General features: G+C 38.7%; 1 protein-coding gene across 3 annotated transcripts; it reads right to left on the reverse strand.

The window, feature by feature from the left end:
- Nucleotides 1–3479: 3479 nt before the first annotated feature.
- On the reverse strand, nucleotides 3480–45344 carry me3 (malic enzyme 3, NADP(+)-dependent, mitochondrial). 3 transcript variants are annotated; one of them, XM_063005863.1, is made up of 15 exons: nucleotides 45202–45344; nucleotides 33223–33413; nucleotides 32390–32523; nucleotides 31810–31959; nucleotides 28317–28392; nucleotides 28049–28210; nucleotides 27584–27687; nucleotides 27400–27509; nucleotides 27196–27293; nucleotides 26232–26345; nucleotides 25368–25473; nucleotides 13652–13794; nucleotides 12792–12965; nucleotides 12608–12706; nucleotides 3480–5023 (listed from the first exon to the last, which is right to left on the reverse strand). In XM_063005863.1, exons 2-15 carry the CDS (start codon nucleotides 33406–33408, stop codon nucleotides 4862–4864), a joined length of 1818 nt encoding a protein of 605 aa, XP_062861933.1. In that variant the 5' UTR covers nucleotides 33409–33413; nucleotides 45202–45344; the 3' UTR covers nucleotides 3480–4861. The 3 variants fall into 3 exon arrangements, with proteins under 3 accessions (XP_062861933.1, XP_062861934.1, XP_062861935.1); XM_063005864.1 differs by lacking the exons at nucleotides 33223–33413; nucleotides 45202–45344 and adding an exon at nucleotides 32618–32644; XM_063005865.1 differs by lacking the exon at nucleotides 3480–5023 and having other exon boundaries at nucleotides 12618–12706; nucleotides 12792–12892.
- Between the last annotated feature and the right edge of the window lie 23082 nt (nucleotides 45345–68426).

A 68426-nucleotide genomic window follows, 5' to 3' on the forward strand; every position in this document is an offset into this window, starting at 1 on the left:
TGGACTTGTTGCACAGGTGGCATCTTATCACAGTACCATGCTGGAATTCACTGAGCTCCTAAGAGTGACCCATTCTTTTACAAATGGTTGTAGAAGCAGTCTGCATGCCTAGGTGCTTGATTTTATACATATGTGGCCATGGAAGTGATTGGAACACCTGAATTCAATTATTTGGATGGGTGAGTGAATACTTCTGGCAGTATAGGGGTGGTTTCCCAGACAGGCTTTAACTTAAGCCAGTAGTAGGCCTTGATCTGGAATATTTTTTTTTATTCTTAAATATTTTTCTTTATGCATTTTCTCCCCTTATTCTCCCTTTTTAGCGTGTCCAATTGCCCAATTGCATCATGCTTCCTTTCCACCAATGCCGATTCCTGCTCTGATTGAGGAGAACGAAGCTAACCCACGCCCCCTCCGACACGTGGGCAGCATGTTGTATGCATCTGATCACCTACACTTTAACAAGTGCAGTGCAGCTCAGCGTTGTGTGCAAAGAGACACACCCTGAGAGCACTCTTTTCTCATCTCTGTGCAGGCGCCATCAATCAGCCAGCAGAGGTCGCAATTGCACCAGTCATAAGAGAGAGATCCCATCCGGGCTTAGTCCCGCCCATATGAACAACAGGCCAATCGTTGTTCATGTGGCCGCTCAGCCTTAGCCGGCAGGCAGAGCTGAGATTCGATACAATGTATTCGAGATCCCAGCTCTGGTTCCAGCGTGTGTTTTTACCGCTGCGCACCTGAGCGGCCTTAGTCTGGAATAGTTAATCATGTCTTTAAAAAAGACTTTCTGAAACACAGATTAACTACTGATTACAAACACCTAAACTATGGAGCCCCAAACTAAAGTAAACAAGCTTAATTTAAAACCACCTGTGCTAGTCTGAATTAAGTGGAGCAAAGCTGCCTACAAAACATGGAATGGATCCAGAAATGCTCAAAACTGATTGAACTGGAGAAGCAAATACAAGTATGACCATGACAGCAGAGAAGAGACTGCGATCAAAAAACTTCAGAAAAAGTTGGGACAGTATGAAAAATGCAAATAAAAATGCAGTGTTCCTTTCATTAACTTGTTCCTGAATTTTATTTGATCGCAGACAGTTTGAACCCAAGGTATTTCATGTTTTGTCTCCTTAACTTCATTTCATTTGTTAATATACCTTCATTCCTGCATTTCAGGCCTGCAACACATTCCAAAAAAAGTTAGGACCAGGGCAATTTAGGGCTAGTAATGAGGTGAAAAAAACTAAATAATGATGTGAATCCAAACAAGTGATGTCAACAGGTGATTGTAATCACCTAGAGGCATCTAGGATGGACCGTCACACAGTGGAAATGTGTATTGTGGTCAGATGATTAAGCATTCCAGGTCTTTTTTGGAAAAAATGGACGCCATGTGCACCGAACCAAAGACAAAAAGGACCATCCAGACTGTTATCAGCATCAAGTCCAAAAGCCAGGGTCTGTCATGGTATGGGGCTGTGTCAGTGCCCTTGGCAAAGGTCATTTACACTTCTGTGATTGCAGCATTAATGCAGAAAAGTACATTGAGATCTTAGAGCAACATTTGCTGCACTCAAGACGTCATCTTTTCTAGGGACATCCTTGCATTTTTCAACAAGACAATGCAAAACCACATGCTGCACATTACAAAAGCATAGCTGCGGAAGAAGAGGGTACGGGTACTGGACTGGCCTGCCTGCAGTCCTGACCTGTCCCCAAAAGAGAATGTGTGGAGAATTTTGAAATGACAACAACCCTGTACTGTTACACATCTTGAGACGTGTTTGCAGGAACAAAGTGACAAAATAAAAGTTAAAACATTAAATCGCTTGGTATCGTGTGGTGAAAAAAAAAAGACATTTCAAAGTGGTAAATGCTTTACTGTCCCAACTTTTTTTGTAATGTGTTGCAGGCCTGAAATGCAGGAATGGATGTTTATTAATAAATGAAATGAAGTTGAGCAGACAAAACATGAAATAGCTCAGATTCACTCTGTCTGCAATCAAATAAAAGTCAAAGTAAATGTAAGAAACTCTTTTTTTTTATATTTGCATTTTTTATACTGTCCCAACTTTTTCTGATTTGGAGTTGTACATTCTAAAACGATCTTGAAAACTTGCGTCATCAAAATTATGTAACGGGTCACTTTTGTCAGCAAGAACATGTCTAGCTGGCGGTACTCGCTGGTCTTCACTGACATAGTCCAAGTAATCCATTTGTCTTCTTTAACAAACAACATTAATCTGAAGTTAAACCTGCCTCTTGTGAGGTTTAAATTAAGCCTCAATTTAGTCCTGCAATAGCTCTAATCAAATCAAATTAGATAATTCAGAATTAAGCTAAATATAGGCCTAATTTAAGCCACAACTGAAAAAGCAGATTTCTGTAAGTCTAGGTTAAAAGGCCGTTTAAGTCTAGGACTAGGCTTAATTTCTGTCAGAGAAACCACCCCATAGTGTATTTATCTTTACATTAGCACCACATTCCCCACAGTTTCATCTGAGTTACAAGGTGCATGCATTACAGATTTAAAACACTTCAACACTGGTTGAATTATAATTTCTTGAAACTAAATACAGACAAAACTGAAATCTGGTCAGGTGACCCTAAACCATTGGTTTCTCTAGTCTCACTGTGAATGTAAATGGTGTTCAAATTAAACCAGTCTAAGTTATCAAAAACTTTGGCTTCATTTTTTATTCTTCATGAGCATTTGAGTCCCATTTTAAGTATCACAAAGACTTTTGTATTTTGTCATTTGTGCAATATTGCACGCCTTCACCCTAAGCTTAGCAATGACAGCTTTTTTGCAATTGACATTTTTCCTGCTTGGATTATTGAAACTGTTTTAATGGTCTCCCTGCTAAATTGTTTAGCCAGCTTCAGTTCATTAAGAATTCTGCAGCCAGAGTAAACATTTTAGTGCTCTGTACACATCACTACTCCCCTACTAAATCAGCTTAACTGGATACCAGTATCCTCCCGTATCAAGTACCAACTTATTTTGCTTACTTTTAAATGCCCCTCAAAGCCCTCAAAAACCCTTCATTAAAGGGCTCTGTGGACTTCTGGCAGACTCACCTCAGCCTAGTTTGCAGGTATCAATTTCTAATAATGTTTATATTCACAAAACACAGTGATTAGTGAAATCACTGGAAATATTTTTATTCTACTTCTTACATGTAAAATCATAATTCAATAGAATTATTATAAAATTCAAACATGGACGAGTACAAAGCTGCGTCCTATGGAGTGTGCAGGACTAATTATGATTTAAATTTGTATTTTAATTTTAAATTTTCTAATTTTCTACACTTTTTACATTTTAAAAAACTATTTTGTAGTAATATTGTCTGTCCAATTTTATTTAATTACTAATGTGGCCGAGCAGTCACAAAGGCATTTTACTATGTTGTACTGTGTATGACTATGTATGTGAAAAACTTTGATTTGAAAATTACACAAATCACAGATTCTTAGATTTTAGCTTATTGCTTAGATTTATTTGACTTGTAATGATAAGAAACAAAAATTGAACTCTACATTGCTGGGGCACCCTGTTCTGTTACTGAACTATCCTGGATATGTACCCCCATTCAACCTTATTCTTATCAGGTGGCAAAGTAAAGTTTTTTTTAATGAAATTCTGCTTTTCTACCTCCAGACATACCTTGTGATTGTGGCCTAGGAGTTAAAATAATTCAGAATGCCTCTAGCTGTTTTGCATAGTTCAGATGTTGACTTTTCTGTGCAGATCATCCTTAGTATCAATAATTTAGCTTCCACTGCTCAACAACATGCCAGTAAATTGAATGGCTGGTCTGGTCTTGCACCTCTAGGTGTAATCGAGTGAGTGATTAAGCAGATGTATAATGCCATGGACTGGCAATCTGTGTTTTCGGCTAGGCTCTGGACTGTAGCCCTAATTACAATAAAGCAGCTATTTAGTGATTGTATAATGTTAGCTAGAAAACTGAGATTTAAAAAATTTTGCCACAACGTTCTAAGCATAAAATTCATTTTATGAAATAAATTTATACCCCTGTTGGTTTCTCGTTTTAGATATCTTAAAAAAATAGATATTTTGATAGTGCATTACTCGAAGCAAAGCATGTTCATAAATGTTATTACTTCACAATAATTTCTAAAACAGCACTGACTACTTGAATACATTTTTAACTACCCACTGAGAATATATGGGGAACTTCAGGAAACAAATCGCTATCCTTTAAGTTCAACATAAAATTTGCCACTAATGGCGAACAATATATTTAATACATGCCATCCTTTGCAGATTTTTTAAAAAGACAAACAGCCAAAAACCTTAAACACCCTACATCAAGCCAAATAACCTAGTTTAAAAACAAAAATGTCTGCATCATTGCAACTTGTGGCAGTAACATCAAAAATATACTGTCAACAAATTGCTACTTTGAAAAAAAAAAAAGAAAAAATAGGAGTGTTTAAAACAAGGAGGTAAATAAATGAATGATTAATGTTAGAAAGCTTGGAGATTGTACTGCTTATTAAAATTTGGGAGTAAAAAGCAAATCATAGAACCAAAATATTGTTTTCCTGACAAATATGTTGCCTAAGCATTTGAGTATAAGCTTTAGCAGCATAAACAGTATCTTTGGCAGATGCGTTGGCGCCTGCAAGTAAAGGCAGTGACTCAGAACTAGGTATCTAAATTTTAGACTAATGAAAAGTGTAAACATACAGAAATAGGGCATTAAATAAAAAGGTTACACTATTATGAACTATAACATAATGCTAGATGATAAATGGCTAATGCATATATGTCTGATATATCTCTTTCCCATATCAAAAGAAGAGAAGCTATCAGCTAGAGCAACTACACATCCTGGACCGCCATGGCTTCGTTGGGCCATCTGTAGGTGTCCAGTGTGAAGGAATTGTAGTCGGCACTGTACACATGCGACAACACAAAGGCTTCTTTATCCTTGGGCTCAGGATACCAGGAAGCAATATTGTGCTTATAGGCATAGTCCACAATCTATAAGAGAGAACAAATAGTGTGATGTTAAAGACACTGCATTGAGTTTTGACATTAAATATATGGAAAAAAGTATTGGGACAAGCACACATTGTAATGTAACAACAGAAGCATTTATGATATCACATACTAAATCCATAGACATTAATACGTAGTTGGTCCTTTCTTTGCAGCTAATACAGCTTTCACTTTTCTGGGAAACCTTTCTACAAGATTCTGAAGTGTGTTTACGGTAATGAATTTTTGTTCATTTATTCAGAGGAGCATTGGTGCGGTCAGACTGAATTTAGACTAGAAAGCCTGGCTCACAATCTCTATTCTAGTTCTAAGGTTGAGATAAGGGCTCTGTGCGGGCCAATCAAGTTCTTTCTCACCAAAAATCACCAAACCATGTCTTTATGGAACTTGCTTTGTCTGGGCAGCACGGTGGCTAAGTGGGTAGCACTGTCGCCTCACAGCAAAGGGTCCTGGGTTCGATCCCCAGGTGGGGCGGTCCGGGTCCTTTCTGTGTGGAGTTTGCATGTTCTCCCCATGTCTGCGTGGGTTTACTCCGGGTGCTCCGGTTTACTCCCACAGTCCAAAGAATTAATAAATTGGAGACACTAAATTGTCCATGACCTTGTTCGATATAACCAAATGAATTTATGAATGTAACCAAAGTGTAAAACATGACGTTAAAATCCTAATAAGGAAACAAAAACCTTGCTTTGTCCACTGGAACAAAAAAGGCCCCAAACACTTCTCACATAGTTGGAAGCATATAATACAGTCCAATATGCCTTGATATGCTGAAGCATAAAGATTTCCCCTCACTGGAACTGAGAGGCCTAGGCCAACTCCAAAAAAACAACCCCACAGCATTATCACTCCCCCACCAAACTTTACAGTTTGAAAAGCAGATTATTTATTCCACAGAACACACTGCTCTTTATCTGATGCTTGGCATTAGGTGATACAAGTCTGATAGTGGGGGGAGCAAGTCATGTCTTGGAGGGGGAGCGTGTTAGACTTTCAATTACACTTATTTAACATAGTTAACATTATTTGCTTAAAGCTAAGCTGGTCTCCGTTTCTTGTACCTCCCAAAATTCTACCCGTGTGAATCTAAGTGAATCTACCAATTCCAATTGTTCCTCCTCTTGTTTGCTTAACCCTACTCCCACTACTCTTCCTAAATCCCATATATCTGCTGTATCTTCTCTTATAGCTCATGTGATTAACCAGTGGTTCTTCTGCAGTTACACCCATACTTAAAAAAACCTGGGTTAGATACTTCTTCATTTTCCATCTGTAGACCTCTCTCCAATCTCCCTTTCTTAGCTATGGTAATGGAAAGAGTTATAGCCTCACAGCTTTTGGAGTTTTGTAGCACAATTACTCAATACAAACCTTTTCAGTCTGGCTTTCGAACCTTGGACAGTACTAAGACCACTATGTTAAAAGTTGTTGTTGACCTTTAATTTTTTTTTACTCATGCTATAAGAATTGTACAGTAGTCTACACTTTAGACATGCAAAAACATGAAGGCTTCTATATATCTTTGGGCTCAGGATACCGGAAGCACAGTCCTATAAGAAATGGTGTAATGTAACAAAGTAATAATACAACCCCTGGCAAAAATTATAAAATCACCACTCTTGTAGGATGTTCTTTCAATTGTTAAATTTTGTAGAAAAAAAAAAAAAAAAAAAAAAAAAAAAAAAAAAAAATCACAGACTTGCCACAAAACTATCATTTTTTCAAAATTCCAACCTTCTGGCATTAAGAAACAATAAAAAAAAAAAAAGAAACAAATATAATTGTTGTGGTCAGTCACAATTGCTTTTTTAGATCAAGTAGATGAAAATCATATGGAATCACTCAAACCTGAGGAAAAAATGGAATCATGAGAAAAACACTGCATCATTAGTACTTTGTTGCACCACCTCTGGCTTTTATAACAGCTTGAATTCCCTGAGGCATGGACTTAACTAATGACAAACAGTATTCTTCAGCAATCTGGCTCCAACTGTCTCTTATTGCTGTTGCCAGATCAGCTTTGCAGGTTGGAGCCTTGTCATTGACCATTTTCTTCAATTTCCACCAGAGATTTTCAACTGGATTGAGATCCAGACTATTTGCAGGCCATGACATTGACATTATATGTCTTTCTTGAAGGAAAGTTTTCAGTCCTTTGCCCTATGGCAAGATGCATTATCATCTTGAAAAATTAAGTCATCATCACCAAACATCCTTCCAACTGATGGAATAAGAAAAGTTTCTAAAATTTCAATGTAGACTTTGGCATTTATTGAAGATGTAATGCCTGCCATCTTCCCCGTGCCTTTACCTGACATACAGGCCCATATCATCAACGACTGTGGAAATGTACACGTTTTTTTCAGGCAGATTTTAGACACAGCTGACTGCGAACAACCAAATCTTTTGCGACATTCCGTGATGATTTACCTTCTTGAAGAAGCTTTATAATCCTCCCCTTTGTTTCAACTGACATCTCTCGTGTTGGAGCCATGATTCAAGTCATTTTGCAACCGCTCTCCAAGGGGTGGGCACTCTTTTTAAACTGAAGAATAATTAGCAAATTTAATCTGGTGCAGGTGTTTGTTTTAGAACTGAAAATTACAGAGTGATTCCATATTTTTTTCCCTCAGAACTGAGTGACTCAATATTTTTTTCCTCTACTTGATCTAAAAAAAAAAAGCAATTGTGCCTGACCACAACAATTATATTTCTTTCTTTTTTATTGTTTGTTAATGCCAGAAGGTTGGAATTTTGAAAAATGACAGTTTTGTGGCATGTCTGTGATTTTTTTTTCTACAAAATTAAACAATTGAAAGAACATCCTCCAAGGGTTGTGATTCCATATTTTTTGCCAAGGGTTGTTTAAGTAATAAGTAATATAAGTAGGTATTTTTTGGAGTATCTGTACTGTACTTGAGTTTTTAAATTTCCAACTTTCACTTTTACTCCACTACATTTCCTAAATAAAATGTATACTTGTACTCCGATACAATTGCCCTATGCAAATTTATTACTTGTTACTACAAAATAATAGGGCAAGAAATTTAGTAGCTAAATGATGTAAGATGTCTGACAGAGTGCAAGCAAGCAGGTGTGGCAAATTTGTAATCTGCGCTTGTAAGTTAGATCAATAGTTAAGCATATTAATGTGCAAGTGCAAACGAGTTCTCTAAAAGTGATGGATACATTTTGATTTCCACCAACTCCAGGCATGTCAGATGCTAGTAGCAACATGAGAAGTACACCACTTGATAAGACTGATTTCATGATAGAGGTAGAAATGGCGACTGCACCTGCTACTCCGGCGACAAACCAAGTGACAGACAAGAACACCTGTGGCCATATTTACAAGAAATGCTTTCATATGTCGGAGTAAAGGTTTCTTCGTATCGAATGAAGTGGCTCTTACGTTTACCCAAAGATACGCACAAATCATGTTCAGAGGCAAAGAAGAAAACGTATTTTGTTCTAAGAATTCTTATGTTGTGAAGACCTTATTTTTCTGTAGGTGTAAGGTAAGCTCCAATGTTAAGGTGGTTTACAGGCTTAAAAGAAAAATCTTCAAACTCAAGACCACTTGAGTTTATATTTACAGCATTTACACCTACCTAAACATCAGATACTTTAACTCAAGTGACATTCTAAGAGGTGACTAACTTCTATCAAAGTACATTTCTGGTAAAATATTTGTACTTTTACTCAAGTGGGGCTTTCAGGTACTTTATCCACCACTGCCTATAAGCACAATGGGCCTTGTTCTGTGCACTGAAACAAAAAAGGGCCTTGCCCAAACACTTCTCAATAAGTTGGAAGGATATAATACAATCCAATATGTCTTGTTATTCTGAGACATTAAGATTTTCCTTTACTGAAACTAAGGGGCTTAGGCCAACTCCAGAAAAAAACACCACAGCATTATTTCCCTTACTTTACAGTTGGCACAATGCACTCAGATGTCCTGGTATTAGCCAAATCCAGACTTATCCATTTGACTGCCAGATAGAAAAGCGTGATTCTTTACTTCACAGAACACACTGCTCCAGAATCCAGAGGTAGAATGCTTTACATCACTCCATCTAATGCCTGACATTGTGCTTGGTGAAGCAAGGCTTGAATGCAGCTGTTCAGCCACGAAAAGCCATGCCATGGAGCTCCAGGCGCACATATATTGTGATAATGTTAATGCCAGAGATGGTTTAAAACTTTGCAGTTATTGATTCAGCAGAGCATTGGTGACTTTTATGCACTGTGTGCCTCAGCTCTGTAACTATACATGGTCTGCACAGTCACAGCTGTGGCTCCTAAATGCTTCCACTTTTCAATAATACCACTCCCAGTTGATCATAGAATATCTAAGAGGTAAGGAATTTCACTACCTGACTTGTTGCAAAGGTGGCATCCGATGATCGAATTCAGTGTGCTCTTTAGAATGACTAATTCTTTCACAAATGTTCATAAAGGCAATGTGGAAATGGGACTGAATTAACCACCTGAATTCAAGATGTGTGTCCCTCGGTTTTAAGTTAACACTAGATATAACATGAACCAAGGGGAACAAAAGGGAACTATACGAACAGTTGTGTGTGCAAAAACTCAATAATTTTAATCTGATTTGTTACAATCTATAATATTAAGCTATTGTTTACATTTCTTATAGATTAAAGTAAGTTTAGCACTGTACACTGTTTTATTAAAACATTAAAATGATTACATACAAAGGAAAATCATAATTGGCAGCCAGTAGGGAACTAAATTAGATGTTGTCTTTTACATTTGTGATTTTTATTATTCACAAACAAGAACAGAGTGGCAAACAAGGCAGACGGTCACCAAACTTCCAATGTAAAAATTTAATTTAGATTCTTCTAAACTTCCAATCAGAACCACCCTTAACCGGATACTGTTTGTTTTAAGCAAAGCATTGACAGGGATGTTGTTGGGATTAATAAACACGTTAAAGTCATCTATGGGTTGAGAGTCTTTTAACAAACAGCAATTCTTTTGTGGTCAGAAGCCAAGGTCAAAGAAGGGTTTCTTAACACCAGTCCTGAAGCCTTTCTTAGAAAAATTTCAGTGCATTGAGAAACATGTCTGCAGGCAACTATTGCTTTTTATCGTAAAGAGCATGTGGCATGGTGGATTCAAGAAATCATGTTTGATGATAAGTACTGTCCTTGAGTAGACTTTAAAAAACTTTAACTATTCTTTAACTAAATCATTTTGTAAAGGACCTCACCTTGTGTCTAGTGGCACTGTCAGGAAAACGATTTTTCTAAACATTTGCCACTGGGTTGGATGCACACAATTTACAATAATCCAATGTGCTTTCATTGGTTCTACACGTGACATTGTGCATGGTGTTGTGTGTGCTGCTGCTTGGCCAAAGAAATAAATTGCATGGAATTCAACTGAAATTCTACTATATATAGTGAACAGCTCAGTTGTACACTACTGCCTGCAACATTAGTGCAGCTGCTTGGCCAAAGGAACAAATTGTACAGAATGCAAGTAAAAGTGTACTATATACTGTATAGTGTACAACTGACAGAACTGGTTGGTAGGCCTGCTTGCTTGCACATGCTTCCTCAGTTATGCCCCTGCATTTCCTATGGGATTGGGGTCAGGGCTTTGTGATAGCCACTTTATTACCTTCACTTCATTGTTCTTAAGGCATTTCACCACAACTTTGGAAGTATGCTTAAGGTCATTTCACCACAACTTTGGAAGTATGCTTAAGGTCATTTTTGAGGTCAGTTTTAATTAATAAGTTTTTAGAGATAAGTTTAATGAGTTATAACTTTAACTTTATATAAACCACTTATTTGATGTATGGTCAAATTAATCCAGTCACCACTCAAAGTTGTGAATGAAGTCTTAATATACAAACCCCATTTAGGAAAAAGTTGGGACATTGTGTAAAATGCAGTAAAAAGAAGAATGTGTGATTTATTTTACTGACAATAATAGAAATATTATTCACTTCACTGCATTTTGTTAATGGAAACATATTTAGAATTTGATGCAAAGCATGCCAAGAAGTTGGGACAGAGGCAAAATAAGTTTATAGACAGTTTAATGACTGTTCCACAATATACATGTTAATTGGCAACAGGTGAGGGAATCATGATTGGGTACAAAAGGAGGATGACCATAGGTCTTTACAAGCAGTGATGGGTCATGGCTCACCACTTTGTACCAAACCCAAACTTCAGGAGTGAATTGCATTATAAAAATGACCATCCATACTGTTATCAGTGAAAGATGCAAAATCTGTCATGATGTGGGGATGTATCAGTACCAGCGGCGGAAGAAATTTTTCTATCACATTCAACCAGTGTTAAACTAGCTGTGACTGTTCTGGAGTCTTGTCTCTGAATATCGTAGTCCAATCAGCGTCGAGTTGTGTTCCGTACAGTACCGCCCCTTTATGGGGCAACTCCACTCTAACTGAAATTCGCCCCAGATCACTCTCATAGACTGCGTCACACGTAATCGTTCCTTATTTGGAAACTAAAGGTGATGTTCCGTATTTTTATCAATGGCTGAGACAGGGCGATATGTATGAAACAGAAGGAAACTGCTGCTACCGTGGGAATTAGAAAGCGTTTGGTTATTATTTTAAGTAGTATTAAATTTTAGTCTTAGTAACGCCGTGTGTAGGGCGAAAGTAAAGTAACACAAGCAGGGCCGGTACTTTTCTCACTGCCCCCTAAGCAACGCAGTCCAGAACCGGGGCTGCATGTCAGTGTGAAGAAGGATTATGTAAAAATGTTGTTTGCACTGTTCTTCATGTTTTGCCTAAAATATGATTCTGGTTTATTATAATCAAGAATGAAAATAATAAATGTTAAACAGCCTAAATAAAACATTTTGATAATGTTCCTATGGTGGTGTAAGAGCCGTTATATTTTTATAGGTGCAACCCTAACTGCCTACCCCCAACACCTCCCCGCTGAGGTAAACACCCGCCATCCCACCCCCCACCCTATGCCTTCCGCCAACCCGCCAGCCCAGGGTGTTCCTTATTTCCAGTTCTGAAAGTTGGCAACCCTAATTGGATCTGCTGCACCTAAAATAAAATGCTGTTTGATGAAGACTGAATTAAATGGTTAGTGTGAAGGCTTTACTTAATTTTATGATTAATGGTAAAGCTGGTCTCTCTCCATGTTCAAAGTTATTTGTGAGGGCAAACTGACAGATGACTTAAAACGTTAATTGTTTAAGCTTTAATTTACTCATTGAACGGGTCACCTTGGCCATCATCACAACAATTGCCCCCCCTGAGAGATTTGGCAGGAGCCGCCACTGATCAGTACCCATGACTTGCATATATGTGAAGGTAACATTGACATGGAGACGTATATTAGAATTTAAAAGACACATGTTTATTTAAGCAAAACGATGCCAGGCCTCATTTGATAAGTACTACAATAGTGTGGGCAAAAATGGCCCAATTTTTTCTGGAAATGGGTTTTGTAGTTCACGTAAAATGTGCAATATTTGTATGTGAAATAACAAAAACACATAATTAAGATGAAGTTGCAGGGAATTAATGACACCAACCTTTACAGCAATCTTGAAGGACACTTCTCTGATAGTGCTGAGGGGAGGGTAAAGTCTGCCCTCAGCCAGGTTCTCTTCAGTGACCATGTCAGCTATTGCCTAATGCACACATCAAAACATTTAACTAAACCAAACAAATACTTACATTCAATTAAGTTTAACTGATTTATATTAGAAGGTTTACCTCTGCTGTAGTGAGGAAAATATCATCTGATATATGGCGCACTCCACAGGCAATAACCCCCAGCGCCACACCTGGAAACACATAAGCGTTGTTCCCCTGGCCTGGATAGAAAATGCGTCCATCTGGTAGAGTTACCTTCTTAAAAGGACTGCCGCTGGCAAAAATGCCACGACCCTTAGATAAAAACAGCAGTTCATGTCAGCATAAAGTGCAGTTTAATGACAAGCCGGCTATTATAATCGTGTCATAAACAGAGAGAGTCAGTTGACCTTATTGTAAATACATCCGGATAGATCTTTGTCAGTATGTAAATAGACTGACTTAAGCTTCTGTCTGAATAGGCAAAAGATGCTTCTGAATGGTAGCAAAAGCTCTATGCAGCATGAGCATGTTCCAGTCTGGGACAGGGTCTCTTATTTAAGGGGAGGCTGTTAGATGCATTGTTAGATTACAAGTAGATTTTATGTTCATTTTCTATTGTTTGGGTGGGCATGTTGTTTCTTTTTAAATCATTTAACATGTAGTGTGATATAGCATAGTGTATCTTTAGAGCAGCAGTGCAGCTTTTTGCTCACGCTGGTACACAAAGGCTATTAAAAGCATTTTTTTAAAGAATTGTTATAAAAGCACATTTTAGTAAGTCTGTCTTGTCGTTTTGGTACATTGTGCTTCATTAAGCATTGAGATTGTGTCACAAAAAGGATTTACTAAACTTATTATTCACCCCTTTTTAATGAAGAGCTAGGAGCCTTCTTTTGTTATGATTAAATGGCTTCTTTTGTTATGAACAATAAAAACTTCAGCTTTAAAACTTTATGTTGGACTTGCGAGGATGCAGCTTGTGGTCTGACGTGTGTTACCTCAGTGAGTGTGTAGCACTGCTCCGCTGTGCACTCTGCTTTGCTGGTGGGATTGCTGAGGGCAAAGATGATAGGCCTTTCATTAAAGGAGGCCATGTCCTTTAGGATCTTTTCTGTAAAGGCTCCTTTAATAGCTGCCACACCTGGGCAAATAAAACCAAATCACACACAGCTGCCTCAGGAAAATTTTGAGTAAGTTCAACAACACAGTATATTTTTTCTAATTTGACCTATTCAGAGGTTTTAGTTCTTCCAACTAAATTTTATACAATTAAGACAACATAAGTAAACACAAAATGCAGCTTTTAAATAACAAAAATCACATTTCAAATTTAAATGTATTTGTATAGCGCTTTTTACAATGGACATTGTCTCAAAGCAACTTTAGAGAATCTAGGACCAGCAGACCAAAAAACAAAAAAATTTATTCAAAACCCATATAACTTATGTGAAAATGTAAATGCCTCTCTTAGCAGTAACAACTGCAATCAAATGTTTGTGATAACTTGCGGAAAAGTTTTCTTTTTTACACTGTGGAGGGATTGTGGCCCACTCTAATTCGGCTACATTGGAGTTTTTGAGCTGGAACTGCCTGTTTAAGGTCTTGCTATCTCAATGTAGTTCAAGATAGGACTTACTTAGCACTCCAAAACCTTACTTTTGTTTCTTTTGACACATTTAGAGGCGTACTTGGAGTGGAGGTGATTCAGATCATTGTCCTGATGAATAACTCCAGTGCATGTAAACATGTCATGAACTGACAAGATTTTCAGATAGAATTCATGGTTCCAAGTCGACCAGGTCCTGCAGAAGCAAAGCAGCCCCAAACATCATAATACCACCACCATGTTTGATTGTTAGCATTATGCCAAATGTAACACGACCCATGTCCTCCAAAAAGTTACCTTTGACTTATTAGTCCATGAAATACTATCCCAAATGTCCTGAGGATCACCTAAATGTAAAATGAGCCTGTGTTCGTTTTGGTCAGCAGTGGTTTGCAACTCTCCCATGGATGTCATTTTTGTTTCCCACTAACTATGGAATTATGTACAATGACCCTGACAGAGGCTATTAAGGCCTGCAGTTCTTTAGATGTTTGGGTTCTTTTATGACCTGGACGAGTGGTTGGATTTAGACCCAACCACAGTACTGAAACTGCATTAATTAGGGTAGTTAATAATCTATTAATGTCCTTTGATAATCAAAGCATCTCTTTTCTTGTTCTATTAGATCCTAGAGCAGCATTTGATACCGTAGATCAGTGGTGGGCAAACTACGGCCCGCGGGCCACATACCCCGTTAGGCTGTTTAATCCGGCCCGCTGAGTATTTACAAAACTGTCCTAAAACCGCATTAATTTCATCTTTTTTCTGCACTGAACTTGCGTTTCAATTGATTCCACTAGAGGGCGCCGCACGCCAGGCGGTTAGTGTTGCACCTGTAACATTTACATTTACATTTTCAGCTTTTAGCAGACGCTTTTATCCAAAGCGACTTACACAGTGAGCTGAACACGATGAGCAATTGAGGGTTAAGGGTCTTGCTCAGGGACCCAACAGTGGCAACTTGGTGGTGGTGGGGCTTAAACCAGCAACCTTATGTTTACTAGTACAGTACCTTCACCACTGAGCTATCACTGCCCCTATAAAAAATATAACATGTCTCACACCGTCATAGGACCATTGATTCGGCTGTTTAACATTTATTATTTGTATTCTTTATAATAATAAACCAGAACCATGTTTCAGGCAAAACAACATCCATAAAGAACATCATGTAATCATGTAACAACAGTGCAACAACATTTTTACATAATCCATATAGCGCCGGCCCTGCCTGCGTTACTTTAGTTTGGTCCTAAGCCGGATTCAAACCTGGGGCAGAAACACATGAGCGACGCGCTACTTAAACAGCGGCGTAATAAACAGGTTGTTATGCTGATATAACCTGTGCACTCATTACGCGTTACTGAGGCTAAAAGTAAACACTACTTAGAATAATAACCAAACACTTTCTAATTCCCACCATGGCAGCAGTTGCATACATATCTCTGTCTCATCTGCAGCATTTTTTTCCCACTGATATAAATACGGAACAAAATGCGTCCCGTATCAGTGCAATACGGAACGCAGCGTTTAGTTTCCAAATAAGGAAGGATTCCTTATTTTACGGGATGGTTGGCAATCTTAATATCACCCCAGTATGATCAAACCACTTGACTGGTTTAAAATGTTACACATAAACCATTCATTTATGTTGAAAGTGCTGCTTTAAAGGCTGAATTGGTTTTGTTTAGATGGCGATACACCATGTAGAAACAAAGATAAAAATATCGCATCATACGAATAATACGCATGTGTAAATGTGCACATAATAGGATGAGTCTGGCGTTTCATTTATATTAAAAAAATAATCCTTTAATCACGAAAATAAAGGTTTAAATGTCAATTTATATTAGTTCCAAACCCCCACCCCTGCACCCACCCGGCCCGTCTGTCAATTTTTAAAACCCAGTGTGGCCCTCGAGCCGAAAAGTTTGCCCACCCCTGCCGTAGATCATAATATTTTACTGGATAAGCTAGAACATACATAGTAGGACTTGCAATCTACTGGTTTAAATCCTATTTGAATGACCACTCTTAATTTGTTCATGTAAATTATAAATGCTCAGAAACTATAAAAGCAGTATTGGGACCTTATTTACGCTTAGTTACATGTTATTTATAAACATGGCGATTTTGACTGCTATGCAGACAAGACACAGCTGTATGTATTAGCCAAACCCAACAATATCAACACAGCCTAGTTTAGGAATGTGTTAATGACATAAAAGACTGGATGTCGCGTCATTTTCTCTACTTAATTCAGATAAAGAGTTATTACTTGTTGGATCTAAAGCTGCAAAAGACAAGTTGTTTAACCTGGTGCTAAACATTAATGCCTTTTCTGTGACTTCCAGCTGAGTTAAAAGTGTCACAATAGATTCAGACCTCTATTTTGATGCACACTTTAGTAATTTAACTAGAGTTGCTTTCTTTCATCGGCACAATATCTCTAAAATGAGAAATATACTCTGTTATAATGCTAAAGAAAACCATGCATATCTAACTTTAAGGTTAAAAATGCAGCAGCTCGAGTGTTAACTAAAAAGTTTGATATTACTCTATCTAGTTCTATCATCTCTGCACTGGCTGCCTAATAAAGTCTGCATTAATTACCAAATACTTTCACAAAACTTTTTCAATTTTATTAATGCATTTTCTCCTATTTTCTCCCAAGTTAGCGTAGTCAATTTGTCTTCTGCTGCCTCTCTATCTGCTAATCAGGGTCCTTACACAGCGTTTGAAGACCCCACCCACTTAGTCCGGGCATCCTGCCCTGCATGCGCCACCTGGGCTTACAAAACTTTAAAGCGTTATGGCCTGGCTCCACAGTATTTGAGTAAACATCTTGAGAACTACAACCCAGGATGTTTACTTTATTTACAAGGAGCAGGGTTAATTATAGCTCCTAAAATTAAAAAAAATCACAGTCAGGGAAAATCACAACCTTGGATATTTATTTACTCAGGCTTTTGATTAGTCTTTCCATCCATTAGGGATGAGTGGCTCCGACCTTGGGGTCTGGACAGTCTGGTGCTTTCATGTTTTATTGCTTTGCTGGCTGGTACAACATGTTGGCTTCTGGCTGCACCTGGTTTCAACCTCTAGCATTGGAACTGTCCACCCTGAGTGCAGACAAAGGCACAAAGGCTTGAAGGGTTCTAGGTCATAGGGATTTGTGGTGATCATGGATGTTGAGTTGCTTTTGTTCTGCCTCTTTCATAAGATCACTCAGGTTTGTTGACAGTGAGGGAGGTGTGTGCTGATGCCCTGTATTTAGTACACGCCCTGTAAAAACCCCCATGGTTGTGTTACCTGCTAGCTCTCCCTGTTAGTTATGCTGTAATACTTAGGGATGCCAAAGCCTGATTGTTCTCCACAAATTTGACATCTTACTATTAATGATTAGATATTACATTTTAACTACATCACCTGAGGTGATTTTGACAAGAACCTATTCACCCACCCAGGGCTGAAGCCTACAATGTTTGACAGTGCCCTGACAACAACGCTGCTCCTGCTGGATCTGATGGGAATCTGCTGTGCAGACTGGACTAAATAATGAAAAAATATTTTTTTCTTTTTACTAGTTAGAACTTTTTTTTATTTTATGTATGTGTATGGTTTGCTTAAATCTAATTTATTCAAATTATTTCCCAGGCCAATCAAGGATAAGGGGTCTTTGGTGAGTCTGGTTCCTCTAAAGGTTTCTTCTTGTAATTTTGAGGGATTTTTTTCCTGCCACTATCACCCTTGGCTTGCTCAACTGGGGTTTTTGGTTTATTGGTCCTTGATGCTATAAAGTTGCTTTGAGACAATGTCTATTGCTATACAAATAAATTTGACTTAAATTTTCATACAGTCAGTTGACAGGTGTTTAGTCATGTCTGCCAGTGTTGCCTTTTTTCCCCTTGGGGATCTACTCTACAAAGTCTGATCAGAATTTGTCAGTCATAATGTTCTATAATAAACTGTGCAGGTAATTTGGTAAACTGTTGTGGGTAGTTTTGTAAATACTCAGTACATGGGTATGTCAACTGGTAACTTGTATTCAACCTAGTAATTGTTAGAGAGAATCTATGTGCACAGAATGTAAAACTTTAGTTAACCCAAACAGTTATTAAGTTCAGGTTTTTTTTGTTCGACACAGAATGATTAACAATTATCTCTTGTTCAAGAGAGAGTGGTTTCACGTCAGTAAATGCAACTGCATTTCCAGTCGTGCAAGTCCAATGGCACCAGTTTTCCTGACTGACAGGACAGAAATGAGTGACTACAGGTTGCATGGCCCTCATAGGAGATACTCAAACCAGTAGTTAGAGACCCCAGCTGTCAAAATTAGGTGCTCCGTTAAGGTCAAGTCAAGTCTTTTTACAATGGACATTGTCTCAAAGCAACTTTTGGTTGGCACAGCAGTCTCGACTTGCAGTCTTCAACCTTGAGTGGGTAAACAGGTTTCCGTCAGAATCACCTCGGGGTAAAACAACATAAAAGGTAGTTAAAATGTGAAATCATTAAGAGTAAAATGTCAGTTTTGCAGAGAGTAGCAGGAGACTCCAGTACCCCTAATTATTACAGCATGAATTATTAAGTCATGAAGGCTTTCACAGGTCATTAGCGCCCAACCTCCCCCACCGTCATCAAATCTGAGTGATTGTACAAGAGAGACAGAACGACAGCAACCCAACATCCCTGATCACCACAAGTTTCTATGACCTAAAACCCCCAAGCTCTGTGCCTTTGTCTATAATCAGGGTGGGCAGCTCTGGTCCTAGAGGTCAGAAATCAGGTGCAGGCAGAAGCCAACACGCAGCGCCGGCAAATCTGACAAACTTGAGAGCACCAGACTGCCCAGACCCCAGACCTCTGGGACCAAAGCCACACCCTTAGTTCAGAAAGACTAACTAAAAGCCTAATTAAATAAATGTTTTCAATCTAGACTTGAACATTGAGACTGTGTCTGAATCCCGAACAGAGGCAGGGAGATTATACCAAAGTTGTGGAGCTTTGTAAGAAAATGCTTTTCCACCAGCTGTGATCTTTTTAATTCTAGGAAATATAGGTAACCCTGCATCTTGTGAACAAAGTGAACGTGCTGGGTTGTAGTGCTCAATAAGTTCACTCAGATACTGTGGAGCCAGACCATTTGGCGCTTTATAGGCTAGTATAAGTATTTTGTAATTAATGCAGAATTTAACTGGACGCCAGTGTAGAGATTATAGAACAAGACTTATATCAAACTTTTTACTTCTGGTTAGCACTCGAGCTGCTGCATTTTAAACAAACTGGAGTTTGTTTATGGATCTCCATGGATTATGGAGCCAGTGATAGCTCAGTGGTTAAGGTACTGGACTAGTAAGCAGAAGGTTGCCGGTTCAAGCCCCGTCACCACCAAGTTGCCATTGTTGGGTCCCTGAGCAAGGCCCTTAACCCTCAATTGCTCATTGTGTAAGTCGCTTTGGATAAAAGCGTCTGCTAAATGCTGAAAATGTGAATGTAAATCTACCAGAGCATCTAGAAGGAAGAGCATTACAATAATCTAGTTATAAACGCATGGATCAGTTCTTCAGCATTATTCACAGAAAGTATATTTCTAATTTTAGAGATATTACTCAAATGAAAGAATGCAACTCTAGTAATATTATTAACATGTGCATCAAAAAAGCGATCTGGTTCTACAGTATTGTGACACCCAAGTTTTTTACATCTGAGCTGGGAGAAAGTGTTTATGTTTAGCACCAGATTAGACAACTTATCTCTCGTACTTTAGATCCAACAAGTAATATCTTTTTTTCTGAATTAAATAAAAGAAAGTTACAATACATCCAATCTTTTGTGTCGTTTACACAATCTTCAATCTTACTGACTGTGTTAGTGTCATTGGGTATGGCTGGTATATACAGCTGTGTGTTGTCTGCATAGTAGTGAAAATTGCTATGCCATGTTCATGAATAATTTTTCTTATTGGTATCATATAGAGTGTAAATAATAGAGGTCCCAATCTGACCCATGTTAAACATTTTTCTTTAGTTTCCAAGCATTTGGACCCAGTGTTCGTCGGAATTGACTCAAAATTGACTAGCCCTGAGTATGGAAACTTTCAGGATTAAGCACTTCAAGGAGATCAGACCCCAGGGTTCACACCTCCAAATTAGAAGGTTGACGACCTGGTGACAGTGTTCACCCTTTGGAGATGCTCAGAGCTGGTGGGTTTTGGCTTCACTCCTCCTCAAATTGGAACCTCTGGAAAAGCTCCTGTAGTATTGATTGAGGGAATCGATTGCAGTTTAAGGATATCTCAAAGGCAGCTAATCTAAATTAAATTAAATTATTATGGTTTTGAGTTCACATTAAATTTTGCTTAAACACATTAATCGACTTGACCACCAGATAGAGCCAAGTCAAATCACCGATCTTTGAGGGACGTTCAATGCACAAGTTGATTTTAACCAGCTCATGCTGTAGTATCGTGTACAATAGAAGTTTCAAGAAGCTTTTTTTAGCACAACTGCACACACAAGCCTAAAAGCTCAGTTTCCACAACCACTTACAAAGTTTTCAAATTAATTTTCAACACTGTAAATGGCAGTTCTCCCACTGTTACAGCAACTTAATTTTTTATTTCTACACAACCAGATAATTATGGAGGCAGTGATATCCTTTATCACAGTGTTTTTCAAAAAAAATTTCAGGAGACCCACATTTCGTCCATGATTTTTAATGTGACCCAGGCAACACAAACAATCCATCTTTCTCTTCATATCATCTAGTCCCATTGTGGTTACAAGATGTAACAAGTTTATTTAATTACAGTGGTACCTTGTAACTCGACGTCCCCCAAACTCGAAATCTTCAAGCCCTTCTTCGTGAAATGTGTACCCTTAAACTCGACGTTTACCTTAAACTTGACATAGTGTGCGACTGCCATTTTGTTCAGCGCTTGACTTGAGTGGTGCGGTATGGTAAAACGTCATCAAAGTGCGAATATGAGACAAATCAGCATTTGTGTGTAATAACCATTAAATTCTCTCTGAAAGCTTTCGCATGTACAGTGTATCACAAAAGTGAGTACACCCCTCACATTTCTGCAAATATTTCATTATATCTTTTCATGGGACAACACTATAGACATGAAACTTGGATATAATTTAGAGTAGTCAGTGTACAGCTTGTATAGCAGTGTAGATTTACTGTCTTCTGAAAATAACTCAACACACAGCCATTAATGTCTAAATAGCTGGCAACATAAGTGAGTACACCCCACAGTGAACATGTCCAAATTGTGCCCAAATTTGTCGTTGTCCCTCCCTGGTGTAATGTGTCAAGGTCCCAGGTGTAAATGGGGAGCAGGGCTGTTAAATTAGGTGTTTTGGGTACAATTCTCTCATACTGGCCACTGGATATTCAACATGGCACCTCATGGCAAAGAACTCTCTGAGGATGTGAGAAATAGAATTGTTGCTCTCCACAAAGATGGCCTAGGCTATAAGAAGATTGCTAACACCCTGAAACTGAGCTACAGCATGGTGGCCAAGGTCATACAGCGGTTTTCCAGGACAGGTTCCACTCGGAACAGGCTTCGCCAGGGTCGACCAAAGAAGTTGAGTCCACGTGTTCGGCGTCATATCCAGAGGTTGGCTTTAAAAAATAGACACATGAGTGCTGCCAGCATTGCTGCAGAGGTTGAAGACATGGGAGGTCAGCCTGTCAGTGCTCAGACCATACACCGCACACTGCATCAACTCAGTCTGCATGGTCGTCATCCCAGAAGGAAGCTGATGCACAAGAAAGCCAGCAAACAGTTTGCTGAAAACAAGCAGTCCAAGAACATGGATTACTGGAATGCCCTGTGGTCTGACGAGACCAAGATAAACTTGTTTGGCTCAGATGGTGTCCAGCATGTGTGGCGGCGCCCTGGTGAGAAGTACCAAGACAACTGTATCTTGCCTACAGTCAAGCATGGTGGTGGTAGCATCATGGTCTTGGGCTGAATGAGTGTTGCTGGCACTGGAGAGCTGCAGTTCATTGAGGGAAACATGAATTCCAACATGTACTGTGACATTCTGAAACAGAGCATGATGCCCTCCCTTCGAAAACTGATGGCAGTTTTCCAACAGGATAACGACCCCAAACACAACCTCCAAGATGACAACTGCCTTGCTGAGGAAGCTGAAGGTAAAGGTGATGGACTAAACCCAATTGAGCACCTGTGGCGCATCCTCAAGTGGAAGGTGGAGGAGTTCAAGGTGTCTAACATCCACCAGCTCCGTGATGTAATCATGGAGGAGTGGAAGAGGATTCCAGTAGCAACCTGTGCAGCTCTGGTGAATTCCATGCCCAGGAGGGTTAAGGCAGTGCTGGATAATAATGGTGGTCACACAAAATATTGACACTTTGGGCACAATTTGGACATGTTCACTGTGGGGTGTACTCACTTATGTTGCCAGCCATTTAGACATTAATGGCTGTGTGTTGAGTTATTTTCAGAAGACAGTAAATCTACACTGCTATACAAGTTGTACACTGACTACTCTAAGTTAGATCCAAGTTTTATTTCTATAGTGTTGTCCCATGAAAAGATATAATAAAATATTTGCAGAAATGTGAGGGGTGTACTCACTTTTGTGATACACTGTATGTGTTTAGCTGGATTTTCCCCTAAAAGAATTGGATTACTAAACCTCTCTTAATTATTACTGCTTATACGTTCTCTCCACTAATGAAATTCCTTGGTCATTGTTTTAGTACAAGAAGTCACGTTAAGCTTTATAATAGTTAGCTACTCTACGGAGTAAAGAACAGAGTTTCTTTAAATTGGGCACAATTTGGGACGTCTCTTACTGATTTTGGAGTCTCTCAAAACCGGGGTATGCAAAAGGCCTTGTTAATAATAAGCAAAGAATATGCTTATGCATGCAACAAGTTACTTCAACTAACAGTACCTTTAAATTTGCACACAGTGACACATTTAGCACACTTAAACAGTTTAACACACTTAGTCTTATTCTCTAATATTGCGATGTCTTGCAACTAGTCAGGGATCTCTGCTCAGCAGAAAAAAAAACATACAAACAGCAGCAAATTTATCATGAATTTGAAATTTACAAATTTACTTCCAATGTCTAGTACCATTAGGTTAAATAAATTTACAGGAAGAAATATACCAGTCAGTGTTGACTATAAATCCTAAGCTAAGGATTTTCTAAGGACAAAATAACCAGTGTGACCTAGGATATGGGATTAAGGATACGGATTAAGGATATGGGAGTTGCAAACTTAAGATTTTATGTGAAGAACCTGAAAAACAACCCTAAATCAGAAAAAGTTGGGACAGCATGGAAAATGCAAATACAATTTTTTACATTTACTCTGGCTTTTATTTCATTGCAGACAGGATGAACCTGAGATATTTCATGTTTTGTCTGGTCAACTTCATTTCATTTATTAATAAACATCCATTCCTGCATTTCAGGCCTGCAACATATACCAAAAAAAGTTGGGACAGTAAAGCATTTAACACTTAAGACGTGTTTGCAGGAAGAATGGGACAAAATAAAACCTGAAACACATTAAAGCACTTGGTATCCTTGGTGCCAAGGCAGGCCAGTCCAGTACCCGTACCCTCTTCTTCCGCAGTCATGCCTTGTGTGCAGCATGTGGTTTTGCATTGTCTTGTTGAAAAATGCATGGACGTCCCTAAAAAAAATGACGTCTTGAAGGCAGCATATGTTGCTCTAAGGTCTCAACGTACTTTTCTGCATTAATGCTTCTATCACAGAACTGTAAATTACCTTTGCCAAGGGCACTGACACAGCCCCATACCTTGACAGACCCTGGCTTTTGGACTTGTTGCTGATAACAGTCTCGATGGTCCTTTTCGTCTTCGGTCCGGAGCACACGGCGTCCATTTTTTCCAAATAAGACCTGGAATGCTGATTCATCTGACACAATACACGTTTCCACTGTGTGATGGTCCATCCTAGATACCTCTGAGTCCACAGAAGTTGACGCCGCTTCTGGACATGGTTCTTTTTTTGCACAGTAAAGTTTAAAGTGGCATTTGTGCATGTAACTCCATATTGTAGTGCTTGACAAAGGTTTGCCAAAGTAATCCCTTGCCCATGTGGTTATATCAGCTATTGTTGAGTGGCAGTTCTTGGTGCAGTGCCGTCTGAGAGATCGAAGATCATGGGCGTCCAGCTTAAGCTTGTGCCCTAGTCCTTTATGCACTGAAATTCCTCCAGATTCCTTCAATTGTTTAATGATATTATGCACTGTAGAGTGAGAAATATGCAAATCCCTTCCAATCTTTCTTTGAGGTACATTGTTTTTAAACATTTCAATAATTTTCTTGTGCATTTGTTGACAAAGTGGAGATCTCCGGGCCATCTTTGCTCATCAAAGATTCAGCCTTTCCTGGATGCTGCATTTGTAACAAACCATGATTACAATCACCTGTTGACATCACCTGTTTGGAATCACATCATTTAGTTTTTTTTACCTCATTACTAGCCCTAAATTGCCCCCATCCCACTTTTTTTGGAATGTGTTGCAGGCCTGAAATGCAGGAATGGAGGTATATTAACAAATGAAATGAAGTTGAGCAGACAAAACATGAAATATATTGGGTTCAAACTGTCTAAAATCAAATAAAATTCAAAGTAAATGTAAGAAACACTGCATTTTTATTTTATTTGCATTTTCCATACTGTCCCAACTTTTTCAGATTTGGGGTTATAAAACTTGAGCATTTTTAAAGCATTTACCTTATGTTTCGGGGATAAGAGAGTGTCACTGTAGGTGATAGTAGGTTCTGTTGCAGTGTTATGACTGTACGTTTTGTTACAGTGTAACATTGGTAGGTTTTGATGAGGTGTAATGGTGGTAGGTTTTGTTGGAGTGTAATTGTTCCAATTTTTTTTACAGTGTATTGGCAGTAGTTTGAATTCATATTATATAGTTATAATACATAATAAAAGGTCAACACATGTCCCCAAAAATTTTGCATTGTATTGCATGCTGGTTGAAAATTTAGAAAAATGTATTAAAAAAACCCTATTTATTTAATTATTGACAGTTGGTTCACCGTGATACTGTGCAGTTATAATTACCAATGATAGCTGTGGGCTTAATGGTCTCCACCACCTCCTCTAGGGTTTTTATATGAGGATGCTCCTGGGCAAACTCTTCTTTCTCATGGTTTAAATTACTTCTTCCCTGAAAAGCAAAATACAGAAAGGTGCTTGACATGCCCGGCATAACACACACATAAGGTCTGTTGTTTTAGAAAACCCTTAATGTGTAATTTAACAAAAGCAACAGATATATTTTTGACTTGTGTATTTACATTTACATTTTCAGCATTTAGCAGACGCTTTTATCCAAAGCGACTTACACAATGAGCTGAACACAATGAGCAATTGAGGGTTAAGGGCCTTGCTCAGGGACCCAACAGTGGCAACTTGGTGGTGGCTGGGCTTGAACCGTCAACCTTCTGTTTACTAGTCCAGTACCTTAACCACTGAGCTATCACTGCCCTGTTTTTTTAATTAAATTTTACATTTACAGCATTGAGCAGATGCTATTATCTAAAGCAACTTACAGAAGTGCTGCAACAGTAAACACTACCTTACATGTCTAAAACAGTGGTCCCCAACCACCGGTCATTAATTACCAGGCCGCACAGAAAAAAATAATTTTAGATTACTACAAAAAGCAATTAAATTTCCAAAACTCTAAGGATTTACACTGATTTGCCATTCTATTTTAAATTTCCCGGCCCCGTGAAATTATATCTTATATGAAACCAGTCCGTGGTGCAAAAAAGGTTGGGGACCGCTGGTCTAAAACACAAATCTGCTACATCATAATAGTATCTAAATCATAACATCTGGAATAGTATCGGAGGACAGCTACATTACTAGCAGAGTGAGAAAATAATTATGTCTACAGATCAGTTAAAGGATAACTCTTACTTTGACGATTAGTCCTTTCGAGTCCACCATCCAGATCTTTTTGACAGCATCAGCATGTGACACTCCTTCCTTAGCCATGGCCATGATGAGTAAATGCGCAATGCCCATAGCAGCCTAATCCCATAATTAACAATAAGCAATCAAATTGCTAAACCAATGCAGTTATAATATAAAAAATGACTTGATGACAAGAGGATCTATACAGACATACAGAATACTTTTAAAATAATAGTACAATATTCAAGTAAGTTAAAGCTGAAAATTTTAACTATTCATATCTGTCAGTAGTACAAACACTTGCTAATAAAACCTAAAGTAGCATTATTAATGGCAGCATAAAAGCATTTACTGTTTCTGTTTAAGACTTAGATGTCTCAAACATCCAGATCTTCATCTACCTTTCTGTCTGCATGAATTAATTTTTTGTGCATTTTTCCCCCAATTTTCCTCCTAATCTAGTCATATCCAATTACCCGATTGCATGCTTCCTCTCTACTGATGTTGACCTCCACTTTGACTAAAGAGAGCCGTGACTAACACACGCCCCCTCCAACACTCCGAATGCTTTCACCTGCACAAGGCAGGTTCAGATTTATGCAGAGAGAAACACACCCTGATCACCCACTATCCCTCGTCTCTGTGCAGCCTGCCGGTAGCAGAGCTAAGATTCGAACCAACGAGTTCTATTGGTTCTATTACAGCGAGGCAAGTGTATATTATTAGGCAGAACTTGAGAAAATGTCCAAAATACAATAAATTACCTTACATAAATGTTATACAAAAATGTTCTTTATATTTATGATATTTTACCTTTTTATATCGTGTGCAGTGCAACTTCTTTGGCACTTAAAATGCGGAGTGGCTACTGAATTAGCAGTACAACTAACCACTTTTATTCATGTGCAGTATATTTTTAAAACATTCCATTTCTCTACAGATAAGGTTCCAAAGATTAAGTCAGTACCTCTCCAGCTCCTTGAAACATAAAAGTGTGATCGGATATTTTATTTTTGGTGATCTTGGAAGCAGCAAGAATGCCAGCAACAGCCACTGATGCTGTGCCTGGAAGAAAAATATATAGATATTATTATATTATTATAAAATATTTCTTTATACATTATTTCTTTATTTATATTTAAATTGTTATTGTTTATTTCTGACACACTACCTTGTATATCATCATTGAAGGTGCAATAACGGTTGCGATATTTATTAAGAATGCGGAAAGCATTGCTGTTTGCAAAGTCCTCAAACTGAATCAGACAGTTCATGCCATACCTGAAACAAAGAACAATGTTAATGATTATCTAATCAATCAGTTTTTATAAGACACTGATAGACATGGTACTTACTTGTCTGTGACAGCTTGCATGAACTCGTCAACCAGGTCATCATATTCTTTTCCTCTCACTCGTTTGTGCTTTAGTCCAATGTACAAGGGATCATTTAGGAGAGTCTAATCAGCAATAAACAACAAATTAATGACAATCTAAAATTTATAAAACACTGTCTAAAAGCAGCTTTTCTCAAAAATCCAGGATCAAAACCTTCTAATGACTAAGACTTGGGAGACAATGGTAAGGAAAAACTTCTAAATTATTAAGAAAGAAACCCTATGAAAACCAAGACTCAAACAGACCCATCCTTTCTAGGTGGCCGTAATAGAATTTGATTAAATTATGATTTAAAATGTGTTTAATTTGTATACTGTTATCCACATAACCATTCTAAATGTTTCTACACATAATACCATAACAGAAGAAAAATTCAAACTAAGGCTGAGTTAGTACAAAAGCTAACATAAGTGCAATGTGTACCTCATTATCAGTGCCAACATCCAACAGCACAGGCAGGCAATGTTGAGGGTGAACTCCTCCACAGGCTGTATATAGAGCCATCTTGCCCACTGGAATACCCATTCCATAGCTACCAAGGTCTCCAAGCCCCAGGATCCTTTCACCATCAGTTACCACAATGGCCTGAGGATACGAACACAGATACATAAATACCTGAAAATTGTATGTTATATCTGTATATTTTATATTGTATGTTATAAAATGTAGATTTTAATACTTTAACCCACACCTTGATGTTCTCCTCTGGCCATGAGTTCAGCATGGTGGCTATGTGGCCCTTGTCATGAATGGTTATAAAAAGGCCGCTGGAGGATAAACAAAACACTTTTAGTACATCAACCCCAATAATGTAAACACTGTTGTAAGATGTTAAATCAAGTTTAAAATAGTCACTTATCTTGAAAAACAAAGGTTTAAGCCCCACCACCCCAGGCTGCCACTGCTGGGCCCTTGAGCAGGTCCCTTAACCCTCAAATTGTATTCAGTCACAATTGTAAGTTTCTTTAGTGTCCACTAAATGCTAAAATGTCATCATTCCTACTTTTTGCCTGTTCTGACAGGTCACAAATGCAGCATGATACTGCTTTTCATCTTGAAGCTCACTAACAAGCTAAATAATTCGATTGGACATATCCTTAAATTTGACTGCTAACTTTCACTTCCGGGAAAAACAAAATTACATAATACAGTTATAACACAAACTATGCAAACACTTTTTAAAAAAATGCACAGTTACTTTAAAGTGGATTCAGACCCCTTGACTTCGTGTTGTTGATTTGATTTTGAATTGATAAAAAAAATCTGTTTTTGCCCATCAACATACACTTAATCCATCATGACACAGACATCTTTTGCACTCCAAATTGTGGTCAGGTATATTCTCTTTCCTTTTAACTATCCTTAGACTAGAACTCAATTTGACTGCATCTGACGCAATTCGAATTGATTGGACAGAGTTTGCAATGGCATACACCTGGGTTTATAAGGTCCACAAACACTGGGTTCACAAATGCTGCATTGTCAGAACAAAAACTAAGTCACTAGTTCAAGTACAAGAAACTGTCTGTGGATCTCTGCAACAACATTTTGGCAAGTCATACAGTCTAATTAGGCAGCCTGACAAGAAAGGCCTTGGTCACGGTTCACCTAAAGAACCAAACAATGGGAGAACCTGTTGAATAGACAACCATCTCTGCAGAACTTCATAAATCAGGCCTTTATGGTAGAGTGTCAAGATGGAAGACAGAAGTTATTGGAAGACATTGTTGTTTGTTTGGGTTTTCATGCCATGGTTACACTGAGGTTATATTCATGGAAAGATACGGTATTCTTTTGGTCCTGATATATAGTTTTTTGAAGCTGTCCTTGAGTTTTTAGATATAAGGTTGTTGCTTAAATGTTTCTTTTAAACATTTGTATCTGAGGCATTCAATTAACAGGGATGTGTCATGTCTCACATTTTATGTGTGTGTGTGTGTGTGGGGGGGGGGGGGGGGGGGGGGGTGTTCACCATCATTAAGTGCAGATGTGGTAGTCTTGTGTGACCAATACGGCATCTGAAAATAACTACTTGGTTTGGCTTGGGTGTGTATGGTGGGGTATATTTTGTGTAGTTTGTTTCTGGTTTGGTTATCTCATTCTGTTTGCCATACATTCTTTATGTAGGGGGGTGATCAGGGGTTAAGCATCCACTGGCAGAAGTTTATGAACTATTAATTGTGTGTTTGGGGCTTTTCCTGCCAGGACTTTTTTCTGTTTTCTTATTTCCTGGAATACCTCAGTGTTTGGTCCCAGCATAATCCTTCAATGGGGGAAGCAAAATGTTGTTGTTTGTTAGGCATGATAATTGAAAAATGGTCACTACTGCACAGGCCGTCCCATCCATGTGAACTTAATAAGTAGTTCCAGCTGGCACAGAATAAGGTCGGGAGTAGAGTATGTGCCGTGGTTGGGGTGTAGGTAGGTGTTTGTGAGTTCATTAGGCAGAGGCTGCTAGTGTTTATAAGGTCTTTTCCCTTTGTCCATATCTTAGCTGCCCCAAAGCAGATAATGTTCAGTAAAGTCCCCTTCAAGTATGAATGGGGGTGTATACTAGACTTGTTAGAGAGGGGGTGAAGTGTGGAGTGATCATTGATATACGGATGGCAGTGGCTTGGATTTGGGTTTCAAGGTGGATCCAGTTGTCAATATTGTTTCTTATAAGTATGGAGGTTTCTCTGGCCTGTCTGCCTCTATTTGGTCCACAGTCATGGTATGTAACGAAGTCCTTAAGTGTTATTTGGATGCTCTATGTTATCTGGGTTTTTGTAAGCAGATTTGCTGGGTTAAGTGTTAGCTGGAGTTTGCCCACAGGCCTAGACAGTTCCACTGAATGATCTGGTTTAATGTTATTTATGTTTAGATTGGGTCATCTTGGTTTGACCAGTGTCACGGTGAGATACTTCTACTGCAGTAATAAATGTCACCAAATATAGCGCATGCAAACTTAGGGGCAACAGGCTAAAACAAACAAACAAAACAACACCGGGGCAACATGCTAAAGTATACAGTCAGAGCAAAACTGTAGTGGCTTAGGGTCAAGAGTCTTAATGCCCTTGAGTAGTACAGCCAAAGCCTAGTCTTAACCCCCTTCAAACATCAGTGAAGAGACCTGAAGATGACAAACTCTCGTCATCTAGCGTGACAGAGCTTGAGAGGATCCGGATTAAGAATAGGATACAATGCCTAAATCTAGGTGTGCAAAGCTTGTAAACATGTATCCAAGAAGACTTGTAACAAAAATGCCTGGGTTTAATTCCCCAGCTGGAGAGCCAGGGTCCTTTCTGTGGAGTTTGCATGTGCTCCTTGTGTGATGTGTGTTTCCTCTGGGTGTTATGGTTCCCCCCCACGAGTCCAAAAACATGCAGTAAAGCTAACTCTTAGTGTGTGTGTGTGTGTGTGTGTGTGTGTGTGTGTGTGTGTGTGTGTGTGTGTGTGTTATCTTTATGATTGTCCATTATTAAGTGTAGATTACTGGGTAACTAGAAATAATATTCAGTTAAAACCAAAGTCACAACACAATAAAGTGTGCAAAAAGGAAAGGGGTCTGAATTTATTCTGAATCATCTGTATATTTGATAAGAATAGTTAGTTTTGTGCAAAAGTTAAGATGACCCTAAACTTGTGAGGGCTTTAACTTTAATTTGGTCAATAAGTGTTAACTAACTCATTAGGCAGGGTCATAAAGATTTGACAGCTGAAGTCATTTCAGAGTGTATTGAATTTTCTGTATTCTTTAAACTTTGTGCTGACACTTAGCATCCAATATGACATTAAAAGAACTACAGGAAGGTTTAGCTAATACAACTGTTAGTGCAACAATGCAGTGCTGCTCGAACAAATATGAAATACAAAGAAAAATTTGAAGTAAACCGTAAATGTGACATTATCAAAAAAAAATGTCTTGAAATAAATGTAAACTAGCAATAAGGCATTTAAGGTATTTTGAAAACAAGTGCTGTGGTCTAATGAAGTAAAAACAATTAATAATGTACATGTGCATTATTATAGAGATAGTTTTGTTTAATAGTTTGCAGCAGAGCTCATACTTTTTCCACCTAAAAATTCCACAAAATAATATGGCCCACACTTTTTCGCCAGTATGTTAAATGTGGATTTTTTTCTTTCAAGATAAAATATGTATCAGTGTAACCAAACATCAGTATTATTAAGATATATCTGACCGTGGTCTCCTGAATGCCAGGCCATACTGCTGACAGGCTAAACCCACAGTGGGAGTGTAAACTATAGGCATAAACTCCTCAATGTCCGAGGTCAACAGACGATAGAAGAGCTTCTCATTTCTGTCCTGTAAAGACATTAGTAAGATATATCTGAAAGAAAAAAAAGAAAAAAACAGTTAATAAAGTAGAAAATAATATGGTAAGGTTTATGCAGTTTTTAATGAAACAACAGGACGTCAAGGACATTTTTATGCATAAAGAGCCAAACCGAGGCAGTGGGTAACAGTAGATAGCATACTGCTGGGGGATAGGGGCAAGGCTGTTTGATTAAATTTAATCCTATTAAAGTCAACAAGTAAAGTGCTGGCCCAAATATAAGCTGATCCTGATAACAAGGTTCCACCTTATTAACCAAACCCTAAGCTTTTATTCTGCATAGCATACTAACAGATTTTTTTTTTTTTTTTTTACATTTAACTTGTTTTTAATGGCCTTTTGTGTACATGTATGTGAAATGTTTAGGTAGTGTAGGTAGCACAATCTTATTTCAATACATTTTTATAAGTTTTAAAAACATTACTTGTCAAGGGGGTTGAAACGTGTCTCATAACTCTTCATGACCCGGAGCACCTGGACGTCCTGGGAGAGAAAGCACGGGGGCAGCAGGCCATGAATGCCTAGCTGCAGCCTCTCTTCAAGGGTAAACGCCATGCCCTAAAAGCACAAAACTACAGCTTAGTTATGCAAGTTTCAACTACTGCTGTTGGCCTAAAACCACAATTTCAAAAATTTGGTTTAAATGAAATACATTGCATTTAGATGTCTTTAAGCATGAAAATACTTCCAGCACAAAAGAAAGACCACATGTTGAGTCTATTCATTTCTGACCAATGAAAAGTAAGTGTCCCTGTCCCACCCCTGTAACAACAGCACCTCCCCCTCTGTTCCCTTTTTACTATGACTATTTAAATGTGATTATCTTCCTTTGCCTTCTTAAACAAGGATACCACTTCTTGCTTGAAAAACTTTGAGACTGTGCAAATGAATACTAGATTTTTAAAAATATTTTATAAAACACACTATTATCCTGGATACATGTATCATTTATGACTTTGATTAATTAATTCTAATATAAATGCTCTAGTGCTTTTGCATCTTTACAGTGTCAGGCGAATATAGGTGGTATGTAAGATCTGCTTTCTCTTTTGCAGATTTGCTTATCAAGACTTATCAGTAGAAACTTTGATAAAATGGATTTATTACTTCTTGAAAACTAAATCGCTTACACAAAGTCTGACTGAACTTTGTGCATCCCCTTTTGATTTTACCCCTTAACAGTAATAGCCTCCAAAAGAAAATCAGCAGTGGCTTTCTCAAAACACATGGACATGTAAATTTTCATGTGTGCATTACCTTATTAAGCTGAGGGTTCCTTGTGATGTCATAGCCCCGTTTTTTGGTACTGATACTGCCAGGTTTGGAGGTGGTGTCTGAATGGCACACTCTTTGTGTCTCAAAGAGGCTGTAGGCTAACACTCGAATGGAGCTAGTGGTCTGTCTACAAAGAGACAGCACACTTTTACCAGACAGAGAGTTCATGCTTCCTAAAAGAAAATGATATAAAGAAGGTTGGTTGATGTTCGACCATACATGATGACACAATAACCTCTTTTCCACTAACAAAGTGCTGGTGGCGGAGCTAAAGAAGATATACTTTATTTGTCATATATACATATACAGTTGTACAGTACAATGAAATTCTTTCTTCGCATATCCCAGCTTGTTTGGAAGCTGGGGTCAGAGCGCAGGGTCAGCCATTGTACGGCGCCCCTGGAGTAGACAGGGTTAAGGGCCTTGCTCAAGGACCGGTTGATAGCCCAAAGCTCTACCCACCAGGCTACCACTGTTGCCGGTTCCTGTGAACTAGCAAACCTTTTAAAAACGAACCTGCATTTACACTGGTTTGAGAGCCTGTTTTGTTCTTTCAGAGTCTGTGCACGGCACAAAAGGTCTGTCATGAACTTAGATTACCTTCAAGATAAAATGTAAATGCTTTGTCTGTTTTAACTGTGTGCAGTTATTATGCACTGTGTTACACAAATATCTGTGACCTTAGTGGGCACTTTTTGTTTTTTTATTTATGTGCAGGACCATTTTACATATATTACGTGTGGTCATACACATCAGGTTATGTAGCTGCAGTGTTTCTTAGTTTATCTTGTATTTCTCGTGAGGACCATACCACAAGTGGTGTTTTTTTTTTTTTCACAGACCACTGAAAATTTATTACTGCTTTTTTGCTGGTTCTTGCCGTGACACCACTCCAGCACACCACAACTTCTTGTTCTTGTTGCTTTTAGATGTAAATGGCGGAAAGGCTGGTAAACAACATTACTATGGTGACGCTAGGAAAAACCCCCCTTCCCGCCGCTCTTTGTGTCACATGTTCGCTGGTTGCAGACCAGCAAGATTATGGGGCCAGAACAAAACCATCAAAAACAAGGAGGGATGTTCACATACCTTTGGCCTAATGTATATACAGTAATCCCTCCTCGATCGCGGGGGTTGCGTTCCTGAACCCTCCGCGAAAGGTGAAAATCCGCAAAACACATGTGTTTATATGGTTATTTTTATAAACCGATTCCATCGGCTTTAGCATTTAGCATCTTGTCATTAAAACCAATGGATCGAGGTAGCACAGCATGCTAACGTCAATATAACATCTCTCTTCATGTAACAATAACGGTTACATTTCCTGACAAGCCCGAACTTGCAAATAAAAACACTCGGTACAAGTTTATACAAGTAAAAAATCAGTAATATTTTATTTACGTTTGAAAAGAACTCCATTCGTTTGTCCGTACCGTCAGCCATGTTTATTTTTGTGCGAGAGAGGAGCACCTGACCCGCAATAAATTCTGGGATTGTCTTGATCACTAAGGAAGCGTCGGATGCTCACTCGTTTTTGAGTGAAAATAACGTTGAAACATTAAGAAGTGAGGATATTAAGGCATCTAGGATTTGGAACAGCCTCCTAATCGGGAGCTCGCACAGGATGACGTAAAATGCGTCTATGTAGAGAGAGAGCTAGCTTTTCAAACACACCCCTTGTCTGCAGAAATCCGCAAACCAGCGAAAAATCCGCAATTTATATTTAGACATGCTTGCAAAAAAATTCCGCGATAGAGGGAAGCCGCAAAAGTCGAAGCGCGATATAGCGAGGGATTACTGTGTATATATATATATATATATATATATATATATATATATATATATATATATATATATATATATATATATATATATATATATACAGTGTATCACAAAAGTGAGTACACCCCTCACATTTCTGCAAATATTTCATTATATCTTTTCATGGGACAACACTATAGACATGAAACTTGGATATAACTTAGAGTAGTCAGTGTACAACTTGTATAGCAGTGTAGATTTACTGTCTTCTGAAAATAACTCAACACACAGCCATTAATGTCTAAATAGCTGGCAACATAAGTGAGTACACCCCACAGTGAACATGTCCAAATTGTGCCCAAATGTGTCGTTGTCCCTCCCTGGTGTCATGTGTCAAGGTCCCAGGTGTAAATGGGGAGCAGGGCTGTTAAATTTGGTGTTTTGGGTACAATTCTCTCATACTGGCCACTAAATATTCAACATGGCACCTCATGGCAAAGAACTCTCTGAGGATGTGAGAAATAGAATTGTTGCTCTCCACAAAGATGGCCTGGGCTATAAGAAGATTGCTAACACCCTGAAACTGAGCTACAGCATGGTGGCCAAGGTCATACAGCGGTTTTCCAGGACAGGTTTCACCCGGAACAGGCTTCGCCAGGGTCGACCAAAGAAGTTGAGTCCACGTGTTCGGCGTTATATCCAGAGGTTGGCTTTAAAAAATAGACACATGAGTGCTGCCAGCATTGCTGCAGAGGTTGAAGACGTGGGAGGTCAGCCTGTCAGTGCTCAGACCATACGCCGCACACTGCATCAACTCGGTCTGCATGGTCGTCATCCCAGAAGGAAGCTGACGCACAAGAAAGCCCGCAAACAGTTTGCTGAAGACAAGCAGTCCAAGAACATGGATTACTGGAATGCCCTGTGGTCTGACGAGACCAAGATAAACTTGTTAGGCTCAGATGGTGTCCAGCATGTGTGGCGGCGCCAGCATGTGTGTCTTGGTGAGAAGTACCAAGACAACTGTATCTTGCCTACAGTCAAGCATGGTGGTGGTAGCATCATGGTCTTGGGCTGCATGAGTGTTGCTGGCACTGGGGAGCTGCAGTTCATTGAGGGAAACATGAATTCCAACATGTACTGTGACATTCTGAAACAGAGCATGATCCCCTCCCTTCGAAAACTGGGCCTCATGGCAGTTTTCCAACAGGATAACGACCCCAAACACAACCTCCAAGATGACAACTGCCTTGCTGAGGAAGCTGAAGGTAAAGGTGATGAACTAAACCCAATTGAGCACCTGTGGCGCATCCTCAAGTGGAAGGTGGAGGAGTTCAAGGTGTCTAACATCCACCAGCTCCGTGATGTCATCATGGAGGAGTGGAAGAGGATTCCAGTAGCAACCTGTGCAGCTCTGGTGAACTCCATGCCCAGGAGGGTTAAGGCAGTGCTGGATAAGAATGGTGGTCACACAAAATATTGACACTTTGGGCACAATTTGGACATGTTCACTGTGGGGTGTACTCACTTATGTTGCCAGCCATTTAGACATTAATGGCTGTGTGTTGAGTTATTTTCAGAAGACAGTCAATCTACACTGCTATACAAGCTGTACACTGACTACTCTAAGTTATATCCAAGTTTCATGTCTATAGTGTTGACCCATGAAAAGATATAATGAAATATTTGCAGAAATGTGAAACCCACCCCTGCACCCACCCGGCCCGTCTGTCAATTTTTAAAACCCAGTGTGGCCCTCGAGCCGAAAAGTTTGCCCACCCCTGCCCTACACCATACTAATAAATTATTGTGGTCTAAAACCAGGTGTTTCAGTTATTTTGTCCAACCCCTGTATATATGTATATATATATATATATATATATATATATATATATATATATATATATACACACAGGGTGGGCCATTTATATGGATACACCTAAATAAAATGGGAATGGTTGGTGATATTAACTTCCTGTTTGTGGCACATTAGTATATGGGAGGGGGAAAACTTTTCAAGATGGGTGGTGACCATGGCGGCCATTTTGAAGTCGGCCATTTTGGATCCAACTTTAGTTTTTTCAATGGGAAGAGGGTCATGTGACACATCAAACTTAATGAGAATTTCACAAGAAAAACAATGGTGTGCTTTTTATGGTGTGTGGTTTTAACATAACTTTATTCTTTCATGAGTTATTTACAAGCTTCTCTTTGTTTACAGCCATTGACATGTCGCAGAGGTTAACACGTGAGGAGCGGAAAGAAATTTTGTTGATGTCTGGTGAACGCAGTACCCGGGTCATTACAGCAGATTTCAATGCAAGACACCCTACGAGACCACCCATCTCCCATGCTACAGTTAGCAAACTGCTTGCCAAGTTTCGTGAAACTGGTTCAATGTGTTGGATTTGCCAAAATGTGGACGCATGAAAACTGTCACTAATGAAGAAACATCAGTGGCTGTCCTAGCTTCATTCAGCAAGAGCCCACAGCGTAGCACTCGCCGCATGTCACTGGAGAGTGGCATCAGTCGAACATCCCTTCGGCGGATATTAGCTACTCACAAATGGCACCCTTACAACATTTTGTTCAGTGATGAGGCAAACTTTTATGTGAATGGTGAAGTTAACAAACAAAACCACCGCTATTGGTCTGACACTAACCCACATTGGATAGATCCCTCCAAGACTGTTGGAACACAAAAATTGATGGTATGGTGTGGTATATGGGGTACAAAGATAGTGGGGCCATTCTTCATCAATGGAAACCTCAAGGCCACTGGATATTTGAAATTGCTACATGATGATGTGTTTCCCTCTTTATGCACTGAAGCTAGCACGTTCCCTGAGTTTTTCCAGCAAGATGGTGCACCACCACATTATGGGTGTCAGGGCCGAGCATTCCTAGATGAACAGTTTCCTGGAAAGTGGATTGGTCGTCGTGGGCCAGTTGAATGGCCCCCAAGGTCTCCCGATCTGACCCCCTTAGACTTTTATCTTTGGGGTCATCTGAAGGCAATTGTCTATGCTGTGAAGATACGAGATGTGCAGCACCTGAAACTACGGATACTGGAAGCCTGTGCTAGCATTTCTTCTGCGGTGTTGCTATCAGTGTGTAAAGAGTGGGAGAAGAGGGTTGCATTGACAATCCAACACAATGGGCAGCACTTTGAACACATTTTATAAGTGGTCAGAAACTTGTAAATAACTCATGAAAGAATAAAGTTACGTTAAAACCAAGCACACCATTGTTTTTCTTGTGAAATTCTCAATAAGTTTGATGTGTCACATGACCCTATTCCCATTGAAAAAACTAAAGTTGGATCCAAAATGGCCGACTTCAAAATGGCCACCATGGTCACCACCCATCTTGAAAAGTTTTCCCCCTCCCATATACTAATGTGCCACAAACAGGAAGTTAATATCACCAACCATTCCCATTTTATTTAGGTGTATCCATATAAATGGCCCACCCTATATATATACAGTGTATCACAAAAGTGAGTACACCCCTCACATTTCTGCAAATATTTTATTATATCTTTTCATGGGACAACACTATAGACATGAAACTTGGATATAACTTAGAGTAGTCAGTGTACAGCTTGTATAGCAGTGTAGATTTACTGTCTTCTGAAAATAACTCAACACACAGCCATTAATGTCTAAATAGCTGGCAACATAAGTGAGTACACCCCACAGTGAACATGTCCAAATTGTGCCCAAATGTGTCGTTGTCCCTCCCTGGTGTCATGTGTCAAGGTCCCAGGTGTAAATGGGGAGCAGGGCTGTTAAATTTGGTGTTTTGGGTACAATTCTCTCATACTGGCCACTGGATATTCAACATGGCACCTCATGGCAAAGAGGATGTGAGAAATAGAATTGTTGTTCTCCACAAAGATGGCCTGGGCTATAAGAAGATTGCTAACACCCTGAAACTGAGCTACAGCATGGTGGCCAAGGTCATACAGCGGTTTTCCAGGACAGGTTCCACTCGGAACAGGCTTCGCCAGGGTCGACCAAAGAAGTTGAGTCTACGTGTTCGGCGTCATATCCAGAGGTTGGCTTTAAAAAATAGACACGAGTGCTGCCAGCATTGCTGCAGAGGTTGAAGACGTGGGAGGTCAGCCTGTCAGTGCTCAGACCATACGCCGCACACTGCATCAACTCAGTCTGCATGGTCGTCATCCCAGAAGGAAGCTGACGCACAAGAAAGTCCAAGAACATGGATTACTGGAATGCCCTGTGGTCTGACGAGACCAAGATAAACTTGTTTGGCTCAGATGGTGTCCAGCATGTGTGGCGGCGCCCTGGTGAGAAGTACCAAGACAACTGTATCTTGCCTACAGTCAAGCATGGTGGTGGTAGCATCATGGTCTTGGGCTGCATGAGTGTTGCTGGCACTGGGGAGCTGCAGTTCATTGAGGGAAACATGAATTCCAACATGTACTGTGACATTCTGAAACAGAGCATGATCCCCTCCCTTCGAAAACTTTTCCAACAGGATAACGACCCCAAACACAACCTCCAAGATGACAACTGCCTTGCTGAGGAAGCTGAAGGTAAAGGTGATGGACTAAACCCAATTGAGCACCTGTGGCGCATCCTCAAGTGGAAGGTGGAGGAGTTCAAGGTGTCTAACATCCACCAGCTCCGTGATGTAATCATGGAGGAGTGGAAGAGGATTCCAGTAGCAACCTGTGCAGCTCTGGTGAATTCCATGCCCAGGAGGGTTAAGGCAGTGCTGGATAATAATAGTGGTCACACAAAATATTGACACTTTGGGCACAATTTGGACATGTTCACTGTAGGGTGTACTCACTTATGTTGCCAGCCATTTTAGACATTAATGGCTGTGTGTTGAGTTATTTTCAGAAGACAGTAAATCTACACTGCTATACAAGTTGTACACTGACTACTCTAAGTTAGATCCAAGTTTTATTTCTATAGTGTTGTCCCATGAAAAGATATAAAATATTTGCAGAAATGTGAGGGGTGTACTCACTTTTGTGATACACTGTATATACTGTGTGTATATATATATATATATATATATATATATATATATATATATATACAGTGTATCACAAAAGTGAGTACACCCCTCACATTTCTGCAGATATTTAAGTATATCTTTTCATGGGACAACACTGACAAAATGACACTTTGACACAATGAAAAGTAGTCTGTGTGCAGCTTATATAACAGTGTAAATTTATTCTTCCCTCAAAATAACTCAATATACAGCCATTAATGTCTAAACCACCGGCAACAAAAGTGAGTACACCCCTAAGAGACTACACCCCTAAATGTCCAAATTGAGCACTGCTTGTCATTTTCCCTCCAAAATGTCATGTGATTTGTTAGTGTTACTAGGTCTCAGGTGTGCATAGGGAGCAGGTGTGTTCAATTTAGTAGTACAGCTCTCACACTCTCTCATACTGGTCACTGAAAGTTCCAACATGGCACCTCATGGCAAAGAACTCTCTGAGGATCTTAAAAGATGAATTGTTGCACTACATGAAGATGGCCAAGGCTACAAGAAGATTGCCAACACCCTGAAACTGAGCTGCAGCACAGTGGCCAAGATCATCCAGCGTTTTAAAAGAGCAGGGTCCACTCAGAACAGACCTCGCGTTGGTCGTCCAAAGAAGCTGAGTGCACGTGCTCAGCGTCACATCCAACTGCTGTCTTTGAAAGATAGGCGCAGGAGTGCTGTCAGCATTGCTGCAGAGATTGAAAAGGTGGGGGGTCAGCCTGTCAGTGCTCAGACCATACGCCACACACTACATCAAATTGGTCTGCATGGCTGTCACCCCAGAAGGAAGCCTCTTCTGAAGTCTCTACACAAGAAAGCCCGCAAACAGTTTGCTGAAGACATGTCAACAAAGGACATGGATTACTGGAACCATGTCCTATGGTCTGATGAGACCAAAATTAATTTGTTTGGTTCAGATGGTCTCAAGCATGTGTGGCGGCAATCAGGTGAGGAGTACAAAGATAAGTGTGTCATGCCTACAGTCAAGCATGGTGGTGGGAATGCCATGGTCTGGGGCTGCATGAGTGCAGCAGGTGTTGGGGAGTTACATTTCATTGAGGGACACACTCCAATATGTACTGTGAAATACTGAAGCAGAGCATGATCCCCTCCCTCCGGAAACTGGGTCGCAGGGCAGTGTTCCAGCATGATAATGACCCCAAACACACCTCTAAGACGACCACTGCTTTATTGAAGAGGCTGAGGGTAAAGGTGATGGACTGGCCAAGTGTGTCTCCAGACCTAAACCCAATAGAACATCTTTGGGGCATCCTCAAGCGGAAGGTGGAGGAGCGCAAAGTCTCGAATATCCGCCAGCTCCGTGATGTCGTGGAAAAGCATTCCAGTGCAACCTGTGAAGCTCTGGTAAACTCCATGCCCAGGAGAGTTAAGGCAGTTCTGGGAAATAATGGTGGCCACACAAAATATTGACACTTCAGGAACTTTCACTAAGGGGTGTACTCACTTTTGTTGCCGGTGGTTTAGACATTAATGGCTGTATATTTAGTTATTTTGAGGGAAGAATAAATTTACACTGTTATATAAGCTGCACACAGACTACTTTTCATTGTGTCAAAGTGTCATTTTGTCAGTGTTGTCCCATGAAAAGATATACTTAAATATCTGCAGAAATGTGAGGGGTGTACTCACTTTTGTGATACACTGTATATACTGGTGCTGGTCATAAAATTAGAATATCATGAAAAAGTTTATTTATTTCAGTAATTCCATTCAAAAAGTGAAACTTGTATATTATATTCATTCATTACACACAGACTGATATATTTCAAATGTTTATTTCTTTTAATGTTGATTATTATAACTGACAACTAATGAAAATCCCAAATTCAGTATCTCAGAAAATTAGAATATTACTTAAGACCAATACAAAAAAAGGATTTTTAGAAATGTTGGCCAACTGAAAAGTATGAACATGAAAAGTATGAGCATGTACAGCACTCAATACTTAGTTGGGACTCCTTTTGCCTGGATTACTGCAGCAATGCGGCGTGGCATGAAGTCCATCAGTCTGTGGAACTGCTCAGGTGTTATGAGAGCCCAGGTTGCTCTGATAGTGGCCTTCAGCTCTTCTGAATTGTTGGGTCTGGCGTATCGCATCTTCCTCTTCACAATACCCCATAGATTTTCTATGGGGTTAAGGTCAGGCGAGTTTGCTGGCCAATTAAGAACAGGGATACCATGGTCCTTAAACCAGGTACTGGTAGCTTTGGCACTGTGTGCAGGTGCCAAGTCCTGTTGGAAAATGAAATCTGCATCTCCATAAAGTTGGTCAGCAGCAGGAAGCATGAAGTGCTCTAAAACTTCCTGGTAGACGGCTGCGTTGACCTTGGACCTCAGAAAACACAGTGGACCAACACCAGCAGATGACATGGCACTCCAAACCATCACTGACTCTGGAAACTTTACACTGAACCTCAAGCAACGTGGATTCTGTGCCTCTCCTCTCTTCCTCCAGACCCTGGGACCTTGATTTCCAAAGGTAATGCTAAATTTACTTTCATCAGAGAACATAACTTTGGACCACTCAGCAGTCCTTTTTGTCTTTAGCCCAGGCGAGATGCTTCTGACGCTGTCTCTTGTTCAAGAGTGGCTTGACACAAGGAATGCAACAGCTAAAACCCATGTCTTGCATACGTCTGTGCGTGGTGGTTCCTGAAGCACTGACTCCAGCTGCAGTCCACTCTTTGTGAATCTCCCCCACATTTTTGAATGGGTTTTGCTTCACAATCCTCTCCAGGGTGCGGTTATCCCTATTGCTTGTACACTTTTTTCTACCACATCTTATACAGTGGGGTCAAAAAGTATTTAGTCAGCCACTGATTGTGCAAGTTCTCCTACTTAGAAAGATGAGAGAGGTCTGTAATTTTCATCATAGGTACACTTCAACTATGAGAGACAAAATGAGAAAAATTTTGTTTTTTCCTCATTTTGTCTCTCATAGTTAGTGTACCTATGATGAAAATTACAGACCTCTCTCCTCTTTCTAAGTAGGAGAACTTGCACAATCAGTGGCTGACTAAATACTTTTTGGCCCCACTGTATGTATGTATGTATGTATATATATATATGTATATATATATATATATATATATATATATATATATATATATATATATATATATTAGGGCTGTCAAACGATTAAATTTTTTAATCGCGATTAATCTCAGAATTGCATATAGTTAATCGCGATTAATCGCTTTTTTTTTTTTTTTTTTTTTTAAAGGAGGTGGTTTTAATGTTATGGCTGATCGGTGTACATACACTAACATACACAAAAACTCATTCACAATCAACACAGTCTTGTTCCCTGGGTTCTGACAACTCATACTAGTGACTATATTACTTGCATCTTTGCACAATATTGCATTGTTTTTGCACTTTATTCTCACCTTATTCTACCTGCTGCTATATAAACCCTATGCTGCTAACTGGATATCAGAATACGTTTTTATTAGGGCTGTCGAAGTTAACGCGATAATAATAACGCGTTCCAGTGTTGCCAGATTGGGCGGTTATCACCAAATATGGCGGATTTTGTTGGAAAACAATTTAATAGCATTTAAATAACACTTCTGTTTAAAAGAAAATATTCAGTTTTAAGAAGCACCAGCATTGTAAAAGGATATTAAAAGTAAAGTCAATTTTCAATGCTGATTTGGCTTAATAGTGTTGGTCATAGTAGTGGTATCAAATTCTTGAAATGATAAAGTATTGCAAAGGAATATCTTTGAAATTCTTCCTCATAATGTTAAGGTTGCTATATTTTGGTTTTTCACTTGTCAGGGAAAATTAAGAGAGAAAAAAGCTTATTATTATCATGCGTGTGATATATATAATTTACGTGATCTGCGTATCACGTTACCACTGTACGTCACTGAGCTGATATGTGTATCAGGTGACCAGCAGGTAACGGCGTGTTATGTTTAAGTGTGATGCTCCAAGTTGTGGATTAAGCAATAAAGACAACACGTTCTCCACATAACTAGTCTCCACTAACCTGATTATTAGTCTAGTACTGTACCTTAACCAGTAGCACTGCACAATTATATGATACATTTAGAAGTTGCCTCCATAGGCAAATGGATTTACATATACCATATATCTTTAAACAGTAAAACAGGCTTGAGTGTTTACTTTTACAGTGCAGGATATTTGTATTGCTACTATCCATTACACAATTATTTTAAATTATATTTTGTTCAGCTATATAACATAAACAGTTAAAGCCAAATGTTTTAAACAGCAGTTCAGAACATCTATGTACCGTATATGACAGTCTTGAGATTGTAATGATTTCTGCAACGATTCTTTTAATGTGACTAAATAATTTAAACACTTGCTTTTTTATCCAAAAACTATTTTATAGTTCCATGGGTTTTGAAGGACAAGAAAACAGATTTTTTGAAGATGAAACTTTAGTGCTGGCAAAGACCTGTGAGAGTACCCTGGACAGCAAAGAACACGCTAATGAACAAGCCATTAAAAAGCCTTGACTGTAAACATCGTCACCTTCCAACAGCTCCTAATAAATGTTTTGATGGTTCTTGGATTACAGTGGATAATCTAGACAATTCTCTCCTCAGCTGAAGTTGACACTGAGTTTTTCGCATAACCAAACTTTTTTAATTGTTGTTTTTAAAGCTATATTTGTACAAGCTCATAAAGTCATCATCTATAATTAATTGATCATAATCCTTAACAAACAATACGGAGGCCATGTCACAAAGTCACCAGCATTGCAGAAAATTCCAAGATCGTCATGTCATTCAATAATGTACGTTAGCCTTTAACTTCCAAGATGTCTTACCCGGTGCAGTGCACTAACACAGGCCCAAAGGAAACATTTTGGATTCAGTGTAGCTATTTATCTTGTTTCTCAATATTAAAATTGTCAACACTGCAATGAGACCCCGTCATTTAATTAAAAACATGTCTATTTTATTAGCGGTAGGTGTTGTGCATTATATTCCTATATGACGACTGTAACGTCATTAAAAAGCAGTTGCATAAAGAAATAATTAAAACAAACGACATGTAGTTATCAGCCGTAAATAGGAGTTCGTGTAATATACGAACAGCACAAAAATGGCTAGCTAGACCTGTTATGGCTACCAGCGCCACCCAGAAAAACAAGAAGGAAAATACCTGGGTAAAAATAGAATCCTTGTGTTCTTTTTTATGTAGAGACAGTTGTATAGTGCATGTGATTTGGAGAGATGGACCTGGTGCCTGTTTGCCGCCGCTTCTGTTGTATTTTCAGATGTGGCTGTCCTCCGATTGTACACAAAACTGCTTCAAGCTTCTTTGACATTGACTCCTCCACTTCCTAAAGCGCCAACAGTGAAGCCACGCCTGTTTACCAATCAGGAGTAGCGACAGACAGCGAACGAGTTTTATGTCCAAATACAAGAGCATACTAGCATACTGCATAGCATGTATAAATTCTACCTCATTTATGGTTTAGAATTAATTTCACTTAAGAATTAGTAGGAATTAGTAGAAATAGCTCCTTTGTTTGCAAGCACACTATGGTATTAATTTCAAAACAAAACTCTTTATTTTTAATTTAACATACTCTCTGAGGTAGGATTTTAACGTTATGTTTTACACTTTGTTTACAGTCATGACAGGACAGGCAATTAGACTACACATGATTGATCAGTTTATTGTCAAACACTGTCACAAGCAATTTTGTAACTTTAATTAATCTATTTTTTGACTATGGGAGGAAACCAGCGCTCCCAAAGAAAACCCACACAAACACATGATAACATGCAAACACCACAACTGGAATCAAACCCAGGTCCTTCTTGCAGTGAGGCTACAGTGCTAACCACTGAGCAACTGTACAATCCTACTGTCAGTGACTATATCCACTTCGAATGTACACACAATTTCTAATCCTCATCATATGTTTGGTATAATTGATAAATTATACACCTGAGTATAATCCTACGAAATCCCTGACTTTGTGCAATTGTACCTATAAAAAAGGCAAAGGGTTGTTGGTAAAGTCTGAACACTTTTGGTTATTCAATTGCTGGTTTCCGAATACTTTTGGCCATGTTGTTGGTGGTGTCTTAATACTTTTTATCATGCAGTTGGTGGCGTCTGAAGACATTTGGGCATTCAGTTGTTGGTTTCTGAATACTTTTGGTCATGTAGTTTGTTGTGTCCGAATACTTTTGGTCATGTAGCTGGTGGTGTCCAAATACTTTTTGTCATGCAGTTGGTAGTGTCAGAATACTTTTGGTCATGTAGTTGGTGGTATCCAAAAACTTTTGGTCATGCAGCTGGCGGCGTCTGAACATTTTTGATCATGCAGATGGAGGCATCCGAATACTTTTGGTCATGCAGTTGGTGGTGTTCCAATACTTTTGGTCATGTAGTTGGTGGTGTCTGAATCCTTTTGGTCATACAGCTGGTGGTGTTCCAATACTTTTGTCATGTAGTTGGTGGCGTCTGAACACTTTTGGTCATGCAATTGTTGCAGGCTGAATATTTTTTGTCATGTAGTTGGTGGGGTCCTAATACTTTTGGTCATGCGGTTGGTGGTGTTCCGACACTTTTATCATGTAGTTGGTGGCGTCCGAACAATTTTGGTCATGCAGTTGTTGGTGTCCAAATACTTTTGGTCATGTCATTGATGCTTTTGGAACTTTGGTGCTGGCAAAGACTTGTGAGAGTACTCTGGACAGCAAAGAACACGCTAATGAACAAGCCATTAAAAAGCCTTGACTGTAAACATTGTCACCTTCCAACAGCTCCTAATAAATGTTTTGATGGTTCTTGGATTACAGTGGATAATCTAGACAATTCTCTCCTCAGCTGAAGTTGACACTGAGGTTTTAGCCTAACCAAACTTTTTTAATTGTTATATTTAAACAAGCTACATTTGTACAAGCTCATAAAAGTCATCATCTATAATTAATTTATCATAATCCTTAACAAACAATATGAAGGCCATGCCACAAAGTCACCAGCATTGCAGAAAATTCCAAGATCATCATGTCATTCAATAATGTACGTTAGCCTTTAACTTCCAAAATGTCTTACCCGGTGCAGTACACTAACACAGGCCCAAAGGAAACATTTTTGACATTATTTATCATGTTTCTCAATATTAAAATTGTCAACACTGCAATGAGACCCCATCATTTACTAAAAACAGTTCTATTTCATTAGCGGTAGATGTTAAATGGGTATAAAAACGGGTGTAGTGGGTGAACGGGTGGGCGGATCCAAAAGCTGTAAATAATCTGCGGTGTCATCAACGGGCTGGACGATTAAGAATTGGAAAGGCATTGATATCTCGAAAATTGTAAACAAAGAAAGCCAGACAAAAGACGGGTGGAATAACAAGAATTACTAGAGAAGTGCATTTCCTAAACAAAATGCGAGTGTGATTGCAGCAAATGCAGGTGAGCGGGTGTGCATATCCAAAAATTGCATAGAAGCTGGGTGTCATCAATGGGCCTGACGATTTACAATTGGAATTGTTCAACAGGCTGGATGATTTAGAGTTGAAAAGGCGTTGATATCTCGAAATTTCAAAAAATTAATGGAAGTAAAAGGGGCAAAAAAAAAAAACGAGCGAGGCGGGTGAGTGGGTGTGCGCGTGGTGTCATCAACAGGCCAGGCGATTTAGAGTTGGAACAGTGTTGAGATCTCGAAATTTAAAAAAATTAATGGAAGTAAATGGGGCAACAACAAAAAAACAACAAAAAAACGGGCATGGCAGGTGGGCGAGTGAGCGGGTGTGCGTATTCAAAAGCTGCATACAAGTCGAGGTGTCATCAACGGGCCGGACGATTTACAATTGAAATGGCGTTGATATCTCGAAATTTTTAAAAATGAATGGAAGTGAATAAGAGACCGCCGTGTAATTGACAGGCCTGGACGATTTACAATTGGAATGACGTTGATTTCTCAAAATTTTCAAAAATGAATGCAGGTAAATAAGGCAAAAAAACGTGAGTGGCGAGTGAGCAGGTGTGCGTACCTTAAAGCTGTCTAAAAGTCATGGTGTCAGCAAAGGGCTGGACAATTTACAATTTGAACGATGTTGATAGCTCAATATTTTCAAAAATGAATGGATGTGAATGGGGCAAAAAAAATGGGCGTGGCAGGTGAGCGAATGTGCGTATTTAAAAATTGTGTACAAGCCGTGGTGTCATCAACTATGAGTTAGACTATGACTAACGAATAACAATATTGAGATTGCCTATTGCCTACTGTTGGAACTGCGTTGATGTTTCGAAATTTCAAAAAATGAATGGAAGTGAATGGGGATTAAAAAAAAAGAGCGTGGAAGGTGAGCTGGTGTGCGTATTCAAATGTGGTATCCAAGTCAGGGTGTCCTCAACGGGCTGTACGATTTAGAGTTGGAATGGCGTTGATATCTCACATTTTTAAAAAATAAATGGAAGTATGCCCTCTTTCACCACTACTTTTTAATGTGGCTATTGAGCCTTTAGCAATACTACTTTGCAATCTCCAGCAGTTTGAGGGCATACAAAACAAAGGGTAAACAAATTCATAAACTTTCTTTGTATGCAGATTATTTACTTTTATACATCTCCAACCCAATCTCCTCATTACCACCGATATTAGATACCCTAGAACCCAGCAGCAGCATTAATTCCACAGTCAGTATTTCCATTTAAAGTTGTACAGGACAGGTTTAAATTAGGGCTGTCGAAGTTAACGCGATAATAACGCATTAACGCGATCTCAATTTAACGCGATTTTAAAAAATAGTGTCGTTAACGCAAATTCTATAGAGGAAAAATGTACCTATACAGGCAGTGAGTGCCATGTAGAATTACATAACGAAGACCTGCATTGTTATGTTTTGTACTTAACCACGAAATACTGTACAAATGACACTAGTTATGTGGAGAACGTGTTGTCTTTATTGCTTAATCCACAACTTGGAGCATCACACTTAAACATAACATGCCGTTACCCGCTGGTCACCTGATACACATATTAGCTCAGTGACGTACAGTGGTAACGTGATACGCAGATCACGTAAATGATATATATCACACGCATGATAATAATAAGCTTTTTTCTCTCTTAATTTTCCCTGACAAGTGAAAAACCAAAATATAGCAACCTTAACATTATGAGGAAGAATTTCAAAGATATTCCTTTGCAATACTTCATCATTTCAAGAATATGATACAGACTGACCAACACTATTAAGACAAATCAGCATTGAAAATTGACTTTACTTTTAATATCCTTTTACAATGCTGGTGCTTCTTAAAACTGAATATTTTCTTTTAAACAGAAGTGTTATTTAAATGCTATTAAATTGTTTTCCAACAAAATCCGCCCAATCTGGAAACACTGGAACGCGTTATTATTATCGCGTTAACTTCGACAGCCCTAATAAAAACGTATTCTGATATCCAGTTAGCAGCGTAGGGTTTATATAGCAGCAGGTAGAATAAGGTGAGAATAAGGTGCAAAAACAATGCAATATTGTGCAAAGATGCAAGTAATATAGTCACTAGTATGAGTTGTCAGAACCCAGGGAACAAGACTGTGTTGATTGTGAATGAGTTTTTGTGTATGTTAGTGTATGTACACCGATCAGCCATAACATTAAAACCACCTCCTTTAAAAAAAAAAAAAAAAAAAAAAAAAAAAAAAAGATTAATCGCGATTAACTATATGACATTCTGAGATTAATCGCGATTACAATTTTTAATCGGTTGACAGCCCTAGTTTAAATATTTGGGGATTGTTTTTACCAGTTCTTTAATGGAACTCTTTAATAAAAATTTTGGGCCATTAATGGATCAATGCAAGACAGACCTGAATAGATGGTCCTCCCTTCCATTATCTTTGATGGGTCGAGTTAATCTGATTAAAATGGTTACCTTACCCAGGTTAATTTATCTTTCAACATATTCCTTTCTTCATTAAAAAATCCTTCTTTAATAATTTAGATGGGCAGCTCGGATCGTTTCTGTCGGGAAATTAAACGGCTGGTCTTAGAAAGTCTATACTCCAACTTCCCAAATCAGACGGAGGCCTCTCCCTGCCCAATTTTCAACATTGTTATTGGGCCTGTAATATTCATAAGCTTCTATATTGGGTTCATGATGAACTGTCAGACAGCGTCCCCCCCTGGACACATATTGAGACTTGCACCTCACAATGTTCACTACATGCCTTGATCAGTGCAAAACTTCCTTTAAGATTTGGTCCCAATTCAGAAAGCAGTTTGGGTTACACAATGCCTCTATTAATATACCCATTGCGGATAATCCTTTGTTTCCCCCCTCTCGATCTGACCCAGTGTTTCGGGTTTGGTCCACAAAAGGCATTATTAGGATCAGTGATCTATATGAGGATAATACATTCATATCTTTGTCTACTCTGTCAGCTAAATATAATCTACCAAATACACATCTGTTTAGTTTTTTTCAGATCAGACACTATGTTAAAAAACTCTTCCCTCACTTTCCCAACCGGCCTTCTGCTGCTCTTGATTGCTCTCAGAAACATCTTATATCACATCTCTATAGTCTAATTAATGCGATAAGTTCCCTTCCTAATGACTTTTATAAAGAGTTTTGGGAAAAAGATTTGGGAATGATTATTCCTGAGAATCAATGGTGTGAAGTATTGAACAGGGTTCATTCATCTTCTATCTGTGCCAGACATGGACTCTTACAGTGCAAAGTAGTTCATAGAGCTCACCTTACCAATGCTAGGTTAGCACGTATTTTTCCTGGCAGAAGTGATGCATGCGAGAGGTGTAAACAATCACCTGCTGTTCATATACATATGTTCTGGGCATGTCCTAGACTTGGGAATTTCTGACATGTAATGAATAGGGAGTCTGGATAGAGAATAGAAAGGGTTTATGTATTTATTTATTTATTTATTTATTTTTATTATTATTTATTATTTTTATTTATTAAATTTTTTATGGGTGAAAGTTTGGTGAATATGCAGATATAGGTATGTATATACACATATGTATGTAGTGTCAGGTCAGGGCTCTTCCCTGCTACTGGTACCATGTAACCCAGTACTACCTGTTGCATGAGGGGGTGATAGCATGGCACCTCAGGGCGCATGACTTCCAGAACGGAAGCACCAGCCAGGGCGGATGAGGTCGTTGCGACCTATAACGACCACATGCTCACGAACAAGGCGAGACACCGTGTAGGAGGAATTCGGCTGTGGTCATGCTTGGAGAGGAGATGGGGGCCACCAAGTATTCCCAAGCCCACAGAAAAGACATGAGACATGAGGCAAGTCAAGATACCGGATTGGTCGAGGCCCGGGTTAACAACGGCCGCGCTCTCCATCGGCGGTACCCAGGATGGAAGTGTCAAGTATGCTACTGGGACCAAGACCGCTTTAAAACTGACGACAGACCAAGTCACCATCGGCACATGGAATGTCCGCACCCTGTGGGAAGCTAAAGGAGCTTGAGCATGCTCTGTCACACTACCGCTGGGATATCATTGGCATTATGCGACAGGCTTTGGAGAGACAACAACAGAAGAGGATCATAAACTGTGGTACAGTGGAGATGAAAAGAATCACCAACATGGTGTTGCTTTTATTGTGCGCAAGGAAATCCTTGGTTGCGTTATTAACTGCACACCTATATCCAGCAGAATTATTTCACTAAGAATATCAGCCAAGCCCAGGAACATCACAATCATTGAGGCATACGCACCTACAGCGGACTACAGTGACGAAGAGGTAGAAGAGGTTCTATGAGCATTTGGAACAAACAATCCAGAGGAGTCCTAAGAAAGACATTCTCATAGTGCGAGGGGACTGGAATGCCAAAGTCGGTCCCGACTCCTATCAACAATGGGCTGGAACAGTCAGAAAGTTTAGCACAGGGGAAACAAATGATCGGGGACTTAGACTGCTGAATTTGCATACAGTCATTGACTCATTCTGGCTAACACCCTCTTCCCCCAAAAACTATCAAGGAGGACGACTTGGCATGCACCAAATGGCCAGGTCCATAATCAGATCGACTTCATTCTGACTCCCTGCCAGTTCAAATCCAGCATCAACAAGGCACGCACTCTGACATATCCTGGAGCAGACATTGGCAGCGACCATGACCTAGTTCTCCTAGTCATAAAATGAAAGCTCAGAAGACTACGTCGTACTGTAAGCCCTCGGATCAGATTTGACTTAGAGAAGCTGCAAGACCCAAAAGTAGCCTCAACTTTCCAAGCTCAGTTGGGAGGGAGATTTGCAGCACTGAACCTCCTGGACAGTGATATAAATGAGCTTGCTGGAGGCTTCAGGGACGCCATTCTGGAAACAGCTGAAGAAGTGCTGGGAAGAGATAGGAAGAAGAACCATCCCTGGGTCTCCAACGCCATTCTAGACCTCTGCAATAAGCGCAAAGCCCTAAAAGGGACCAAACAGAGGCAGAGGCAGCTGAACAGTACAGATGTGCAAACAGAATGGTCAGATTAAAGATGAAAGAAGCAAAATAACAATGGATCTCCCAACAATACAAGAAAACCGAAAAGGGAATGAAAGAGGGCAACAGTAAAGCAGCCTACAGCACATTGAAGACCCTATCCAGGACAAATCAGAGAGAACAGCAGTCATGGAGAGATGGACTGAGTACTGCAAGAATTTTTAAAACTACCCAATCACTCCGGACACCGCACTGCTAAAGGAGCGAAACACGAGAGAGGCAGAAAACTTGCCATTGCTGAAAGATGAGGTGCAGCATGTAGTACGCAGTCTAAAGCCAGGGAAGTCACCAGGGCCAGACAACATTCCAGCTGAACTTCTGAAGTATGGTGGGGAGGAGGCAATTAGGATCCTTACCATTATGTGCCAGAGAATTTGGGAGTGCAAGGAATGGCCAGAAAAATGGACCCAGTCCCTTATCATTCCATTGCCAAAGAAAGGCAACCTTCGTCAATGCCAGAACTACCGGACGATAAGTCTCATTAGCCATCCTAGCAAGGTCATGCTCAAGGTCATCCTGCAGAGACTTGCGAACCAGGCAGAGGACATCCTGGCTGAAGAACAAGCTGGCTTTCAGGCTGGACGCAGCACAGTGGAACAGGTCTTCAACTGCAGACTACTCATCGAGAAACACCTTGAACACCAAAAGGATCTCTACCACAACTTCATAGATTTCAAGAAGGCATTTGATCAAGTCTGGCATGAAGGCCTCTGGCAAGTCCTCCGTGACTTCTCCATTGAGGAAGGATTAGTCCAGGTGATCCAGACACTCTACCACAATGCAAGCAGTGCTGTACTACTCAACAGCCAAGTTGGGGAATGCTTCAATACCACAGTAGGCGTCAGACAAGGCTGCTTGCTGTCCCCGGTGCTCTTCAATCTGTACCTTGAGAACATCATGAGAGAGGCACTCAGCAGTCTCTGCTTCGCAGACGACATCGACTTAATGGGGGGCAGAAACCAAGATCTCCAGATGCTAACAGACAAGCTAGCAGACAGAGCAAAAGCATATGGCATGGAGGTGAGCACAGATAAGAGCAAAGTTATGGTGAACAGCACTAGAAACAGCAGTGCCAACATCACAATGAATGGCCAACAGCTAGAAGAAGTGGATGCATTCAAGTACTTGGGCTCCACTCTATCCAAAGGTGGCAGATGCACTGCGGAGGTGAAAATCAGGATCGCAATCGCCACATCAGCCATGGCAGGCCTCAGGAAAACATGGCAAAGCAAAGAACTTAGCTTTACCACCAAACTCAAGCTCTTCAAGTCCATCTTCCTATATGGATGCGAAAGCTGGCGCATACAAGCTTTCGAAATGAAGTGCTACCGCAGGCTCCTTGGTATCTCGTGGATGGAACATAAGACCAATGAGCACGTCAGAGGACAAGTCACCGCCTTAGCAGGACCTCAAGAACCCCTGCTTTCAACTGTGAAAAGACGGAAGCTTTAATGGTTCGGACACGTTGCAAGACGTGTCCTTGTCAAAAACAATCCTCCAGGGAACAGTTGAAAGAGGAAGACGACGAGGCCGGCCACAAAATGCTGGACAGACGATGTCAAAGCTTGGACTGGTCACGACATGAACAGCCTGCTGTGTGAGGTGAAAAATAGGCCGAAGTGGAGAAAGACAGCTATGTCAGCATCTCTCATGCCTCCCTACAACTGTGGTTGATTTGATTTTGATTTTATTAAACCATTTCATATTTTTTTAAATAGATGCAATGCCTCTTACAAAAAACAGAAACAGGGATAACACAAAAAGTCTGTAGACTTATTTCCATTGTGGTCCCTATACATATTCAAGTCCAACAATAAGCAGCATAGCAAGCTTGACATCATAATACAATCTCTAAAACATAATGACACAATGCATTCATTTTAGTTCATAAACATTATTAAAACTTTTTAATTAGCAAAATTTCCCTTTTCATGTAACCATTTCTTAACAGCCTGTCTAAACCCTCGCAAACTATCACATATTTTAAAATGTCCTGGCAAACGATTCCACAACGATACTGCTATAAACCTGAAAGAATCCCTACCCACTTTACTTTTACAGCATGGAAGTACTAAATCTGTGGATGATCTTCTTGTAAAGTAACCATGAACATCCCTCACCTGAATAAAATAATTTTTAAAATACTGTGGAACAGTTCCATGTACAATCTTGTACGCATTACACAATTCTATCAGAGCAACCCTATCCTGAACTTTTAACCACCCAATTATTTGAAAATGATTCATTTCCAAATGCGTTTTCATTGGGAGATTTAAAATAACCCTAACTAATTTATTCTGAGATGTTTGAAGCCTAGTTTTAATCTGTTTTGCAATGCCATTATACCAAGAACAGCAGGCATAGTCAAAAAAAGGCTGAACCAAAGCCTCGGACAAGGTAATCATAGTTTTTCTATCTAAGAACTTTGAAATTCTTGCAAGAAACCTAATTCTTTGATTAATCTTAGTTAAAATCTTATCTGCCTGACCCCTGCCTGATATATATATATCTAAAATACATCCTAAATAGGTAACTGAATCCCTAGCTTTTAGCACAATGTCCCCCACTACCACATTAAAAAGAGTTCTTGTTTAATTTCACTCTCGTACCAAATAAAATTGATTCCGATTTCCCCAAATGAAGTGACAACCTATTCTCGGACAACCACCTACTAACCTTCAATAATTCATTACTCAATGTACGTTCAATAATACTTCTTTTCTTTGTCAGAAAATAAGAGTGCTGAATCATTGGCGTACAAAATACGTTTACATGAACATATCGACTTTAAATCATTAATATACAACAGGAAAAGGAGTGGACCCAATACACTTCCTTGGGGAACCCCACAATTAATAAATTTAGGTAAAGATAAGACACCTCCTACATCCACCTGCTGTTTACGTCCTTTTAAATATGAAGCAACCCATTTTACAGCAACATCCGTAAAACCAATAGTTTTTAACTTTGTCAATAAAATCTCATGGTCAACAGTATCAAAAGCCTTCTGCAAATCCAACATTACCATGCCGCATAAATTCCCTTTATCTATTTCACTTCTAATAAAATCAGTTAAATAAAGTAAACACGTATGAGTGGAATGAGACTTCCTAAAACCAGATTGAAATTCATAAATAAGATTTTGGCCATTCAAATAACCATCTATCTGTTCAAAGAGAATCTTTTCGATTATCTTTGATAAAGTACTTAGAATAGATATCGGCCTATAATTTTCTTCATTTAGTTTACTACCTTTCTTATGAAAAGGAATCACCCTTGCATCTTTGAACTGAACTGGAAAGTACCCATATTGAATTGATAAATTTATAATGTGTGTAATGCATGGGGAAATAACCTCTGCAGCATCTCTTAAAAATCTAGCTGGGATATTATCAAGACCCGTTGCTTTAGAACAGTTTAAATTCCTAAGTTTTTTACATACTGCTTCCTCAGACACATAATTAAAAGAAAAAACTATCAATTACAACTCCTTGTCGTTTATAATAATCGTGAACATAACTCTCCCCATACTGACCATTCTGACTGGGCAGCTTATCCACTAGTCTACTAGAAGCTGAGGTAAAACAACTATTTAACCTTTCCGCCACCTCTTTCTTATCTGATATAACCCTATTTTCAGATTCCAAGCTAAAGTTACTATTTTTAGTTGTCAATCGATTACTATAACCAAGCTGTTTAAACGATTTCCATAACTTACTAAAATCCTTCCTATGTTCAAATATCATTTCTGTGAAATAAGTCTTTTTATTTTTTTCTATTAATCTGTTTACCTCATTCCTTTGTCTTTTAAACTCTGCCCAGCTCTCATCATCCTTATTTCTTATGAAACTTGAATACAATCTATTCCTCTTCTTAATTTCTTCCAATATTTCACTATTCATCCAAGGTGCGGTTCTTTGTTTCACTCTAATGTCTCTTACTGGAGCTAATTTATGTCAAGTCAAGTCAACTTTATTTATATAGTGCTTTTTACAATAGACATTGTCTCAAAGCAACTTTACAAAATCCAGGACCAACAGATACAAAAACCCCTGTTGAGCAAGCTGAGGGCAACTGTGGCAAGGAAAAACTCCCTGAAAATTACAGGAAGAAACCTTAAGAGGAACCAGACTCAGCAGGGCCCATCCTTCTTGGGTGGCCTGGAGGATACTTTAAATAAATACACGATTTACACAAAGCATACAAACACAGAATTAAATGATCTAAAAGTTATAACTGGTAATAAATAGATAAATAAATAAATAATAATAGAGTTGTTATTTGCTCTAGTCTTCAATAAAGTCTGTAGTGATTTCTTGTCATTCTTGGTGCAATTACTCCAGACCCGTCACATCCGACAGGAACAGCATCGTTGTCACGGCAGTCTCGACTTTTAATCCTTAACCTCGGTGGGTAAACAGGTTTCCATCAGAATGCCTTTGGAGAAAAACAACAAAGAATGTAGTTAACAATGTACAATGCTAGTTGAGTAAAACAATTTTACAGAGAGTTTTAGACTCTGGCAGCCCTAAATATTACAGCATAACTAAAAGGGAGAGCAAGCAAGTAACAAGGTCATGAAGGCTTTCACAGGACATCAGCGCCCACCTCTCCTACCCAAACCGGAGTGATCGGACAAGAGAGGCAAAACGACAGCAACCCAACATCCCTGATCACCACAAGTTTCTATGACCAAGAACCCCCAAGCTCTGCGCCTTTGTCTATACTAATCAAAAGCCTGAGAAAATAAATATGTTTTCAGTCTAGACTTAAACATTGAGACTGTGTCCGAATCCCGAACAGAGGCAGGAAGATTATTCCAAAGTTGTGGAGCTTTGTAAGAAAATGCTCTTCCACCAGCTGTGGTCTTTTTAATTTTAGGAACCATAAGTAACCCTGCATCTTGTGAGCAAAGTGGACACGCTGGGTTGTAGTGATTAATAAGCTCACTCAGATACTGTGGAGCCAGACCATGTAGCGCTTTATAGGTTAGTAAAAGTATTTTGTAATCAATGCGGAATTTAACTGGCAGCCAGTGTAGAGATGATAGAACAGGAGTAATATGATCAAATTTTTTAGTTCTAGTTAGCACTCGAGCTGCTGCATTTTGAACTAACTGGAGTTTGTTTGTGGATCTACCAGAGCATTCAGTTAGAAGAGCATTACAATAATTTAACCGAGAAGTTTTAAACGCATGGATCAGTTTTTTGGCGTCATTTACAGATAGTATATTTCTTATTTTAGAAATATTACGCAAATGATAGAAAGCAACTCTAGTAATATTATTGACGTGTGTATCAAAGGAGAGATCTGAATCTATTGTGACACCTAAGTTTTTTACATCAGAGCTAGGAGTAACGGAGAAAGTGTTTAGGTTTAGCACCAGATTAGACAACTTGTCTCTTGCAGCTTTAGAGCCAACAAGTAAAACCTCAGTTTTATCTGAATTAAGTAAAAGAAAATTACACGACATCCAGTTTTTTATGTCTTTTACACAATCTTCTATCTTACTGATTGTGTCAGTATCATTTGGTTTGGTTGATATATACAGCTGTGTGTCATCTGCATAGCAGTGAAATTTTATGTCATGTTTATGAATAATTTCACCTAGTGGAAGCATATACAGTGTAAATAATAGCGGTCCCAGTACCGACCCCTGTGGAACACCACACTTTACTTTTGTAGTTTCCGAGCATTTATTATTTACATAAACAAATTGCGAGCGGTCAGTCAGATATGATTGAAACCAAGAGAGTGCGAGTCCTTTAACACCTACTGTATTTTCTAGCCTCTCCAGTAAAATGTTATGATCGACCGTATCAAACGCTGCACTAAGATCTAATGCAGGGGTCACGTGAGTCGCCCGCAGGGCATGTTCCAAAATAGCACTAGTGACTATAGAGCTCCGTCTAAAAATTGTATTTGTGTTGCTGTTCTATTTGAATCAATAACACTTGCATTGATGTAGATTATAAAATGACAATACTGAATATAAAATTTAAAAAACAATAATGTTTGATGTTTATGGAGCAAGATACGAGTTTTACCATGAAAAGATAATAATAAAAAACACAAGTAAAGCGAAAAAAAACTTAATATTTTCACAATGATTGGGAGGAATGTGGAGAGACGCTTCAGTACGTGTTACAAAAACTTTCCTGTAAATCGTACATAACTGATAATAAACATGATTTGTTCTAAAATGTTGCAGGTAGTGATAAGTACAAACAGGACGGTATTTACTGCAGTAATATTCAACATTCGTTTGACATTCGATCATTTCGATCCTTATAAATGGTTGAAAAAACACCTAACACTCACTTTATTTATGATTTCTTACACAGATAAAAGTAGGCAACATACTACAAAAACTATTTTATGGTAATTTTAAGATGACGTATTTATTTACAGAAATGTTATAATGAAACCGCTGATCAAGCTCCCACGTCATCTAACAAGTTAGGGACCGTCATCAAACTAACAGAAAAACAGTAGACGTTTACGCTGCACTTTTTACAGACAAATAAATCAATTAAAGTCTTGTAATGATTTGATGGATTCATGTCAAACTATTTTTATACAAACACATTAAATACTACAAACCATATTTTTTCAAAATAACGTTTGTATTTATTTTTCATAAATTTTAGAGTATCAATAAAGTATGGAAAATTTGTCAAAAATGTATAATGGAGATGAATAAATCTACAAAAAATTTTTTTTTTGCATTTTTATATACAAACAATCAATCTTCCTCACCTACTACAAACCTTGTTTTTGAATTAATTTTTATATTTATTTTATATTTGTGCAAATAAATAAATCTATTAAAATCTTGTATAATTTCATGAATTAATGTCTAACTATTTTTATATACAAAATTATTGTCCCTTACCTCCTACAAACCTTGTTTTTAAAAAAATCATTTTATATTTATTTTATATTAAAATATAATAAAGATCAGTAAATCCATAATAAGTGTGATGATCATTTGTAAAAAAAAAAAATTGTGTGATTTTGATCAAAATGCTACAGATGTGCTCATTCATACAAAACTGTCAAGACAGATATTTACAAAAATATCAAAGATGTGATAGCTCTGACAGATTTAGATTAATAGAGATAAATAATGTTACATGTTGAAATACAGGTCCTTCTCAAAAAATTAGCATATTGTGATAAAGTTCATTATTTTCCATAATGTAATGATAAAAATTAAACTTTCATATATTTTAGATTCATTGCACACCAACTGAAATATTTCAGGTCTTTTATTGTTTTAATACTGATGATTTTGGCATACAGCTCATGAAAACCCAAAATTCCTATCTCAAAAAATTAGCATATTTCATCCGACCAATAAAAGAAAAGTGTTTTTAATACAAAAAAAGTCAACCTTCAAATAATTATGTTCAGTTATGCACTCAATACTTGGTCGGGAATCCTTTTGCAGAAATGACTGCTTCAATGCGGCGTGGCATGGAGGCAATCAGCCTGTGGCACTGCTGAGGTGTTATGGAGGCCCAGGATGCTTCGATAGCGGCCTTAAGCTCATCCAGAGTGTTGGGTCTTGTGTCTCTCAACTTTCTCTTCACAATATCCCACAGATTCTCTATGGGGTTCAGGTCAGGAGAGTTGGCAGGCCAATTGAGCACAGTAATACCATGGTCAGTAAACCATTCACCAGTGGTTTTGGCACTGTAAGCAGGTGCCAGGTCGTGCTGAAAAATGAAATCTTCATCTCCATAAAGCTTTTCAGCAGATGGAAGCATGCAGTGCTCCAAAATCTCCTGATAGCTAGCTGCATTGACCCTGCCCTTGATAAAACACAGTGGACCAACACCAGCAGCTGACATGGCACCCCAGACCATCACTGACTGTGGGTACTTGACACTGGACTTCAGGCATTTTGGCATTTCCTTCTCCCCAGTCTTCCTCCAGACTCTGGCACCTTGATTTCCGAAAACAGTACTTTGGACCACTGAGCAACAGTCCAGTGCTGCTTCTCTGTAGCCCAGGTCAGGCGCTTCTGCCGCTGTTTCTGGTTCAAAAGTGGCTTGACCTGGGGAATGCGGCACCTGTAGCCCATTTCCTGCACACGCCTGTGCACGGTGGCTCTGGATGTTTCTACTCCAGACTCAGTCCACTGCTTCCGCAGGTCCCCCAAGGTCTGGAATCGGCCCTTCTCCACAATCTTCCTCAGGGTCCGGTCACCTCTTCTCGTTGTGCAGCGTTTTCTGCCACACTTTTTCCTTCCCACAGACTTCCCACTGAGGTGCCTTGATACAGCACTCTGGGAACAGCCTATTCGTTCAGAAATTTCTTTCTGTGTCTTACCCTCTTGCTTGAGGGTGTCAATGATGGCCTTCTGGACAGCAGTCAGGTCGGCAGTCTTACCCATGATTGCAGTTTTGAGTAATGAACCAGGCTGGGAGTTTTTAAAAGCCTCAGGAATCTTTTGCAGGTGTTTAGAGTTAATTCGTTGATTCAGATGATTAGGTTAATAGCTCGTTTAGAGAACCTTTTCATGATATGCTAATTTTTTGAGATAGGAATTTTGGGTTTTCATGAGCTGTATGCCAAAATCATCAGTATTAAAACAATAAAAGACCTGAAATATTTCAGTTGGTGTGCAATGAATCTAAAATATATGAAAGTTTAATTTTTATCATTACATTATGGAAAATAATGAACTTTATCACAATATGCTAATTTTTTGAGAAGGACCTGTATATGTTTCCTACCATGGTAAATCGTTGTTAATAATTATTCTGAGGAAACATTAACATATGATCAGATAGTCTCTTCATATATATGAATATTGATAATAATAATAATAATATCATTAAAGGTGAACCATGCAACTTTATGTTATTCAGGAAGTTTGTATCACCAAGTAGCCCTTCGCATTATTCAGTAGCCTTGAAGTAGCTCTCGGTCTCGAAAAGGTTGGTGACCCCTGATCTAATAGAACAAGAAAAGAGACACATCCATTATCAGAAGACATTTATTATTATCTTTGTACTTTGTTACATCATGTGTGGACAGCAAAATAAGAATTTCATTGTACAGGGAAACACGTTTCCTACTGTACATATGACAATAAAGCTTTGAAATCTGAAATCTGAAATCTGAAATTAACAACTCGTTAACTACTCTAATGAATGCGGTTTCGGTACTATGGTTGGGTCTAAATCCTGATTGAAATTTTTCATTAATACAATTTTCATTCAAATAAGAACATAATTGTTTGGAAACGACTTTTTCTAATATCTTAGAGACAAAAGGAAGGTTTGAAATTGGCCTATAATTAGATAAAACATGTGGATCAAGATTAGGTTTTTTAATCAGGGGTTTAATAACGGCACTTTTAAACAATTTAGGTACATACCCAAGGCTAAGGGATGCATTGATTAATGTAAGCAGGGGCTCTACAATAGCTGGGAGTAAATCTTTAAGTAAACGAGTTGGAACAGGATCGAGTATACACAATGATGACTTCGATGATTTAATCAACACAGTTAGTTCATTTTGGGAGATTGGATTAAAGGAATTTAGTTGGATTAACTCGTTACTATTATCACCACTGCTGCTCAGAGTGAGTCCATACTTAACATTGGCAAGTGACACACTTTGACTCTTAAGTCGTATTTTTTTCGTATCTTGTCATTAAAGAATTTTAAAAAATCATCGCTGGTACAGTCAGGTGGTATATTAGATTCAGTTTCATTGACGTTTTTAGTTAATTTGGACACTGTCTCAAAAAGGAATCTAGGATTGTTTTTATTTTTCTCTATTAGGGACGAATAATATAAAGATTTAGCTTTTATAAGTGCATGTTTATACTCAGTTAGAGCATCTTTCCAAGCAATTTTATACACTTCCAGAGTAGTGTGACGCCACTTGCGTTCTAATTTCCGTGCTGCTTGTTTAAGTGCGCATGTGTGGTCATTGTACCAAGGAGCAAGTTTTTTCTCCCTAATCAGTTTAGTTTTGAGTGGGGCTACGTTATCTAAGGTTGTGCGCAGTACGGTCTCTAGGTTTTGAGTTGCCTGATCTAGTTCTTTAGGTTCTGATGCTGATATATTTGGTAATTCTGGTTGGCAGTTTATGAATGCTGCTGCAGTTGCAGAGGTAATAGTGCGCTTACATTTAAAACGATGTGGTTGCTGTATATTATTGGACAGGGACACTTCATAAATTAGTAGGGAGTGATCAGAAATTAAGTCATTCTGTGGTACAATTTCCAGGTTGTCTATGTTTATACCATAAGTAAGTATTAAATCTAAGGTATGTTTACAGCGGTGAGTGGGTCCTGTTACATTTTGGGTAAAACCTAGAGATTCTAAAATAGAATCAAACGCAATTTTGAGTGGATTACACTTATCCTCATAATGAATATTAAAGTCACCAACAATTAAAGCTTTTTTAGTTGATAAGACTAATTTAGAAAGAAAATCGGCAAATTCGTTAAGAAATTCTGAGTAAGGACCAGGGGGTCGATAAACAGTAACCAGTTTAAACATACTAGTTTTATCAGATGAACATTTATTGGTTATGTCAGAGATAAGAACTTCAAACGAGTTTGTTAGGGGAGATGATTTTACAGTAAGACCTATGTCTTTATCATAAATTGTGGCTATTCTATTATGTTCATAACTGTAACCCGGAGGAGATGCTTCATTTAAACTTAGATACTCATCAGGTCTAGCCCAGGTCTCGGTTAGACAAAGTGCACTAAGACAATTATCTGTAATTATTTTATTTGCAATTACTGTTTTGCATGCAAGTGACCTGATGTTTAGAAGTCCTAACTTTAGTTTAGCCTTATTAGGGTTTTCATGATGCTCATTTAGATTAATTTTAATTAAGTTATTATGACATACTTTTTTATTTTGTTTTGGCTTACACCTGCCACGGTAAACAGACACAGTCTCAATGGTTTGTGACCTAAGGATTCCGGGTGACGTCCGATGGCGACTCGCAGACAGTCGGTTAGGCCTGTTTGTCTGCTGCCTGGTCTTGGCTCTGGATAGTCATTTAACATCAGGTCCCTCCGTGTAGTTCTGGGATTTTTGCTCACCGTTCTCATGATCATTTTGACCCCACGGGATGAGATCTTGCATGGGGCCCCAGATCAAGGGAGATTATCAATGGTCTTGTATGTCTTTCATTTTCTTACAATTGCTCCCACAGTTGATTTATTCACAGCAACCTGCTTGCCTTTTGTAGATTCACTCTTCCCAGCCTGGTGCAGGTCTACAATTTTCTTCCTGGTGTCCTTCAGCAGCTCTTTGGTCTTGGCCATGGTTGAGTTTGGAGTCTGACTGTTTGAGGCTGTGGACAGGTGTCTTTTATACAGATAACGAGGTCAAACAGGTGCCATTAATACAGGTAACGAGTGGAGGACAGAAGAGCTTCTTAAAGAATAAGTTACAGGTCTGTGAGAGCCAGAAATCTTGCTTGTTTGTTATTGACCAAATACTTATTTTCCACCATAATTTACAAATAAATTCTTTAAAAATCCTACAATGTGATTTCCTGGATTTTGTTTTCTCATTTTGTCTCTCATAGTTGAAGTGTACCTATGATAAAAATTACAGACCTCTCTCATCTTTCTAAGTAGGAGAACTTGCACAATCAGTGGCTGACTAAATACTTTTTGGCCCCACTGTATATAGAAGACATGCAGTTTGTGGGGGTGTGAATACTTTTTCCCAGACAGATGACTGTATCTGTTTTCAAGCTGTCGTTTATGCAGAAGTTCAGTATTTCAAATTGCTCTGCTAGATAGCACACTGACATTTTCATATCACATTAGTAAATTACAATCTAAGGTTAGATCAAAAATAGGCTCTCTGTATAGAATGCGGGCCTCTCTTAGTCGATCTGCTAAACTGAAACTTGTACAAATGACCATCCTCCTCTTGTTAGATTTTGGTGATGTTATATACAGGTCAGCTCGAAAAAGTGATCTTTTGAAACTTGACGTACTTTATCACTCTGCCATCCGGTTTGCGATAAATGCTCCATATAAAACACATCACTGTACCCTTTATTCTACTGTGAACTGGCCATCTTTACACACTCGTCGTGCTATTTATTGGTTTATGCTCATATACAAAACCCTGCTTGGTTTGTCTGCTCCCTATTCGTGTCATTTATTGCAAACCTCATCTTCAGTTTACTATACTCGCGCTGCTCATCGTATTTCACTGAAGGTTCCTAAAACGAACACCATTTTTGGTCATCATTTCAAGTGGCTGCAGCCATAGACTGGAACAAATTGCAAGAAACTCTAAGGCTGGATACATTTATTTCTAAGACAACTTTTAAAAAAACAAATTACAGATATCTTAAGAGATACATGCAGCTGCATGACAAATTGATTTTTCTTTTATACTACTGCTGGATGATTTGACTATGTGTTATTGTATTGTGATCATCGTTGTTTGTTTTCAGTGTCTTATTAGATTAGATTAGATTAGATTCAACTTTATTGTCATTGTGCAGAGTAAACAAATACAGAGCCAACGAAATGCAGTAGCATCTAACCAGAAGTGCAAGATAGAGATTATATACATATAATACACAGTTAAAGTGCAGAAGTGACCAGATAGGTGAAATAAGGAGACGTATAAGAATATTGAGACTATTAAACAGAATATTAAGACTGTTAAACAGACAATGTTAATTGTACAGTGAATAGACTATTATGTAAATTTGTTTGTATGATTGTTCCTCAAGAGGCTTTGCCTTTTGCCAGGCCGCCATTGTAAATAAGAAGCAGTTCTTAATGACTTGCCTGGTTAAATAAAGGTTAAATAAAAAAATTAAATAAACTGGATGCTCTGGTAGATCCATAAACAAAACGCAGCAGCCCGAGTGCTAACAAGAACTAGAAAGTTTGATTATATTAGTCCTGTTCCATCATCTCTACACTGGCTGCCAATTAAATTCCGCATTAATTACAAAAAACTTTTACTAACCTATAAAGCGCTACATGGCCTGGCTCCTCAGTATCTGAGTAAACTTATTGAGCACTACAACCCAGCATGTTCACTTCGTTCACAAGATGCAGGGTTACTTATATTTCCTAGAATTAAAAAGATCACAGCTGGTGGAAGAGCATTTTCTTACAAAGCTTCAAAACTTGCACAATGCTCAATAGATTCAAGTCTAGATTGAACACATTTATTTACTCAGGCTAGGTCTTTTCAAACTGGGGATGTGTGGCTCCTGTCCTGGATGTTTGGGGTCTGGGCAGTCTGGTGCTCTCATGTTCGTCAGATTTGCTGGCGCTGCATGTTGGCTTCTAGCTGCGTCTGATTTCTGACCTCTAGGACCGGAGCTGCCCACCCCGAATATAAACAAAGGCACAGAGCTTGGGGGTTCTTGGTCATAGAAACTTGTGGTGATCTGGGATGTTGGGTTGCTGTCGTTCTGCCTCTCTTGTCCGATCACTCAGGTGTGATGACAGTGGGAGAGGTGGGCGCTGATGTCTTGTGAAAGCCTTCATGACTTTGTTACCTGCTTGCTCACCCTTTTAGTTATGCTGTAATAATTAGGGGTGCTGGAGTCTAACGCTACTCTCTGCAAAACTGACATTTTACTCTTAACAATTTCACATTTTAACTACATCTGTTGTTTTATCCCAAGGTTAAAGACTGCATGTTGAGACTGCTGTGCCAACAATGCTGCTCCTGCTAGATGTTTGTTTGCACCAAAAATGTCAAGAACTCGCTACGTACTTTATCACAGACAAATAATGAAGAACAATTATTTTTTGCTAGTTATAACTTTTAGTTTAATTTAATTTTGTGTATGTATGATTTGTGTAAATCCTATTTATTCAAATTATCCTCCAGGCCACCCAAGGAGGATGGGTCCCTGCTGAGTTTAGTTCCTCTCAAGGTTTCTTCCTGTAATTTTTTTTTGTTATTAACTTTTTATTAAGACACATGTCAGATAACACATATATGCACATTGGCAAATACAATTTCTTCAGAATGAGGATACGGGGAGAAAGAGCCCCAATAGGCTACTGTAAAAATAATTATACAACAATAAAATGTACAATAGATATTTATAAAGAAACATCAAATGAGAAAAAGAAAAACCCAGATAAGTAAAACAATCAAAGCCTAATTAGGAAAGATTACCAATACAATTCCAAAGAGGAAACCATATTTTCCAGAACTTCTCAGTCCTCTGTTGTCAGTCTAATAATAATAATAATAATAATAATAATAATAATAAGACTAACGGATAACAATATTGTGGTTGCCTACTGCAATCACACTAATAATAAGACTAACGGATAACAATAATAAGACTTACGGATAACAACAGTGTGTTTGCCTACTGCAATCACACTAACAATAAGACTAGCGGATAACAATAATAAGACTAATGGATAACAATAGCGTGATTGCCTACTGCTGTCACACTAATAATAGTAATAAGACTAACAGATAACAATAGTGTGATTGTCTACTGCAATGACACTAATAATAAGACTAACGGATAACAATAGTGTAATTGCCTACAGCTCAACAACTCAACAAAGATAAATTAAACATAAACACAGAGATCCAAAAATGAAGAATTATTTTTTTATTATTGTAATATAATAAAACCAAATAAAGTTAAATATACACTGGCTCAACAAAGTTCATAAATACAAATTGTTTCTGGGAGCACTGAAACATTTAAAGGAAAAATAATTAAAAAGAATTGGTCATTTAAAATAGCGACCCTTGGGTGACCCGTGGGTCAATAATTTGATTTTACTCTAAAAAAAAATATTCTATCTAATATAGGACCAGAGCAAAACAATAAAGCTTAGAAACTTAACAACCTTTTATAATAAAAATAAACAAATAAATAAAAAAAATTAAAGGCTCCTAAAACCCACTTGACTTCCAAATGAAGGAGAAGGAACTTAACGAATCATTTAGGTCCCCTAAACCAAACTAGGTCCCCTAAACCAAGTTAGTGGACCTAATGACATCTTAAATGAAATGTTTAAACACTTAAGCCAAATAAAATTTAGTTAGCTATTTTTAAACTATTCAACATGATTCTGTGTCTAAGTCCAGTTTCCAAATGAACTGACAATGGCCCACCAGCAACTGGCTGTCAGATTTATTAGTCCAGATTTATTAAAAAAAGCACAAACACTTAAAAACAGATGTTAAATTTGTTTAAATAGTTTTAAGTGCATCACATAGCAATTGATGTGCACAAAATGCCAGGGGGGGAATTTAACACAAATGGTTTAGCATTTGTAATGAACTGTTTGCAGCTGACTACTTAACTAGTTTTGCTCTCCATGTTAATCTACTGTTCTACATTACTGTCCTGTTCACTATGTAATTTTTTTTTATTAATAAACCACAAATCCTTGATTTGAAACTCTGTGATGCGTGTAATGTTTTACATTTTAATATGCTATGTTTACCAGCTAAACATATAACATATGTAACAGCAAGACAGAGCTGTTACTTATTTCTGGAGATCTCCAACCAAAGACCTAGTCATCTTTCTTGAAGACTCCCAGATCAGAGCATCTGATAATGTACGAAACTTTGGTGTTGTCCTGGATAACCAGCTGACCTTCTCTCCTTATGTAGCCAACATGACAATATCATGCTGGTTCCTCCTCTATAAGAAGATTTGTCCATGTCTCTCCATGGAAGCCACTCAGATTCTTGTCCAGTCACTTGTAATCTCATGGTTGGACTACTGCAAATCCCTCCTGGCAGGTGCTCCTATGTCAACTATTAAACCCTTGCAACTCATCCAAAATGCAGCTGCCCGCCTGGTTTGTAAACAACCTAAACATTGCCACATCACCCCACTGCTGTGTTCTCTTCACTGG

This window comes from Trichomycterus rosablanca, chromosome 12 (genome assembly GCF_030014385.1).
Source record: "Trichomycterus rosablanca isolate fTriRos1 chromosome 12, fTriRos1.hap1, whole genome shotgun sequence".
Classification (NCBI taxonomy): Eukaryota; Metazoa; Chordata; class Actinopteri; order Siluriformes; family Trichomycteridae; genus Trichomycterus; species Trichomycterus rosablanca.

Excerpts from the sequence above, each read along its gene's own strand:
- me3 (XM_063005863.1), bottom strand. The coding sequence starts at position 33,408 with ATGAACTCTCTGTCTGGTAAAAGTGTGCTGTCTCTTTGTAGACAGACC. Across the intron at positions 27,510-27,583 it reads ATGCAAGCTGTCACAGACAA|GTATGGCATGAACTGTCTGA; the intron begins GTAAGTACCATG and ends TCTTTGTTTCAG. Across the intron at positions 5,024-12,607 it reads CCTTCAAGATTGCTGTAAAG|ATTGTGGACTATGCCTATAA; the intron begins GTTGGTGTCATT and ends TCTCTCTTATAG.